Raw genomic sequence first — 71,413 nt, forward strand, 5'->3', positions numbered from 1 at the left:
ATTTTATGCTACCGTTATATCATTTATGTTTTAGATAGATTAACTTGAAAAAGTTGATATGCCATTTATTTAAACTGTTTTGTAGAAGGAGGTTTTACAATCTAGTGAAAAGAACAACTAAACTTACCATGTGAGGCTTTACAACCTAGTGAAAAGAACTAAACTCAAGTATGTTGTAATGTTGTTGATGCTAGTTACTGTTATTGTGATTAGAGTTTCTTTATTAGTGGTATATGTTTATGATCTATTATCATATATGTATGTGCTTGATAGTGTTTTAGTTTCTTGACAAATCCCATATTGGGTTCTCTAAGGTTGCATTGCATGCATACATACTTGAATCACCAACCACAAATAAAAACAAAGATACGTAAGTTGGATTTTTGCTTTTAGCCATAAACAATTATATATATATAGATAAATATTGGATGGTGGTGCCACAACTCCATTTTAGAAATCTACTGATTTATTATTTATGCTTTTGGTTCATTGATAAACAGATATGTTAGTTATAGCAAGTTGGCAATCAGCCAACATCTTTGCTTTCATGCTGCGCGCCCGGGTTCGAATACATGCATCTATCTTAGTTGGTTTATTTTGGGGGCTGTCTTTGAATTGTGTTCTTTTTGGAAGGTTTGTTTTTTTTCTTTTTTCTTTTTTTTTTTATTTTGGTTTTACGTATAATAATGTTAGGAAAGTAAGTTTATATTTAGTTTCAGTATCATATCGTAAGAAACCTAGTCAATAACAAATTAGTTTTTATGTTTATCTGCTACGATAACGAACCTAACCGGTACCGATTGAATGTGTGTCAACTCGCCGCTGCGATGTTCGTGTTTTGTCAGCCTTTTTTGTTTTAAATTTGTTAATTTTTTGAAATTATTTTACGGGTTTAGTTCTAGTGCCATGACTAACCTATCAGAACTGACCGAATTTTCCGCCACAAGGCCCGTATTTTGCGAACCAAATAAACGTCGTTTTACATATATTATTCTTTTATATCATAAACTATACGTTTAATAATTTATTTTTCTAATTTAGCGTCGGTACCGGTGTGAACCTAACCGATATCGAACGTATATGTGCCCGTTTTAATCTAAGTTGTACGTGTGCCGACACTATTTCGAGCATTCACATATATTTTTTTGATTTAGTGTAAATGTCGTGACGAATTTAACAGATACTGACCGAATTTACGTCAAACATCGTATATAGATAAAGATAAGGTGTCGGTGTCGTAAAGTCTTTTTATATGTTGTTGCTATATAGAATATATTAATGGGACGCATGAACATGTTGTATGGCAATTTTCATCATTTGCAAAATGTTTTTCTTAGAATATTTTATTTGAATTCCTTTTTTAAAATGTTATTAAATATATTTATTTTATGAATTTATATTTTGAGTTTGGTTTTCGTACTGTAACGAATTTAACTAATACAAACTGAGCCGTCGCGCGTCTGAATTTTACCAACGCTCAGGTTTATCAATTTTTTTTTGTTCGTTTTTTTTTCTAAATATGTTCATTTGACGATATTTTTTGGGCTTAGTGCCGGTGCGTAATGAACGTGACCGATACCGACCAAATTCGTGACATTTCGATCATAAGTTGTATGTGTAGTGATTTTTAGATGTTTACATATTTATATTTTTGATTTGGTAACAGTGACGTAATGAACTTAGCCGACACCGACCATCTGCCGCAACGCGGCGGGATTACCTAGTTTTAAATTTAAAATATAATAGTTGGTGGCATTCAAGCTTGTGTTGCTACTTCTTGTCTTCTTGTAAGCTTGAGTGGCATATTGTTTTTTGTATTATGCATTTTCAAACCCTTGGTAGCCATATCTATCATGAGAACTTTGAAACTGCATACTGTAGTGGCTCTATTTTATTAACTGAGGTCTGTCGAATCAGGGCATGCTATATAGGTTGTGGTTTAACAATTACTAATTTGATGTTTCAAGTTTGAGCATCAACTTTTGGTGAAGTATTAACTTTGGATATAGAACAAGACGGGACGTTCTGTTTATCAACAAAGGATATGTGTTTTTTTTCTAGAATATTAACTTGGTCTCGTAACTTCGTATGATTTAAGTCACCTTATATCGATAGCGTAAGTTCGTATGGTTTGAGCTTTTCTTTTCATGTGTGTTTGCTATTTGGTGGATTTTTTTTGTCATCATATGGTATTTTGAATGTTTATAATCTAAGTAAAGCTTTAGTAATTTCTGTCAAAGGATAAAAAAGTGTGGCCAAATCGAGCTCTAGCCAAAATCTTGATCTTAAACGTCTCCGGAATGGAATCGAGGTTGATCCAAAAATCATAGACTAGAGCTCAAGCTTCAAGATATTTGGAGTTGACACCCACACCCATACTTACCACCAACATTACCAAATGTATTATAAGTAATACACCACACGAAAGCTTTGAATTGGTTTGCCTTAAAAGAGAGAATTTTTTTTACAAAACATCCTATTGACTTCGAGTTGTACTAAAAAAAGTTATAAACCTAGTGTTTAAAAATTTATTGGGGGTAGTTGGGATTGCTTATTTTACCCTACTTAGAGCTTTTTCTAAAAAGTTAATATAAGATGTTTGAAAAAGTTAAAAAGGTGTTAGGGGATAGGTTATAACTGCTTGTAACATACAATTTTGTAACTTATTACTTTTTGCCAAATGCTCTAAGAACGTTGAAGTAAGTATTCTCTACACCCATTGAGTAACTTTTATCATTCGGTGTTGCCCATATTGATGATCTTAATAATGGATACGATTAAGAATTGCGTAGAAACAAAATGAAGTCTATAAGAACTTGAATTTTTGAATGTTACGATGTGTTATAAAGATTTTGATTATTGCCATCGACCCCTATATTGATAATCCTTATAGGTAAATCTTAATGGAGTAAAAAAATTTGGAAGATATTATAGCTCTTGGTTTTTTCCGATTCTCTATTAGGTTCACATCTAAACAATTTCTTGATTAAAAAATCGGTGTAATTTTAATCTCATATCGTTGTTTGTTGTGTCCCATTGGGGCGTTTTTAACAAAGTTCTTATTTCGAGAAGAAAAAAGGTTTAAAATGAACCAACAAATGTAACGTAGAAATAAAGAAATATTTAAATACTTTTCAGCTAAAATTTCAATTTTCAAGGTTGGATATGGTTATTATTTCCCCATAACCTCCATAAGTTTACATATCACAAACTAAATACTAAAAAGAACCAATATCAAATACGTTACATATCAGCATATCACTAAACAAATTTAGTTTAAAAGTAAAAGAGCTCTGTTTTCTATAATCCTCCACCACTATATTAACCATGTCAATAACATCCGCTATCCACTGTTTATCCAGACATAACCAGCATTGCCCAAATAACCCTCACGAGAATTTTTACACTCAATAATATAATCCAAAGACGATGGATTGTCCAAGGCTTGATGCAAAACTACTATCGAGCCGGGGGTCTCACCGGAAACAGCCTCTCTATCCCTATGGGATAGAGGTAAGGCTGCCTACATCTTACCCTCCTCAGACCCTACCATAGCTTTGCTATTGGTGGGATATACTGAGTACGATGATGATGAATGACGATGAAAGACGATGGATTGTCTTTTCTAGCATATAAAAAGTTTATAACATGAAAGAGCTCTGTTTTCTCTAATCCTCCACCACTATATTAATCATGTCAATAGCATCCACTGTTATCCAGACATAACCAGCATTGCCACAATAATCCCCACAAGAATTTTTAAACTCAATACTGTAATCCAAAGACGTTGGATATCTTTTCTAACATAAATCCCAGTAACCAATAATCTCTAAGTAAACTTTCTCTAAGTTGTTCACTTTCCCCCCAAAAATAAGGCTCCTCCTTAGTTTTAGTTGTAAGAGTTGCTACATCAGCTAGTCATAGAGTTTCTACAGATTGTAAATATGCATCACTAGAATAAGTCACCTCAGCAACCAAAATGTTTAACCAAATCTTTTATGATCTCATCATCTTCACTCTTTAGTTTGAATATTTTATATAAAATATGTTATAAGCTTCTGTTTGGTATTTGAAGTTTAGAACGATCTCATATTCCATTGGTGGTGATACATGACTTTCTTCAAGCCTACCCATTCAAACAACTCCCATTGCATCCAAAAAACCAAAAAACTATCTGTTACCAAATGGAAAAAGGGATTAGGTGACAGATTAAGCTGCACGTTCCTCGAGTTCATTCGGTGTACAATTTGTTACTAAATGGAAAAGGGGATTAGGCGACAGATTAAGCTGCACGTTCCTCAATTTCATTCGGTGTACAATCTGTTATCAAATGGAAAAGGGATTAGGCGACAGATTAAGCTGCACGTTCCGAGATTTCATTTGGTGTACAATTGTAACGAGGCCTGCGAGTGAGTAAGCAGTGCACAAATCTCTCCTTTGTCTTTGTATTTATGTTGCATACGGCTTAATCTAGTAGAAGAACCCAATGCAAATTGATTATCTTTTCTAGCATAATTCTCCGTTATCGACACAATATGATGGTCACACCCTGAATTGATCTTATCTCCCAAATAAACGTCATTTGTGGTGTAGCATCTACCCCCCAAAAATAAGGATGTTTCATATGATACTTGAACCTCATGCTTGTTGATGAATTAATCTACAAAACAATTGTAAAATAAAATAAAATCAAACTTAAAACCAACTTTGTCTCTCTTAAAATATTAATTATAATAAAATGGTTAGTGAGTAAATATTGTCATCTAACAAAATGATCTGGTCAACAATGGGTTGACTGAAAAATGAAAAGTTGCAAAGAACCAAACTTGAATTAACATAAACATTTGATAAATCAAGAAACAAAAACAAACAAGATAGAATAATTTTACATAAACATTTTGTATATGTAACTATCTTTCCATCAAAATTAAAGAAACAAGCTAACAATCTGTATGTCTGCATAATCATCATTATGTTTGCATACTTACATGTCAAATACATGTATCTAGGGGTGTCGTGTTTATCTGAAACCTAAAACCCGACCCAAATTAGAAGCCACCCGAATTAGAGAATACCCGAATCATCCAGAAAAAAAAAAACAAAACATTTATTTTCATTTCTTAAAGATATGTTTTCGTTTTGAGTCTTTATTATTCGGACTACTAAGTTTTGGGACGTGTGAACATTTTCATATGATATTGTCAAATGATATTTAAATTTTGATAATGATATTTTTCTTATTTTAGATCTAAACTCAAAAACCTAACAACCCGACCGGTTATCGGGTCATTTTTTCCCGGGGAAAAATCCGAGAAAAAAACCAGAAGAACACCCATACATGTACCAAGCTTCCTTCATTATCTTTTAAGTAATTAAGTCAAAATCTTTTGAAGCATAGTGCCTTTAACAGTTAGCTACACTACCCATATAGCCAAATATGTATCAAATACACAAGTCAACAGTTAGTTATATATTCCACTTGATTCACTTAATTCTCAACATAAACTATTAAGTTTTTAGCCAAATAAGCCTAAAACAAAAGTAATGAGGTTTTACCTGGGTGGAAGTGACGGCCGGCCGGAGATGGTTTCGGTTCGCCGGAAAATATGAAGTAGAGGAGTCATTGAGTTAATAAAAGGAGGAGATACGAAGGAAGTGGTTGAAGGAGTGTTGTTTTATGGTTGAAGTTTGAAAGAATGTACTACTCGTTGAGTCTTTGTCATGTGCAGCGATAAGATGTCAGAAATTTGAGACTTGACTGCGCTTACTTGTACAGTTGTACTACTGAGCAGGATTCTTACATAAAATTACATATTTCTTTTTCTTTTCTTAAATCACTTTGTGCTTGTTGAAGGTGTAATTGTAAAATTAACACAAAAAAAAAAATTTATTTCAGATAGGGTGTGTACAATTCGGGTCGGGTCGATTAAACAATAATTCAAATAATCAAACAATTCAGTAGTATAACTGTACAAGTAAAAATTTATTTCAGATAGGGTGTGTATTAGAGTACTCTCATACCTCTTTTATCTCAAAATCTAAATTTACATTAAGAGTTACTATATATTTTATTTTTTTAATTAAATAATATTTTTTATATATTTATCATTATCTTTTTTTCTTATTTACCCACAACCACTTTCAAAATATATTAAAAATTTATATGCCGCTACAGAAACTTTCAAATATACAGAAAAATTACTGTGGTTTCTCTCTTATCTACTCAAGCATCCTAACCCACTTCCTCAATTATAAAACCCAATTCACATAATTTGATGGATAGGATGTGAATGCTCTTAATAAATAATTGTTCGGTTTCGGTTAATTGGTTATTAACGGTTGATTTGGTTTGCTTAATTAGCTGCTAAACCCAAACTAAGAGCATATACAATAAGACATTTTTATGGGATGCTTTTTTAGAGTTTGTACACCTAATTCATTTTTGTTTTTTGTTTATAGCAATTTTAGAATTCATTTTCAAATGAGTTTTTCACAAGAACAAGACAAAACACCTCTAAAAAATCTATTGTGGATGATCTGAAGTAGAGGAAGTAGTAAGAGGAGATGATTTAAAGGAAGGAGGTGAAATAGTTGAAGGAGTCTTAATTAAGTCTATGTTTATGGCTGAAACCAAGTACCTACGCTGTGTTTCCGAGCTCACTTAACGAAGGAAAGGAAAGGAAATGAAAACATTTCTTCCTTTCATTCATTTTCTTTTCCATCCATTCAATTCCTTTTAAAATGGAAAGAAAGAAATAACACTATAAAACCCTTCATTTTTCTTTCCTTTCCTTTGCTTTCTTTTCTTTAATGAAACTCGAGAACACACTTATTGTTCTTTCCTTCCTTTAATAAAACTCAGAAACACAACATTTGCTTTCCATCCTTTCATTTCTTTTCAACTCAGGAACAGAGTGCTAGTGGCGGCCCTACCTTAATAGCATGTGAAGCCACCGATTTAGGCCACAAAATATTTAAGGCCCCATTTTTCTAAAAATAATTTTCTTAAAGAAATGGTCTGAGCTTACATTCAAATTTTCCATGTGGTTTAGTGGAAGATTTTCAAATTGTTTTTACGAGAACCCCTGTTCCATTCAACGTCGCTAATGCATGTTTCTAAAATTTCTTAGGAGTTGTTTTTTTCTTCTTTTCTCAATAATCTGTAGATAAGAATTTTATAATAAAATCATTTAATAGTTGATTAGATTATTACAGATAGTAAAGTCTTTGAATGATTGAAAAGATATTTGATATGTGATAGTATGATATTTTTACGGTTCTTGGTCTAAAAGAAAAAACAAATAAAAAAGTATATAAAATGTATTGATCTAGAGAATACCCGCATGTAGTACGTTAAATTATATAATCCTCGTAAACTATAACACATATTAAGTTAGGTGATTTAGTAATTAAGGAAAAGTAAAAGTCCCCATCAAGTTTCCTTGCATATTATAATATTGAGCGAATAAATATTTCATAACTTTATCGTATTATTCATATGCTGTAAATCCGATATTATTATATTTTTTATTAGGTGTCATAAGTATGTCTATTTTTGTATTTGTCTCTAAATATGTGATCTTCATGACCTTTTATGCATGTTTTTTATTCTTTTGATACACAACATGGCCGTGGCCTTGAAGACATTAACGGATGCAATTGATATGAGTTATTTTATGACCTAGTAGGTCAAACTCACTTAGCGAACTTTGTTTTAATTTGAGATAACCAACTTTATTTGATTAGAAATAACCATCTAGTTTATAATTTTTAGGCCTTTTACGGGTTTCATCATGTCAAATACAAAAGGCAAAAGCCCGGTCCAAAATTTTTGGGAAGGGCCACGTGAAGCTTACTTTGCTTTAGGCCTCTAAAATGGTTGGTCGGCCTTGCAAGTACCCAACAGAGGTTTGAAAGCGATGTAACAACAGTACATGAGTTTCTTTTTTTGTTAAATTCGAGAGAAGTCACAAGTTTGAGAAAGAGAAGTAGAACTACACTACATATTAGACCATCCGTAGTGGTGGCTTGAAGCCGACGCTTTGGGCCAAAACACGTGGAGCGCACCGCCTCCCTCCTAAGTTTTAGTCAAGCTTTAGATTAGAGAGTTATGTAGATAACTCTAGTTTGTGAGAGAAAAGGAATTAAATGGTAATAATTGTTTTATCACTACATCATTTTTTACAAACTCTCTATACTGACTGGACCACCACGTGTCACAAAAAGACTAAATATGAAAAGTTATGACAACGCATGGACTGATATTTAATTTTCCTTTTAGTGTATCTTTCCTTTATTTATAGTCTATTTAAGATTTTTAATTTATTGTAATATTTATTTAAGTAATAATAATCATTTTCCAACATTATATCGTTTTCATGTTTCAATATCTGTAATTTTATAACCATGCAGTTTTTTTGTATGCTTAGTTATTTCACTTAGGAAATTCGTTTGGTTTTATAAAGACGTGGAATGCGTTTGACACAGTACCGTCCCGTAGGTGCAAAACGTCTTACAAATAAGATGTGTAATTGTTTTACTCATTAAGTGTAATTAAAATAAAATTTATGTTAAATAAGAAATTAACTAATTAGAGAAAAAGTGTGGTTGGTGCCATTTTTTGCCAATGGGCCACCCAAAAACGCTCCATGTCATAGCGGTGTGGAGTTGTTTTGAATCCTAGTTGGCTATGGGCTAACGCTCCTCTACAGATGCTCTATCGTCATTTAAATGAAACTTTGTCATAGAAATTGTTAAACACGTAACAACTAATTGAATTTCGAATGCCAAAGATGACTCCATAAATCATAATTCAAGGAGCTGGTATCTTAAATATACTTGAATTTTGAGAACGGATCATATTTTACTTCTCCTAGGTGGGTTCATGATCAAAATGATTTTATTTTTCCATAACATCTTTATATCTTATTTAATTTATATTCTAACTAGTTATTAGATGAGGCGGGGTTGTTAATTTAAGTAGAGGTGGTGTTAAAGAAGTAGCTATGTTGCTTGATAAGCTGGCTAATGGCTAGTAATGCTAATGTATATATACTTCTACTCAAGTAAAATTAGAAAGGCATGCTTATTTTACAAAAGAGGTATATGCAAACTCAGGTTAACCGTTGAAGAAGTGACCGATAGAAGATCAGGTTGATTCAATAAGCCTCCTAGTTTGGTGGTGAGTCTAGGTTCTTTTATCATGCACATGTTTTTTACCAAGTATTTCTCTTAGTTTGTTGTTATTTGATTAAGTCTTTCTTTACCGTTGTAAGCTCTACCTATTAGGCTTTTGTGATTAATGAAAAAGTATCCATCTTTGTTTTCAATATTCTTATCTATATCAATCTGCTCCAACAGATTGGTATCAGAACGTATCCAGGTTCTGTATTCGATCACAACTACAACTCCTCAATCAAAACCTTAACCCTTATTTACAAAACCTTTTGATTTTCATGGCAAATAACAATTATGGTGGTATTCCCTTGACTCCCTTCCAATCTTTAAGGGGGGAGATTATGAATTCTAGAAGATTCGAATGAAAATAATTATGATATCCCAAGATCTGTGGGACTATGTGGGTATCGGTGGTTAATTTTGTCTAAAGTGATGAAGATTGTGAATCAAAAGTGTGCATATGGTGAGGTAGTGACGGATCAGACTATACTTGAGAAAGTTCTTCAAAGTTTACTGACAAGATGGGATCATGTAGTGGTTGCTATGGAAGAATCCAATTATTTGAGCAGATTGTCGTACGATCAACTGATGGGATCGTTACAAGCACATGAAGTAAGGGTCAATCGAGAGGTTTCAACCCCCTGTTGAAGAATAAGTTCTTCAAGCAATAGAAGATGATGCAAGCCTGTTTGCTCGAGGAAGAAGTCGAGGCTCATTCAGAAGCCATGGACGAGGTCGCGGAAGAAGCGGTGGATGTGGAAGAGGTCGTGTCCAATGCTACAGTTGTAATAAATTTGGGCACATAAGTAGAGCCTGTTGGAATGAGCCTCAAGTAGGAGCCGCCGTTGAAGGAGAAAATGAGGAAGAAGAGGTGCATATGGCAGTCGCATGTGAAGATGAAGACGCACTTATGGTTAAAGCCAACAAAACCTTAGGAGATGTGTGGTTTCTTGATAGTCGCTGTTCAAACCATATGATAGGGCAAAAAGCCTTGTTTAAAGACATTAATGGCCTCAAGAAAGTAAAGGTACAAATGGGGAATGGGAAGAAGATTCAAGTGGAGGGAAAAGGGGCTGTTAGGCTCAATGCAAAGGCTGGGAAACAAAAAGTCATTAGAGATGTCCATTTTGCACCAGAGTTTGACTACAATCTCCTAAGTGTAGGACAATTAATGATAGTCGGGCATAAGTTATTGTTTGACGAGGGAGTATGACGATCACAAATAAGAAGGCTAATAAGGTTGCTTACACCATTCCAATGTCAGGAAACAACACCTTCCCACTTGACATTTCAAGAACTAATGAAGTTGGGTTATCTGCAATAAGTGATGAAACTCGCATTTGCCATTTGAGGTATGGTCATTTAAATGAGAGGAGTCTCCAGGATTTAAGTACAAAGGGAATGGTGAATCGTTTGCTAAAAGTAAAGAATTGGGATGTGTGTGAAGGCTGTGAGCAAGGAAAAAGGGCATGCGAGTCATTTCCATTGCATGGGTCTAGAACAAAACAGATACTTGATCTAGTGCATGCCGATGTGTGTGGTCCAATTCCAACTCAGTCTCTAGGAGGTAACAAAATGTTCCTTTTATTTACTAATGACTATAGCCAGATGACATGTGTCTGTTTCTTAAAAGATAAATAAAAAATGTTTGATAAGTTTAAGTTGTATAAGGATATGGTTGAGACAGAGACTGGGTTGAAGATCAAGGCCCTAAGATGGGATAGAGGAGGAGAGTTTATATCCCATGATTCATGAACTTTTTGTGTAAATCAAGGCATAAGGAGATACTTAACCGATCCTCATACTCCAGAGCAGAATGGAGTCTCAGAGAGAAAGAACATGACCATAGTTGAGATGGGAACTAGTATGTTGCATGAGAAGAATCTTAGAAAAGTTTTCTTTTTGAAGAGAAGCTATTGCCACAACAGTCTATATCAGAAAATTTTCACCAACCCGTGCACTTGATCAAAAAACTCCGTATGAAGTATGGTAAGGTCACAAACCCTCTATTCACCATCTAAAAATATTTGGATGCACTGGTTATGGGCTAAAACCTAAGCAACACAGAAAAAGTTTGATTCAAAACTAGAAAATGTATTTTTATTGGTTATTCACCAAATTCAAAAGCATACAGACTATATGACCCTGCAACAAGAAGTGTTGGCATAAGAAGGGCTGTAACATTTGATGAACTTGCTATTTGGAGTTCAAATGGTGAAGGAAGGCATGAGCTACCAAATGAGTTCATAATGCAAATAGGGAGTACAAGTGAAGCCTTTGCAAATACTGATGTAGCAAGCAGTGGTTCGGATGAAGAGGTAGCTGAACCACATACTCCAATTAATCAGAAGACTCCAAACTCTGATCATGTTAGTTCAAGTGCTACACTAGAAAGCAACACACCCAAGTTACGTGCACTCACAGATTTGTATGAGTGCACTATCCCCATGGAAGGCTATGAAGCGTGTCAATTGGATTTGTCATCTATGGAACCAGCCTCATTTGATGAAGCAATAGTGAAAAAAGAGTGAGTAGAAGCCATGAAAGTTAAGCTCCAAGCTCTTGAACATCACAAGACCTAGAGCGATTGTACAAACTCTTGATTCAAACATAAAACTCATCTAATCTTATTAACATGAACTTCAATCTTACAGATGTTAAAAGAATTACACAAAAAACTTAATTCTAATATGAACACAACTCTATGGATACAAAAACATACCGAAACCAACTCAGTAATCTTCAGCTTCAAGACCAAATCTGAATCCTAATAGATTTAGAATCTAAATTGAAGAGATGATCTTGAGAGATACAAGATGAAGAGATATGTTCAGAGAGAGAATATCGAGAGATTGTATATTGTAACTGAACAGACTCGTTTGCTATATAACAAGTTAACAACTTGTTAACAGTCTTTCACTTTTAGTCCTCCATTTTATCCAAGTATGCCTCTGCTGTCCCCAAGCTATCCAATACACCAGCTTTAGCCCACCAACTTCCTCATTTGACAGCTTCAGTCCTCATGGTTCAATATTCATGAAACCCTCACATAACAATTAAACACTAATTAATAAACGACTATTTCAAACAAATATGAGGAACTAAATAGTACCTTCGAACATGCCCCCTTGATTTAGCTCCGGAAACAGTCCAAAAGAGACAATTTTCCACACAAATAATGATGTTGTTTAGTACCTAACCCTTTTGTAAGAAGATTGGCAATTTGATCTTCTGAATCAATTTTGATTGGTTTCAACACACCAGTCACCACTTTTTGTCTTAAAAATTGTAAATCAATTTCAAAATGCTTTGTTCGGTCATGAAAAACAGGATTAGCAGCTATAAGAATAGCTGATTTACTATCACAAAATAACCTAACCGGCAGTTTTTGATCCACATTAAAGTCTTTCAAAATTTTTAATAACCAAACTATTTCACAGCCAGGAGTGCACATGGCTCTATATTCAGCCTCTGCATATGACCTAGAAACTGTGTCTTGTTTTTTGCTTTTCCAGGAAACTAAATTACTGCCTAAGAATATGCAATAACCAGTGACACATCTCCTAGTAGCCAGACACTTGCCCCAATCTGAGTCAACATACCCTTTCAACTCAAAATTCTCATTTTTCTCAAAGAATATGCCTTTTCCAGGTGAGCCCTTCAAATACCTAAGTAATCTAAAGGCTACTTTGAGATGAGAATTAAGAGGACAATGCATGAACTGACTCAAACAATGAACAGTGTAACATCTATCAGGTCTTGTAAGCGTGAGATATATAAGCTTCCCGATTAGTTTTTGATACTCAGTTATATTACTTAATTTTGAATCATTTTTATCTGAGTTTTCTAAATTTGTAACCACAAAATTTGGTTCTATGGGAATGTTAACAGGTTTACACCCTAACATCCCAAACTCAGACAAAAGCTCCAAACAGTATTTTTGAGATAAACACAAACCATTTTGAGACTCAATTACTTCAATGCCAAGAAAGTATTTTAGTATTCCTAAGTCTTTTATCATAAAACTTTTGTTTAAAGATGACTTAAGACTTTCTACTCCAGTTTCACAATTTCCAGTAATTACAATATCATCCACATAAACAAGTAGAATGATAAATACATTACCAACAGACTTTATGAACAAAGAGTAATCATTTATGCTTTGTTCAAAACCAAGACCAATAAGGGTATTAGTTAGTTTTTCATTCCATTGTCTAGGAGCTTGTTTAAGCCCATACAACGACTTAACTAACTTACACACTTTACCACTAGACAAATCATAGTATCCTTCAGGTAACTTCATATAAACATCCTCAGTCAATGTTCCATATAAAAAGGCATTATTTGTATCTAATTGATATAAATTCCAGCCTTTTTGAACAACTAGACTAATCAAACATCTCACAGTAACCATTTTCACAACAGGTGAAAATGTTTCATCAAAATCAAGACCCTCTCTTTGACTAAAACCTTTAGCTACTAGCCTAGCCTTATACCTTTCAATTTCACCATTGGCTTTGTATTTTATTTTATATATCCACTTACAACCAATAGCTTTTCTTTTCTTAGGTAAGTCAGTAATTATCCATGTTCCATTTCTATGTAGGGCTTCCATTTCTAGGTTCATGGCATTGATCCAATTAGGGTCAGAACTAGCTTCTTTAAAACTTCTAGGCTCAACCCCTTTATTTAGCATAGTAACAAAACAATAATCAGATGTATTTAACCTAGAATAATTTACTACCTTTTCAATGCCATATTTTACCTTGCCTTCAACCACATAGTCAATAAACTTCCTAGGAACATAACTGACTCTACTAGACTTTCTAACTATACTTGACTCAACATTAGAAATTGATTCACTCTAGCTTGGTCTGGAACCATAGGTTCATCATTAGATATTGCAAGATTATCTTCACTAGTTCTCTGACTTGATACATCTGGTTGGGCCTTACCAGGAGTACTACTTCCACCAGTAACATCCTCAAATGATGTTTCATCATGATTTGCATTACTAGGAGTAACACTACCTCCTGGTTGCTCATTTCCTAATGTATCAGTGGTTTGAACAGAATGAAGAACATCATTGTCACTATCTTTTGTAATTGCCTGCCCTTCATCATTGAGTGTTTGAATCATGTCATCAAAGAAAATCAGAATGCTTTGTTCACTAGTTTTTTCAAAAACAGACTCTTCATGTTTAAAAAGAAAGACATTTTCATAGAATCTAACATCTCTAGAAAATAAAAACGTTTTAGTATCTAAACACCAAAGTTTATAACCTTTTTTAGTATTAGAATATCCAATAAAAATACATTTTTAGCTCTATTATCAAATTTATTTGAAGGAGTCAAATTAGTAGCAAAACATAAGCATCCAAAACTTTTAAGATGACTAAGGGAAGGCTTAGACTTATATACTAACTCATAAGGTGATTTACCATCAAGCACAGAAGTAGGAGTCCTGTTAATCAAGTATGTAGCAGCTAATACACATTCTAACCACATATACAAGGGAATCCCCCCTTGAAACATAAGAGACCTAGCAACATTTAAGAGGTGTCTATGTTTCCTTTCAACAATACCATTCTGTTGTGGGGTGTTCACACATGATGTTTGGTGAATAATCCCTTTATTTAAGCAAAAATTTTCAAAATGTTGATTAACAAATTCTGTACCAATCTGACCTAAAACATTTTACTTTCATAGAAAATTGTGTATCAAGTAAGTTGACAAAACCTTCTATGTTAGAGAAAACTTCACCTTTTGATTTTAATAAAAACAACCAGACCGCCCTTGAATAATCATCAACCATTGTTAAAAAATATTTAAAACCTTCAATACTGGAAACTTTAAAAGGTCCCCAAACATCTAAATGAATTAATTCCCCTAGGTGTTTAGAAATATGAGAACTCAAAGTAAATGAGTTTCTAGTTTGTTTGGCTTTATGACATATGTCACATGGTATAGATTCATTAATTCTTATGATTTGAAGATCATTTTTTAACACATTCAAAACCTGATGGGAAGGATGACCAAGTCTATTATGCCATAACTCACTAGAACTAGAACACATGATCATATTTGAAACACCATGTAATTTATCTCTAGTGACATCTTTATAGAAGTAAAGACCATCTACTTGTCTACCACTCATTAGAATCCTGTTGTGACGTGAATCCTGAACATGACACATTGATTCATTAAACCTACATTCTAGCTTGCTGTCTCTAGAAAGTTTAAACACAGAAAGCAAATTCACATAGTATTCTGGGACAACTAAGACATCTAGAAAACTATATCGTTTGTTAATTTCAGGTTCCCAATTTTTGTAATTTTAGCCCTGGACCCATTAGGGTGACCAACACTCAGTCCAACATCTGACACATCAACACAATCGAACATATTATGTTCTGACACGGTCATATGTTGATTAGCACCTGAGTCAATAATCCACCCTTGTGAAAAATTAGACTCAGTAGAACCAGTTGAACCAGCATAACACATTATGTTAACATAAGAATTCCTACAACATTCACCAATAAGAATACTACTGACATATTAGCACTAATATGTTGTCCCGATGAAACAGATTGATCACCTATTAAAGACAAAAGTTTTGCAAATTGATCTGGTGAAAACTGAAGGTTAGAGCTGTTACTTCCCTTTGAAAAATTAAACACACCATTATTGTTTTGATTATTTGCCCTTATCATATTAGACTTTTTCTTGTAATTATCAGGATAGCCAACAAGTTTATAACATCTTTCAATAGTATGAACAGTTAAATTGCAGTGAGAACACTTTAGACCAATAGTTTTAGAAGTCTTCTTTTTAGTTTCAAAAGTCTTGGCAACAAAAGCAGTTGCCTGAGATTTGCTAAAGCCTAAGCCAGATGTATTTTTATGTGATTCTTCATCAGAAATTATAGAAAATACAGCCTTAACTGATAGAAGAGGATCTTTAGATAGTATATTAGATCTAATTGGCTGATATACATCATCTAACCCCATCAGGAACTGCATTAAAATTTAGTCTCTGATTGAATTCAGAAATACCTGCAGCTGCTTGACAATTACAAGTGGGTAAATTGGTAATTGTGTCATATTGTCTCCATAGAGAATTTAGATTGTGATAATATTCAGCCAAAGATAAACCATTTTGACTTACTGAATTAATCTGTTTATGTATGTCGTAAACGACAGACCCATTAACTTTGTTATAAGTTTCTCTTAATTCGTCCCAAACTGTTGCAGCATTTTTTGAAAAAAATTGACCAAGGTAAAGTTTTTCTGCAACAGAGTTTAGAATCCAAGACAATACAACAGAATTACACCTTTCCCACTGTCTGCCTAAGGCTTCATTAGTAGGTTTAACACAAGACATATCTATAAATCCAATTTTATTTTTAACATTCAAGGCAAGTTCCATAGCATTTACCCAAACGGTGTAATTCTCGGTACCCTTTAAAGTGATATTAACAATAGAAACATTACTTGTATCACTAGCATGCAAGTAGAGAGGATGACCAAAATCTAGCTTACTAATCACAGAGTCATCATTCACAAAACCATCACCCATAGTGACTAACAATGACTAACTAGAAGCAAAAGGCCTAGAAGCAAAACTAACAATGATTGACTATAAACAATAGACAATCACTACAATCAACAATCAGAACCCTTGTACAATAACTAACCCTGGCAGAAGTTAGAATACTTACAGAGTACTCCGGCAGCCATAGGGAATAAGAAGACTTACAGTGGTTTATTTGAAGAAACAAGAAGAAAATTCAAGAAGACGCCAAATTTTTAAAGAAACAGCGGAAGATGATATCAATATTATTTCAATGATTTACTAATTACAAGTGTAGAGAATCCTCAAGATCCACAACTGTGTCAAAAGATGAAAACCCCCTTTCAATTCACCAATGTGTTCCTTGCACAAAAAAACCACAACAAATCAGTTAGAATCCGTGAATACACAGTGATTTAAAAAACCAGAATCTAGCCCAAACAAACAATTGAAGTCGAATATGAAATCTGAATCCTAATAGATTTAGAATCCAAATTGAAGAGATGATCTTAAGAGATACAAGATGAAGAGATATGTTCAGAGAGAGAATATCGAGAGATTGTATATCGTAACTGAACAGACTCGTTTGCTATATAACAAGTTAACAACTTGTTAACAGTCTTTCACTTTTAGTCCTCCATTTTATCGAAGTGTGCCTCTGCTGTCCCCAAGCTATCCAATACACCAGCTTTAGCCCACCAACTTCCTCATTTGACAGCTTCAGTCTTCATGGTTCAATATTCATGAAACCCTCACATAACAATTAAACACTAATTAATAAACGACTATTTCAAACAAATATGAGGAACTAAATAGTACCTTCGAACAGCGATAGATTTTGTGACATGTTTAAAAAATTTGTCAACACAAAGGTTGGTGAGCTCTTAACTTATAAACCATATTTTGAGACCGTGGTGTTTCAAAATATATTTCAAGTCAAAGCATTTTCTTTGATAAATTATTTATATAAAATTTCCTTTACCGGCACGAATTCAACTTTCGTTTTAATTGCTAAAGCGTATGAATATAACATTTTAAATTCGAAGTGTGACAAATCATATTCACATGAAAACCTTTTTATATGTAATCATAGTTTAGCAACTATTAAACCTCAATTCTATACCATTTACCGACGGTGGTATTTATTCCTTAACATTCTAAACAACGGTAAACACCTTTAAAACTCAACATATTATTTCTTAAACAATCATATTATTTGTAAACGAGCAAAGAATACAACACGTGTACACTACAAAAAAAATGTCATATAGTGACATACAGAAAGTGCTATTAAAATCCAAAAAGTGTCACCAAAGACCCCTGTAAAAATGTGTGACACACAAAATAAGTGCTACTAGAAATGGTGACGCTAAAACCTTTTAGTGTCACTTTTTTGATATGCCGCACAAAGTTTTTGGGCTGTAGTGACACTTTTTTTTTGCCACAATATAAAAAAAGACTTTTGTGGCACAAATTATATGCCTTTAAAAGGTCATCTTAATTATATATCCATACTAGTTTTGGTGGCACTTTTTTTTTTTTGCCATAATCTAAAATCAACTTTTGTGACACAAAATTTGTGTGAGTAAATATTGTTTTCATTTAAATATATGTACAACTTTTAGTGACACATATTACCAAATAAATCACAATATTTATAATGCAAAATATAAAATAAAAATTCAATAAAACTATAAATCTAGAAATAATAATATTATAATTATAACTTAAAGAATAAGTTCAATCCGAAACATATTCCAAATGTTAGATGAACATTGTGTAATAAGTAACATATTTCAAGTTTCAATTTTTTACAGGATGATTCTAAGCGCCCTTTTGGGTGAAAATTTCACTTTCATAAAACTTCTCATGATATCTACCCCGCCATCATCAACCTCCAATTCTTTTCTTTTTTGTTAAATAAACTTCCTTGTCGTTATACAAGTGATAGGTTCTTAGTTGCTGCTTGAATCAACCCATAAAGCCACAAGAAGTATAAAGATCTTGCAATTTAAAAAAAATAAATCACCAATTTTATCTAACAAACAACGTAATCTTCCATAATTTTATTCAGTTAGATATGGTCCATGGTAAATTACTCCTACGGATTGTGAGATTGTATAAGCAGTCAAGTCTAAAGTGTGTATGTGTGTTCACTAAAAGATGTGTCAGTTTTCCTAATAAAGATAATGTGGTTGGTTTCACTTCACAGGCTGGCAAAATGCAATAAGATTTTGCATAACTCTGAAAATCAAATGTGACATCACACTTTAAAAGAGATTATGAGATATGAAATACCACAATAACACTATTGGGTCCGCTGGATACTTGCAGATAACAACATCCTTTTGTGTGATCAAGGTTCTAAATGCAGGTTGCAAATACAAAAGAAAAGATCAGCTGTTACAGAAAAACAAATTGTATTGTGTTATGCTAATGACCAAGGTCTGTTGATTTTTTTTATAAATATTAGAAATTAGATACAACTGAAAAGTATGATACCTTTGATTTGAAGCAATAACACCAAGTATGAATGACAAAGCTCCAAGGGTTCCAGCGACTAAAGACATTCGCTTGGCAGTAATCTCCATCGGACCTTAAGTAATTTAAGGCACTGCATGTCAACCAAATAATGATGAAAATCAGTTGTCACTCGTACTTAAATAAAAACAAACAAATGTTTCAAAGTATGTGTGAAGTGTACACAAATCAAGTTACTAAATGTACTACTCATACACCAAGAAATGCATCGTCAAACATACAACAAAGTCTCAAGTATAATTAATAAAATGAAGCAGAAATAGGTATCATTAACAGGAAACAATAATATTCAAACAAGATATCACATACAATTCAATTTACCATCTTGATGTACAAACAGTTTACCATCCAGATTGAAAACTATAAAACCTCAAATCAGTTTTGAAGTTGAACAGTAGCAGTTTGAAATCCAAATTTTAAGTCAACAAGTACCAAAATTTTGAGAACTGAATGAATATGTGTATCATTAACAGGAAACGAATATAATCAAACAAGATAAGACATAATTAAGTAAAGATGCTAAGAATTCATGACTTTTTTTGTGTTATTAAGGAAACATCAAAATCATGACAACTTGATTAATAACATACACTAAAAAGAATGACTTCCCTGTTGGACAACCAGATCACCTACACCATCATCATCAACATTTAAAGTCATCAACATTGTTCATGTATATAAAGAGCTATAATATATAGTCAAAATCACATATTGGCAAATCAGAATCCACAAGTGGCATAAACAATAAACGAGTCTGAGCTCAACTAAGCTCGAGCTCGGCTCGTTTAACTTACACGGAGCTTGGCTCGGACTAGATTTTCAAGCTCGGGCTCGACTCGTTTATTAATGATTTTTTTATATATTTATAATTATTTTTATATATTTTTTTTCCGTTATAACTTTATGAATAAAATAACGTATATAATTTAGCTATTTTTTCATAACATTATATATATTTATTAATAATTATATATATATATATATATATATATATATATTATTAAAAACATATATAAATGACAAGCTCGTTTAGGCTCGCGAGCCTGCTCAAGCTAAATAAGTGAATCTCCCTCGGGCTCATTTATTAGACGATTTAGGATCGAGCTCGGGCTCTGAATAGACGGAATAAGGTAAGAAACTCTAACTATCAGACCAAATAACCCATCTAATCGACCGACCTGAACAATCCCACCTCAAAATCAGATTGAACCACGTGGAGATGCGAGATGCTCATATAAACGGTCATGTTTCTTTCAGAGGATGCAGTAAATAGAGCGAGAGAGACAAATAAATTTGAGTACTAAATTTCCCAATTCATCTCTGAATAGTAAACAAAACCTCAAAAGAACAAATCATCAAAAGCTTTTATCACTCAATTCCAATAGCTCAGATTTGAAACTAATCAATGATATTGGCTCAAATTAACACTAAGTAGATTCGGGAGTGCCTTGAGAACCAGATTAAGTATTCATATACTAAATTTATATAATTGTTCTGCTAAAACAATAACATATTGCATTAATTAGTCCAACAAAAGTAACAGGCAAGTGTCTATTTCATAATATATATTTTACATGCCAAAGCCATTGTGCAAATGACTTTTCAGCAACATGGGGATTTGATTTTGTAGCCAATAAATGATAATTCTGGGTGAAGAAACTGCTCTCTGTGGCATTTCATCAAACACGTTATGTGAAAAGACTACAAATAGAACTAATATTGTAAAAAAATTAAGTAAAACTAAAACTAAAGCAACTTAAAGTAGCAAATTTTAGAACCAAATCAAAAGAAATAAAAAAGGAAATATGGAAGAAAGATTGATCGGACCATTACATACAAGGACGATTAAATGACGATGATGAAGGTTCCAAAATGGCTGCTGATCGAGAGATTGAATATATGATCGATTGGATCTTAGAGATGTGTGCGATTTAGGGTTAGGGAGAGGAAGTTAATTTGGGCGTGTGGTAATCGCGGGAACCAAATTTTAAGGGATTTTTGGTGTTCAAACTTCGAAGTTTTAAACTTCTGATAATTTGTTTTCTATAAATTTTAAATAGTTTTAATTCAACAAATACCTATTCCAACTTTAGATATATTAGTTTCGTTTTTTTAAATAATAAATATTAGATGTAGATACAAAATAAAAAAGTAACTTTGAAAGATGGTGGAAAACTATGATGGAGTTTTACAGTGATAGAAAACCATAAGTATAAACAGTAAATTATAAAATTAACTTTGATTACAAAATATTAGGGAAGTGGGGGTGGTCCGTTATAGGTGGCCATCACGCGTGATGGTCACGGGAACACCGCCGCCGGTCCTTCCATCACGCGTGATGGGGGGCCGGCCGTTATGGCCATCACGCATTCAAATCCAATTCGAACGTTAATGTGACCGTTGAGGAGATAAAAAAAAACTTAATTAACCTATATAAATATAATCAAATCCATCTTTAAATCCAACTCAAATCTAACTCAAATCCTCTACTACAAACAACATTCTAACATCACACAAATGGAGGGTTCAAAGAAAACCCAATCCCGACCAAAGGTTCGACAAAATCTTGGCGAGCCGGCGAGATTCCGATTACAAGATGAACCCGACACAACCCAACCATTCCAACAATAACCTTTTCAACCACAACCTTTTCAACCACAACCGTTCCAAAACCAACCATTTCAATCTTAAACATTTAATTCACCGTTTTCATCAACACCGTATCAAAACCAACCGTTTATTCCACCTTTTTCTAGCCAAATATTTCAAAATAATCCTTTTGAAACGTTTCAATCTCAACCGTCACAAACGTCCGTCGATCCTTAAGAGGATAACAATGTTATACATCAATTTGCACGTGCTTTTCGTGATAAAGACGACGATGTGGATGAAGATGAACCCGCGGAGGAGCCCGCGGAGGAGGATGTCATCGTCCATAGACCTTGGTCGTCTGCGGAGGAGGTCGCCTTGACCAAGGTTTATTTACACGCCTCCGAAACAAAAAAACACGGATACCAACAAAAACGCGACTTGTTATGGAGACGTGTTATTGCACATTTCGAAAAACTTCCCGGTGCAACCAATCGAAACATGGATAAAATGACTTCCAAGTGGGGAGATTTGAATAGAAAAATGTCAAAATTTAATGCTTGCTACATCCAATTGGTAATTATTTTTTTAAAATTATTAGTTAAATTTTTTTTATAATTTATTACTTTAATTTTACAATTTTGATATATATATATTTTTCGAAATGTTTTTTAGAGCCGAGATCCACAAAGCGGAGCGAGCGAGGCGACTATCATAAAGAACGCGTTGAGCAATTATATCAAGATTTTCCGATATAAATCTTTTCCCCACTTGGATGCGTGGGAGATTGCGAGACACCACCCGAAGTGGGAACCGGTTCCCGTGGTCGACATGGACAGACCGACGGCTCCAAGGAAAAAAGGATATTCTTCAAAAAGATCAAAAACTTCCGATTTCGGGAACTACACAACGTCTACCGACGGCTTGTCAGGCAACACGCCGAACATGAACTTGAACGATCAACCCGGAGACGATCCCGACAAAGACACACCCACACCCACATGGCCGCATCGCAAGAAAAGTGGGGAATCGTCAAGATTAGGAAAGGAAACGGTGGCCGAGGACTTCAACGAATACAGGTCGGCTAAGTTGGTGGAAATGGTCGAGACGAAGGAGCGAAAGCAACTAGCTCTTGCTTCAAAATTAAAACGTGACGAGGCGTATATCAACCATTTGAATGAAAACCAAAAATAACGCTGATTTAACATTCATCGTACAACCGCACGAACATCTTAACTAATCCTTTAGATCGATCCTACTTCAACGCAAACGCGAGCTATGCGAGAAGTGGGGTTGGGAAGCGCCGTAGGTTTTTTTTTGTCGGTTTTTTAAATTTATTTAATCTTATTTTATTTTTTATATAATTTAACCTTGTTTTAGTATTTATTGTAAAAAAAATAAAAAAATAAAAAAAAATCCATCACACCACCACCCCCACCAAAATTCCATCACTAGTGATGGAAAGTGATGGGGTGAGGTGGTACACCGTGATTGATGGTTGCAAGTTATTATTTTTAAACCACCCCCACTCCCCTTAGCAAATAAGTATAATAATCAATTATAGTTACCATAAGCATCATACAAGGTTAATGATTACCAATCATCGTAATTTAGGCTCACATAAGGCCATTAATGATTTGGCTAGAATCTTTGATGGTCAATTATGATATCGGTTGTCAATTAAAGTCATTAATAGTCAATGGGAGTCAAATGGTGGTCAAGCATAATGCACGAAGCTCACACAATGATCAATCAAAGTGACCATGTCAGTACCCACAGTGATTCCTAGTAAAATTGGGTGTACATTACGAATTCAATATTCAAGTTAACAGACATGTTATAACTGCTTTTGACCAATTATAACAATTATTGCATCATATAGCAAATTATGTCAAGCATATTACATATAGATAATACTTGGCAAATCAAAACAATTTATGGTCAAACATAGTCGGTGTAGTTCAAATACCCCGTTAATGATGGTGATTGGTGATCACGGTCAATAATGGCTTCAAGGGTACTATCGGACGGGATACCAACTCGTATGAACTTGGATTCTAAATGGAACAACATCCTTTCGGTGTTTGTTTTTTTCAATAAGATCTGCAAACTGCTTTTATGGTCTTGAAAAATAAGTTATTATTTAACTTCTTCACACATCTTAACATCTTACAAACGGCTAATGTCCAACACCACCAGCACCCATCGTGCGCCACCACCACCACCAACCGTTCGCCACCACCACCACCCACTGTCCGCCACCATCACCACCACCCGCTGTCCGCCACCACCACCGTCCACCACCACCATCGTCCATCACCACCACCACCACCACCACCGTCCACCACCCCCACCACCCACCTTTCGCTACCACCACCGTCCATCACCACCACCACCCACCGTACGCCACCACCACCACCCACCATCCGCCACAACCACCGTCCACTACCACCACCCACCTGTCGGCCACAACCATCGTCCACTACCACCACCCACCGTTCGCCACCACCACCTACCATCTGCCACTAACACCGTCCGCCACCCACCACCATCACCGTCCATCACCACCATAACCCACCGTTCGCCACCATCACGGTCCACCACCCACCACCAACTATTTTACTAGTCTACAGACGTTAAATGACTTCTATCTACTGTAATATGTATGATATGTAACTAATTTTCGAATTATGCAGACGATACCCAGTTTATAAAACAAACAGTATTATATTTTTATATTGCAGACCTTTAAACCACATCTTTAGTTGCAAACATGAAATCAGATGAAATCAGACTGCAGATAGTTTTTGTCTTAAAAAATAAACGGCACCTAAGAAATTAATATATATTTCTCTACACATAATTTTAATTTTCCACACTTTTGAGAGATATTTATATTCCCCTCCCTCCCAGCAAATCACATTCCCGCCCATACCCTGAACCGAAATCCATCTTAATTCTACAAAATAAAAAATTGTTGATTTAAGGTGCCCGACTCTTGACTATTAAACCAAAAATACAACATTAATGCTTTAACCGGTTCTAGGTTTACACTGTGCCGTTGTAGGTTTTACACATGACTTATGAATCAAGATGAAGGGAAAAATAATAGTGAAGGGATCTTGGTGAAGGTATGATGGAAAAAATAGAAGCTCGTCAAAAACATATTACAATCTTCAAACAAGTTGTTCATTTGCACAAATCTTTCTTCCAATCACAATCTTGCAGGTTTGTCTTTCTTTGTTGTACTTAATTATTCTAGTGGGGTTTGTTGAAATTCATTTTAGGTAGATTGATTCTTTGGGATTCTTAAAACAAAGTAATTGGATCTTACCTTTTTTTCGATATCAAATAATTATGTTAAATTGTTATTCCTTGTGAATCTGAACTGTGATTGAATCAAAATTGATAACTTTCTTTTTTGTTTGTGTAAAATTTCAGATTGAGTTCTATTAGATAGATGAAATTCCGCTTTTGTTCATGCATTAATTAAATAATATAACTTAACTGGATCATTCTCTAAAGTTTGGTTGAATCGATCATATAACAATGTCAAATTAACTTTCTTTTTGCTCCTATTCTAGCAAAGTTTTCTGAAGAATGGACGAATAGAACAAGATTATATATTTTTCTTTATGGACAACGTAATGACAATGAGTAACAAGTCTGTTTAATTCCTAGGGCGCGTTCGTTTCACAGAATGAAATGGAATTGGAATTGGAGCTCGAGCTTCATACGTGAAGCTCGGACTAGAGCTCGTTTAAGCTTGATTCGAGTTCTTAATGAGCCGATATCGAGTAGCTCACAAGATGAAACCGATTGAAAAAGCAACAGAGGAGCAGTCAATTCCTTTATATGGGTTTAGATAGGGTATCACTAATTTGGTTATGGTTTCGGTATTGAAGTAAGGAGATGAAAAGGTGCGATGGTTTGCAGGTATGGTACCCGTAGAGACGGTTAGGGTTTCACATAAAAGGTGCCTCGGGGGAGGGGGGCAAAGTGAGATCGACACGTAAGATTTTGTGATAGGTAATTGTATAAAGTTTATATAGTAAGATTTTAATTTTAGTGAAACTTCTTAGAAACGGACGTGTGAACCTTATTTCCGTGAATTAACGATAGGGGGGACAGTTGTGATTCACTTTTGACCTATGCTTAAAAGTACTCTTCATAAAGCATGTCTAGAACAAGCTCATGTGTTGGTGGTGGAAACTAATTATATGACTAGTTCATGTTCAATCTCTTATACATATGCTTTTATAACTTTTAAGAGTCCATCTTTCATGATCGGTGATCCCGTGTATACATTCTTCACCACCGGTAACCCCCTCCACTTTCACGCCTTCTAGCCTCTTGCTCCGTGTGCCGGTGTCGTCGTCCGGGTGAGACTCTCTCTCTATGATTGCCCTTTCCCTGATGTCATATCATTTCACAGTAAGTTTACGTGTAATTCCAATTTCCAAATAAGTTATAACTTATACATAGATTTTTTATTTTTGTATTTGTTTTGTGAAATAATGTTTCATAAATAATTCTATAAAGGATCTAAGTAAGAACTTTAACAAGTGGGCATATAATTCTGATGTGTAGTCTTTGAGAAATGATAGTAGGGAAAATCCTCAAAATAGATATGTTTGACCCCCTTCTTTTCGTTCTTGTCCATTATACCAATAAAATCCTAAAAAATAGCCACTCAAGAAATGTCGGCCGATGTTCTTGAGACAACCGCCGACTGTTTAGTTTTGCCACCCAACGAAACTCGTGGATGAGTGATATCACGCCACGTGTTGCTGAATTCCAACTGCCGATGGAATTGCCATACATCCGACGAAACTAAAACCAATTTATTGACATTTCATGTTGGTTGGATTATTATTATTATTATTTTTGCTAAACAATCGGGAGTAGGTGGTAGTTGTTTAATCATTTTACAAGTATTTTGTTTTAAACAATGCAACACACCATGAAACCAGTGCTTTTTTTTTTCTTTTATCATCACACCAGTCAGAGGCTGATTTAGAAATTTTCATTACAATGAACATAAAATGAATCAGGTAAAAAATGGGTCCGGTCAAATACAAAACCAACGTTGTCCCCTTTCTACCTGAACCATTGTTTACTAACACCAAGCACTATATTTGTTTTCTTTCTAATGGCGAAACCATTAGGCGTTTATGGCCGTAACGTCACGTTGTAATTCTTACATACAACCAATTAACCGATATAAGTTGGTAATGGTAGGATAGACATTTTTAGTGTTTGATATTTGTTGTGAGGTTTTATTGTACGTACTTTATAAAAATTAATTTCATTGTGAAATTAACATAATAATTAAATAGAAAAGTGAAGTATTTAGAAAACTCAAAACAACAAAAGATCTTGTATGTTTTAATAATAAGGCCAACAAAATAATAACAAATAAGTTATAGTGGAGATAATGTTGATGATTTGAGGTGTTTTGATAGGTTAAAGCCCACTATTTTCAATAAAGGATAATTTTTTTAACTAGGCCATGATTCATGAAATAAGATTTTAAAAGTCCAGATAACAAATAAAGTAGAACACTCTTTTATCATCATCTTCCAAACTCCAAACAACATACACGGGAGAAAAGGTTTATGGCCATGCCACCGTTAAATATCGATTCAGTATGGCATTTAGTCGGAAGGAGGGTCAACGAACGGTGGGCACTTACTTATTATTGACTCGTTATAAACTAACATATATCCGTAAACACGTCATTCCGGCAGGTGGACGGTGGGCATGGTGCCCCACCGTCTCCAACCCCTAAATCCGCCCCTCACACCAGTGCTTAAACCTTGCAAGGAAAACCAGAAAAAAAGAATGTTTTAGAGAGACAGGCACAAGAACAGGAGAGAGAGAGATACAAAGATCAAGAAACTTGTAGCATACAAATAAAAAAAATATTCTCATTATGATCACCATATTTTGAGGCAAATGTCAATGCAATCTTACTCCAAACCTCATAACCATTACCATATTAATCTTCAATATTGGTTCCTTTTCATTTCTCTTTCAACCCTTTAATTTCCGTTGAAAATCTCTTTCAACCGTTTCCGATAAACACTTGATTTCCAACCAAACTCATAAGCCCGACGGTTTACTGATGGAAATGCTTCAAGGCTTACCATGCAAAGTGGCTAGATAAAGTTAAGAGTCAAAGATGTGTGAGAGATGTGGGGCCGGTTCTTATGCTTGTCTTTCAAATAGTTGCTTCATTTTCGGTTTTGAAGAATAAGTCAGTATGCACGTTTGCACGTTTATAAGTTTCCTCTTTTTATACAAGGTAGTTATTTTGCTTTTAAGTATTTAAATGGCTCTCATCTCAGTATCTGGAGACACTTGAAGTAATAGTAAAAGCAATTCTCTTGGCTTTCTTTGATTCCTTGTTTACATTAAAATTCATATATTGATATCACTGAAACCATCAGTGGTATTAGAGCACCAGCAATACTTGATCCTGTGATTACTCAAAAACCTAACCTCCATGGCTGAACCGCCAAGCGCTCTGCAGACTCAACCAACACTTATCCCCATTTTCAAAGGGGACGGGTACAATTACTGGAGTATAAGGATGAAGACCATCATCCGATATAGTTAGCCAGAAACACTCATACGGGGTAACAGTGACTGATCAATCGATAGTTGAAAAAGTTTTGAGGAGTCTCTCCCCACAATTCGATTTTATTGTTCCTACCATTGAAGTGTCATCTGACATGGATACTCTCACTCCTATGAAGTTAATGGGGTCCTTGCAGTCCCAAGAAGCACGGTTATTGAGCCGAACAAACCATAAGGGAGAGAATATTGAAGTGCAAGCACTTCAGGTGATGCAACCTACCAATCATGGGTCGCAATCCTCCTATCCAAGAGGTTGTAGGGGACGTGGCTGAACCTTTGACCTTAGTAAGGTTCCTCAATGCCATATTTGCAACAAGTATGGCCATTTGAAGAAAGATTGTTGGTACAACGAAGAGACTCAAGCCCAAGTAGTGACCGAAGAGACACCCAAAACAAGAAACTAAAGAAGAGCAATATCTTTATGATGTTCACTAAATAAATTGATGAGTACTCGAACCGACTTTGGTTTTTAGACTCCGGATGCTCGAATCACATGACCGGGGTTAGAGAAAGTTTCACTCACCTTGATAAAACTTTCAATTTGGAAGTAAACTTGGGTGATAAGAAAAACTCTCAGTCAAAGGAAAGGGCATGGTTCGCATAAAGCTTACAAATGGGAGTTATAGACTACTTGATGATGTGTACTACATACCTAGGTTGGAGTACAACCTTTTGAGTGTGGGCCAGCTCATGAAAAAAGCGTATGCCCTTTTGTTTGATGAAGAACAGTGTGTATTTACTAACAAGGCTACAGTGGTTGAGCTCATGTCCATCAAAGTGGGGAAGAACAACATGTTTGTCTTTGATGCTTCCAAAGTGGCCTATTATCAACGTACACCCTTCAATGCACATGATGTGGATTCTCGACTATGGCATATGAGGTATGGTCACTTCCATTTTCATGGTTTAAAAACCCTCTCTGAGAAGAGTATGGTTCGTGGTCTTCCTAGTATAAATCTCTTTAACTCCTGTGAGGGACGTATAATTGGAAAACATAATCAACTTCCATACTCATCGCACTCTTGGAGGGCAAAAAAAACCCCTTGAATGAGTCCATATAGACTTGTGTGGAGGATGCAAGTTAAAAGTTTGGGTGGCAACCTTTATTATCTTTTGCTTATAGACGATTTCTCTAGAATGAGTTGGGTTTATTTTTTGAAATACAAGTCACACGCATTTAAAAAGTTCAAACAATTTAAAACCATGGTTGAAAAGGAATGTGAGCATCAAATCAAAGTCTTAAGGACCGATCGTGTTGGAGAATTTTGTTCACATGCCTTTGAACTTTTCTATGAAAATAATGGAATTAAAAGAGAACTCACGATTTCTTACACCCCTCAACATAACGGTGTGGTTGAACGAAGAAACCGAATCGTTATGGGCATGACGAGGAGTATGTTAATAGAAAAGGGCTTGCCAAATTATTTTTAGGCTGAAGGAGTTTCCACAGCAGTTTACTTACTCAATAGAGCAACAACCATGGTCTTAAAAGATCGGACTCCATATGAAGCATGGAGTGGCAAAAAACCCATTATGCACCACCTTAGGGTTTTTGAGTGCATAGCCTATGGTCATGTTCCACCCCATCAGAAAAGAAAACTAGATGATATGGCTGAAAAATGCATCTTTATTGGGTATTCTGAAAAAAGTAAAGGTTATAGGCTTTATAACCCTGTTACAAAAAAATTTTCAGTTAAACGAAATATGGTGTTACTTGAAAATTGTAGGTGGAATTGGGAAGAGAATAACTTATTTAAAGATGGAGTGTACAAAATTGCATGGGAGAACCCTTTCCCATTGTACTTGTATGATGAAGGCCATGTGAATGAAAATGACCACTCATTAAATGATGACCATGTTCAAGATACCACACCTACTTTTACATCAGATAATATGACCTCTTCAGACATTCACACCTCCACTAGTCAACACTCAATAAATACCTCTCCACCTAATACCCATCAGTCACTATCACCCATTATGCAACCTAGTTTCAACACCCCTAATAATTCACCACCCTCACTAAATTCTACTAACCTATCTCCTGCCATGAGTTCCTCCACAAACCAAAACCATGTCTCAACTACTCCAGCAAGTCACCCACAACTAGAACATTCCGGTCAAGTTACCAAACCTCCTACATGGTTGCAAGATTATGAGAGTGGTCAAGGTCTTTCCGATGAAGAGGTTCAGTTCTTTGCTCACTCAATTTCAGACCCAATCACTTTTCAGGAGGCTGCTACAAAGGCTGAATGGCGAGGTGCTATGCAGAAAGAACTCGAAGCTATTGAAAAACATGACACTTGGGAGCTTGTTACTCTGCCTTCAGAAAGAAAAGTTGTTGGTCTGAAATGGCTTTAGAAAACTAAACTGGGAGCTGATGGTAAGATTATGAAACATAAAGCAAGATTGGTCGTGAAGAGATACTCTCAACAACCCAGGATCGACTATCAAGAGACCTTTGCTCCTGTGCTTGATTTGAAACAATCCGGGTTGTAATTGCTGTAGCCGCACAACGTGGATGGAAACTGCATCAGTTAGATGTCAAAGCAGCATTCTTGAACTGTGATCTATCTGAGGAAATCTATGTTTTGCAACCTGAAGGGTTTGAAAAGATTGGTTGTGAAGATAAAGTGTATCAATTGAAGAAAGCCTTGTACGGGTTGAAGCAAGCTCCTCGGGCATGGTATTAAAAAATTGACGGGTACTTCACTCGTAATGGGTATGTCAGAAGTAAAAATGAACCAACATTGTATGTTAAACGTGAGGAAGGTGAAAGCATACACGTGTGCTTGTATGTCGATGACATCATTTATACAAGTTCTTCTCCCAGGCTTTTGAAGGAATTCAAGGAGGGAATGGAAAGTGAATTTGAAATGTATGATATGGGTCTATTGCGACTTTTTTTGGATCTCGAAGTAAGGCAAACCTCTAAAGGTGTGTTTCTGTCCCAGGAGAAGTATGCAAAAGCTCTTGTGTCCAAATTTGAAATGGAAGGTTGCAAAGGTGGACGAAACTTCCATGAATGCTAATGAAAAGCTAAGCCGTGATGATCAAGCAGTAGAGGTTGATGAGGTGATGTTTCGAAGTCTGGTAGGTGGTTTAACTTATTTAACACATACAAGGCCAAACTTGGCTTTCTTGGTTAGTCTTATTTCAAGATTTATGCAAACTCCATCAAAGTTGCATCTTGGGGCAGCAAAGCGAATTGTGAAGAAACACTAATCGACCCCGGCAGACTACGGATAATCTGGGGGTTAAATAGATGTTTCCCACGAGGATGAGGTCCAGCAAAGAAAGTTGTTCTTCAGGTGACCTGCAAAACAGACACCGTAAGCTCGTCACTGAGAAGGGGGGGGGGTTCCTCCTTGTGACCACCATCCGGTGTGAGAATCAGACTAGATTGCTCTGAATATAAGTGTATATTAAGAGATTGCTAGAGAAGATAAGATAATGAGATATCAGATGATGTCCTTACCATTCCAAGGTGTTGGAGTATTTATAGCCGAAGGTAGATTTCCAAGAAGGTACAGCCGGCTGAATAGTATCCCTGTTCTACCAACAGTGGGCTACGCACAAGCCATGCTGGTTGGTGGATAGGCTGCGGCCGATAATGACAAGGCCGGCTGCACTGTTCCACCAACTGTAGGCTACGCACGTCCCACAGTGAGGGTTGGTGAGTAGGCAGCGGCTAATAGTGACAAACAGTACTAGAGGGTGCTCCTCCTCGTACTGTTGTCGGTGAGCTGTCACCCTGTGATTGGTTCATGGGCTGTTTTGGTCAGATCGTCTATTTTGCCCATACCTTGGCAGGTATAGTACAAAAGATCTTCCAGAAGCATACGGACTGGCTCATTTGGGCGGGAGTATTCCCGCCTTGCTCATTCCTTCAGGTGACATTACTGAAGTATCGAGTTAGTGCCTTGTGCGTGTAGCCTTGCTATCAGTGCGGGTAGCCTTCCCTGATGGCTTGTATCCGCAGCTGCGGGAACAAGCGGGGTACACCATTGGGAGGCTTTCCCTGCGGGAACAGCTGGCGTACTGCGCGTAAGGTCTTCTCTGAGCATGGTGGGTCCTGCGGAAGCAGTTAGTCCTTGCGTAGACGTCCCTCTTCAAGGTGAGTCTTGCGGGTCCAACTGGGCTCTGCTGGGACCTACCTCTTCAAGTCCCCCCAGTCTAATATTCTTCTCATGAATTATTAATAAGTGAGGTGAACTTTTGGACTTTAGCAAGGGGTTTTGAAAAGGGGTTTTTAGTTTTAAGGTTTTCCGTGGGGATTCTTCCCGCGGTTTTCCTAATGTCACGCAGAAATTCCCGACTTTTCTGCTTGATCTTTGGTTATGTAGCGGGTAGGTCTGTAACCTCCTCGCAAGTCAGGAGCGTTGAGTCCCACTTGTGTGGATTCTCCATGGGGTTTTGGTAGTTTTGAACATAGTGATCAATTATGTTAAAACCACCAATTCCATCTTGGAGTTTCAAACAATATAGTTCTCGACGTACCCGCTATGCGGGGATGTTATTCCCGTTTCCGCAAGCATGGCCCAGAAGATCCTTCTTGGTTTGAATTCCCTGCGGAAGGCTAAGTATGTGAAGGGTTTTACCTTGACACTGTACCCGCACTCGTCTTACGGTTACTTTACTTCCAAGGTATTCCTGGCGTCAATTCCCTGCGGGTGCTAAGTATGTGAAGGGTTTTGCCTTAACACTGTACCCGCACCTGTCTTATAGTTACTTGGTTGCCAAGGTAAGGGGTATTTTCCCGCTTTTGAATCTTTTTGAAATTTTGAAATTCGAAGAGTTGGTGAAAGGATAAGAACAGTCCAAACTATTGAAACGTCGTCCGACGGTTTCTTCTGACAGTGTCAGGACGTGCAGGAAGTTATGGCGACGTGACAGTATATGGTCATTCCAGGCGCTTTTTCAGGCGCGTGGGCGCGAATTTTCGGGCGCGTGGCCGCGAAATTAATGGCACGCGTCCTTTCAACAGCTGTTGCCAGCTTGCTTATTGCCACGTGTCATAGTTTCATTGCACCTGCGATTTCTCTCTCTTCCGCATTAAATTCATCGCATTGATTGCGATTAGTATATAAAGGGGGAGAGGGTCCTTTGTAATTCACACTTTCACTTTTCATCTTCAAAACGATTTCTGGCGAATACTCACCTTTTCAGTCGAGCATTCTCTTGAAATCGTTCTCTTCTTTCATACCTGCAAGATGTCTTCTGCTCACGATCTTGAGGCTACAGCCCAGGAGGCTGGGGTGTACGCCGAGAACCCGTCATCCACGTCCGACAAGGATGACAAGAGTACTGCTGGCGAGTGCCAGTGTGCTCTGCCTGTCGATCTATATCAGTACATCGTCAGGAAGTTCATGCTCGAGTCTTTCGAGCCTGAGTTTCCTGAACCTCACCAGACGGTGTATGATGCCCCAGAGGCAAGATCGGGGTATATGCCGCATTCTTTGTCTATGGGAATCTTAGGTTCCCCTTGACGAAGTTTGTGTACCGTGTTCTGGAGAGGCACGGTGTACACCTGACCGAGGTACACCCGATGGCGATCGCGAAGATTCGCCACTTCGAGTGGGTGTGCCGGATTCTTGGCGTTGAGCCCTTCGTCGACCGCCTGATGACCTTCTACTCTTGGAGGTGCATCCAGGGGTGGTATACTCTGATAACCCGGATCAAGGGTTTGAAGATTTGCGCAACCGAGCGCAGTCTTCGTTCATGGAAGCGGGAGTTTTTTTATATCTCCGCTCGCGCCATCCCCCTTGCCATGAAGTTCAAGAATGGGCAAGCACTCCCCAGCCTTCACGCCTCTAACTACCAGGAGGCGGAATGGTTCTCAAAGATTTCCCGAGTCCAATCTCCGGTTTACCGCTTTGCGGAGTCCGGGATGGTGATGCTCGGGATGAGCCGGGTGTGGAAGGATGCGGAGTTGCAAAAGATCCCGATCGTCCTTGAATACGGTTTGAACTCTGTCCCTTACGGTATGCTCTGTCTTCTTTGTTTATATAGGTTTGTCTTCTAACTTTTTCTTTTATTTCAGAAGGGAACGACTTGCAGTCGCTCCTGCATCCGCGGGAGGCTGATAGTCCCGCTCGGATGGGTACTCGTGCTCTAGATGAGAACGAGTTGCCCATCCTTGAACAGACGGCGGATCGGTTCGTGGAGGTCTACCCGCCAGGCCACGAGATCCTGAGCGCCAGGCGGCCAGGTAAGGCGTTATTCAACCCTCGACCCCTCAATGCTGAAACCTCTGCTGGAATTCCTCTAATCTTGTGTTCTGATGAGGAATCCGCAGATGGTCCTCCGTTGGTGCGGAAGAAGAAGGCTGCCGGCGGGAAGGGGAAGGCGAAGGTGGCCTCCACTGCCGATCCGGTGCCTCGGTCTGATTCAGAGACCGAGAGCGAGGAGGTGGCGGGGAACCCTGGTGGTGATAAGACCACTGCTCCGGAGGCTGTGACGACTGTCACCTCCGGAGAGCCCAGGATGACGACGGTGAGCGGCGTAAAGAGGCCGGCTCCATCGGGTTCGTCCCCGCCTGTCCGCACTTTTAGGCTCAAGAAAACCCGTGAGTACAAACTTCCTTTATTTTTAACTTCATATCTTTCCATCATTAATACTTTCTCCTTTGTGCAGGCGTGGATGCTACCGCATTCCAGGGTGGAGCGGGGAGGAGTACCTCCGGACCCATGATGGTAGGCTTGGTCAGCCTACCTGAGGCGATAACCCAGGCGGCTGCGCCTGCTTCAGTTGGTTCAGTTGCTCATCCCGTTGAGCCAACTGTTCCAGCTGTGATGACATCACCGCCGGCTGTCGGTGCCATATTTACTGAATCTTTCACTGAGCCGGCGGTTACTTTTTCTGCGGGCTCCGCAGCAGCGACCACGGTTGTGAGTTCACCTACGGTGAGTTCGCCTCCGTTGGTTTCTACTACCGCGGCTGCCTTCACCATGCCTCCTCCGTCATCGGCAACGACGGCCGATCCTTCAGGTATGCTTGGGGCTTCTCGCCAACCTCTGCCTCCTTCCCATCTGCCTGACCTCTTGGACGGATTTCTCTTGGGTTCAGGTGATGGGTTTGGCGGCTATCGGCCTGTTGTCGACCCTACAGGTGCGTAGGGTTCTTTTGGCCTTTTTTTTTTTTTTTTTTTATATCATCTTTTCCTAACTGCTTTTTGTTTTTTGCAGTGTCGGATTCCAATGAAGTGTATGTTCCACTATGGAACATCCGCCGAGGAACAACCCTTCGCACGCCTGTGGAGTGCGTGGAGTGGGCTCGTCACGCAGCTCCCAGTGGTGCGTTGGGGGAAGCCATGGCTAGCTACCAGGAGGGTAGGCTAACCAATGAGCTTCGGGTTCTCCTGGCCCGGATGCAGCCGCGCGTCGAGCTGCTTTGTCGTGAAAACGACAAGTTAAAAGCAGCTCGCATCCAAGAAGTAGCTCAGGCGCGGGCTGTCCGGAAGGAGAATAGGAGGCTTACCGCAGTGGCTGCGGAAAAGGAGAAGGCCTTCAAGGCCCTCGAGGTTGAAGTTCAGGCCCGGCTCGAGGCCCGTTCCAAGGCTGCCCAAGCTGTTAACGAACAGCTTCGGCTGGCTAAGGAAACTGCACGGAACGCAACCGAGAGGGCCACCAAGGCTGAAGCTGTTGCTGAGCCTCTACGCCTCGAGAATGAGGAACTTAAAGCCAAACTAGAGGCGCTCCAACAGGCTCATAATGCCTTGGCGATGGAAGACGCCAAGAAGCTCCAAGAGATCTTGGACCAGAGGGGCGTGCTTGACCACACTGAGCGGAAGCTAAAGGGCGTTGAAGAGGCTGCTGCAAAGGAAGTGTTGCTTGCCAACCTCAATAAAAGTGAAGCCGAACGCGCCCGTAACCAAGCTCAAGCCGCCCTCCAAGAGGCTCTGGTTGCCAAGGAATGGCTTCTTCGAGAAGCGTTGTCTCAGGTAAGCGTAACTTCATAATGTTTTTACGCTTTTCTTTGTAAATAGAAAAGGTTTTGATACTTGTATTTTTTCTTGTAGGTTGTGCATCGAGTCTTTACGGACACATCATACGACGATGCCATGAGCGCAGCCCTCAACGCTTCTCATGAGGATGGGGAAAAGGCCGGCTTCCTGCTTGGTCTAGGGTTTGTTGAGAAAGGCATCCCGCCTTTCAACTTCCCTTTGTATGATGTGGATACTGAAGCTGTTTATGACTAAGCAGTGAACCAGTATGCCGCCTTCCCGCATCCGGTGGTGGAGAAGGTGAACGAAGTCGCTGCTGCTGATGATGGGCTAGCTATCCTTAAAGCTTTCCTTGAACCGCCACGCTCTACTGATGGTGCGGGTCCAAGTGAAAGTGATCCTGAAGCTTGATCCTGAAGATCCCTTTCCACCATTAGAGTAGATTTTTATTTTTGTATAGCTTCTTTTGTATGCGGGTATGTACCCAGCAATCTTTGTAATATTTGAATTTCGATGGAATAAAGATTATTTGCCAATCCCTTGCCTTGTTTATTTCACGCATATTCTGATTTAACTTAGCAATTTCTTTAGTACTTAGATAATTTAACTTTTCAACGTGGTAGATAATAAGTTAAAGTTTTGCGTCCTCTTTCATGATTGTGCGGATAAGACCGTCACTTGCACTTAGTAGGATGGCTTAACTTTACCTATATCTCACCTGCGTGGAAGTTTTCCTCATCTTTTCCTTTGAAATTTTCTAAGTGTTTAGAATAAGTTAACCTTTGAGCGTGGTAGATAATAGGTTGAAGTTTTGCTTCCTTGTTCGTGATTGTGCGGGTAAGACCGTCACTTGCACTTAGTAGGATGGCTAAACTTTGCCTACATCTGACCTGCGTGGAGGTTTTCCTCATTCTGTTAGAAATTTTCTAAGCATTTTGAATAAGTTAACCGTTCGACGCGCGGTTGTCAATAGGTTAGTTCAGTTTCCTCTATCATGATTTGTGCGGCTAGGACCGGCACTTTCATTTAGTGGGATGACCAAAGTTTACCTATGACTGACCTGCGTGAAGGTTTTTCTTTTGAAATTTTTACCGTTTTGTGTTTATGCGGGTTTTGCCGCCTTCCACACGTAACGACTTACTTCTTCCCATATTTATGCGTTGAATACCGGCACATCAGTGTGGGAAGTTCATAAGTATAAAGGTAAGGCTATCAACACATTGTGAAAGGAGAATCATTTCCATTAGAAGTGGCTCTAGGCCTTTTCTTTACAAGTTTGGAATTGATCTACATATAACATTTGCGTAATTGAGCTCCATTCCATGTTCTTGGGATGGGAGTGCCATCGAGCCTTTCGAGCCGGTATGCGCCCTTTCCCAGAACTTCTTTGATAATGTATGGCCCTTCCCAGACCGGGGCCAGTTTTCCTGGGCGTTGTTGGTTCGAAGCCTCGTTGTTACGCAGTATGTAGTCTCCTACATTGAAGTTGCAGAGTTTTACCCGCGTGTTGTAGTACTTTTGCATTTGTCGCTTGTAGTTCTCTTCACGCACTGCGGCTAAGTCTCTGCGTTCCTCAGTTAGCATAAGGTCTAACCGTCTTTCCGCATCATTGTCTTCTGGCTGAATCAAGACCCTTGGTGAGGGTAAACCAATTTCGACCGGGACCATGGCTTCAGTGCCATAAGTGAGACTGAACGGGGTTTCTCCCGTACTGGCCTTTTTCAGCGTTCTGTTTGCCCAAAGGACGTGCGGAAGCTCGTCCACCCAGCCGGATCTGTGTTCCAAGAGTCTTTTCTTTATGCCTTCGACGATGCTCTTATTTGCTCTTTCTACCTCACCATTACCCTGCGGGTGCCCACTGAGGTAAAAGTGTGGGTGATTTGAAGTTCTTCCAGCCACTTTTGTAGCTTCTTGTCAGCAAAGTTGGTGCCGTTATCGCTCACCAAATTCTGTGGAAGTCCAAAACGACAAATAATAAATTCCCAAATAAATTTTTTGATATGTTTCGCGGTTGTTTGGGCTAAGGGTTGTGCTTCTATCCACTTGGTGAAGTAGTCGATGGCTACCACTAGGAACTGAACATTTCCTGCTGCTGTAGGAAATGGGCCTGTCACATCGATGGCCCACTTCTGAAATGACCATGAAGAGTTGACTGGAACAAGTTCATTCTTCAGGCGATGCGTGTTGGGTGCGTAGAGCTGACAAGACCTGCATTTTCTGATGTATGCCAGCGCATCCGTATGCATCCCCGGCCAAAAGTATCCCGCGTTGTTTAGCTTAGCTACAACAGCGCGTGGACCTGCGTGTACTCCACAGATGCCTTCGTGTACTTCCCTTAGGAGGTAGTCAGCATCTTGGTTGTCCACACATCTTAAGAGTGGGCCAAGAAAGTTACGTCTGTAAAGGATGTCATCGATGAGTTGATAATTCAGTGCTTTACAGCGTAGTTTTCTTGCCTGTGTTTTTGACTCTGGTAGTGTACCTGCCGCAAGGTAATTTATTATTGGTGTCATCCACGTTTCTGTGCCGGTTTGGATGACACAAATTTCCTTGTGCGGGACTGAAGGTGCCTCGAGGAGTTCAATGCGGATGTCCTTTCCCAAGTGGGTGAAGGCTAATGATGCAAGCTTGCTTAACGCATCCGCAGATTTATTTTCACTACGCTTGACATGTATGACTTTGCAATCGTTAAAATCGCGCATAAGGGTTTTTGCTTGTGCGAGGTACAGGGCCATTGTGTCGTTCACGGCCGTATACGTCCCGTTGATTTGATTGGCTACTAACATGGAATCCACGTGGGCTTCCAAGTGTTTCACTCCCATCTTACGCGCAATTCTCAGCCCGGCCAAGAATGCTTCATACTCGGCTTCGTTATTCGTACTTGGAAAATCCAGTCGAATAGCGTAAGTGTATTCTTGGCCTGCTGGGTTGGTTAGTTTCAGCCCTGCGCCTGAACCCTCGTTACTGGCTACTCCATCACTATAGAGTCGCCATACATCATTGATGTCCTGTGCTGGAGAGGGTTGAGCCTCTTCCTGGCACTCTTCTTCCCGCGATGCAGGCACTTCCGCAATAAAGTCGGCCAAAACCTGGCCTTTTATGGCTGGTCTTGGCTTATACTTTATCGCGTATTCCCCCAACTCAATTGCCCATTTGGCTTGGAGTCCCGATAACTCGGGTTTTCCTAGAACGTTTGCAAGTTTGAAGTTGGAGAGAATGGTGATTGGGTGACCCTGGAAATATCGCTTAACCTGCGGGAAGCGTGTATAAGTGCTAAGACTAATTTTTCGAGGGTAGAGTACCGGGTTTCTACGTCTGTTAGGATACGGCTGACATAATAGATTGGCATCTGGATGCCTTTCCGTTCAACTAGCAGGACCGCCCCGGTTGCTCTATCTGTTGCGGAAAGGTATAGGATTAACCCCTCCCCCGCTTCTGGTGCTGTGAGCGTTGGGAGTTCGATCAAGCGTGACCGAATCTCCTGAAAAGCTGCTTCCGCTTCTGGTGTCCAGCGGAAGTGCGTTTTCTTTAAACAGTTTCTCAACGTTGACACGAAAGGAAACGACTTATCCGCGTGGTTTGCCAAAAAGCGATTAAGTGCGACTAGTCGTCCATTCAGTGTCTGAGCCTGTTTGATGGTAGTAGGTGACTCCATTTTGATAATGGCTTCGACCTTTTCAGGGTTCGCTCTGAAGCCACCTTTAGTGACGATGACCCCCAAGAACTTCCCTTCTTCCATTCCAAAGGCACACTTGCTCGGGTTGAGCTTCATGTTTATCTTCCTGAGCGTGTTGAAAGTTTCTTCGATGTCTTTCAACATCGCTTCTGCGTCAGGGCTTTTGATGACCAAGTCCTCCATGTAGACTTCCAAGTTCCTCCCAATTTGGGCATGAAACTGGTTGTCCTTCAGGCGTTGGTATGTGGACCCGGCATTCTTAAGTCCAAATGGCATCATTTGATAACAAAATGTACCATCGGGCGTCCGAAAAGCGGTTTTGTCCTGATCATCAACGGCCATGTGGATTTGATGGTACCCCTTATACGCATCCAGGAAGCATTTAAGGCGAAACGGTGCTAACGAATCCACCTTAAGATCAATTTCGGGTAACGGATAACAATCTTTGGGGCATGCTTTGTTTAAGTCCTTGAAATCTATGCACATGCGCCATTGTTTGTTATTCTTCGGTACCATAACGGGATTTGCAACCCATGTTTGATATCTGCTAACGCGTACGATGCCTGCGTCAAGGAGTTCCTTGGCTTGGGTTCTACACGCGTTAGTTTGTTCTTTCCCCATTACTCTGCGCTTTTGTACGACTGGCGTAACAGCCGGATCGCACTTGAGCTTATGCTCTGCCTTACTTCGGGGTACACCAGTCATGTCAGCTGGTGTCCACGCGAAGATGTCAGCGTTTTTCTGTAGTAAGCGTTTGAGTAAGGTGCGTGTGGGATCAACAACTGTTGGGCCAATGGTAACGGCCTGGTCAGGGCATTTGCCGTTGAAGGCCCATCTTTCCGGTTCGGTGATGGTTGGTTTAGCCATCTTTAGTTTGGGTTTAGATGAGACAGATGCGATGCATACCTGGGGAATGCCGGTGATCATCGCTACACCCTCAGCTGTTGGCCATCCCATCATGCCGTGGACTGAAGATACCACGGCGTTAAATCTTGCCATCCCGTCTCTTCCGAAGAGAATGTCGTATGTGTGGTGTGGCTTCCTCATCACGACAAATTCCACGTCTTCTGTGCGTGAGTGATTCCCGTCCGTAAGAGTGACGGGGAAAGATAGGATACCCAGGGGGTGTTTGTGCTGCCGTCGAACCCTTCCATCGAGGCGTAGACCGTTTCCAGACGTTCCTTGTCTTCGTCATCTAGCTTGTCGAAGAACTGCCTGTACATTACCGTTGACGAGGCGCTGTTGTCAGCAAGAGTGCGAGAAGTGATGTAGTGCCCCAGCTGGCTTTTGATGACGATAGGGCCTTCTTTGCTGGGTCCTCCTGGCACTCGCGGGAAGTGTACCTCAGCTTCCTTCCACGCACATGGTTCTGTCGCTCGCCTTTTTCTTCCTCTGATGTTGCCATGAACCATGTTGATGCTGATGTCAACGGGCTTTCGTCCGTTGCCTCTGTACCGGTTATCATTCCTTCCTCCCTTCTTGATTGATGCCACAAGGTGTGCAAGTCTTCCATCCTTGACGAATGTTTCAACAATATCCTTCAAGGATGTACACTCCTCCGTACTATGACCTTTTGTCCCGTGGAAGTCACAGGATTTGCTTTGATCCGCATTAGGTCGCTGCCGGATCATTGGAGCTTTTGGCCATGGTAGTTTTTCGGTGGCAAATATCTCCGTGACGCTTTTGGTGAGTGGCGTCCACCGGTGTTTTCGGCTTGAAGGGTGTGTGTTATCCCTTCCGCCAACAAGAGGGCGAGAGCTGGATGAGGTGTCAAAGTTTACCCTTGACTGCCAAATACCTAGCTTCCTCTTTTTGTTCTGCCGGGCGATCCGAACATTGTTTTCTCTAGTCCTTTGCGTGTAGAGGTGTGTACTCTGGGGAAGATCCCTTCCCAGTTGCTTCTCCGTCTCGGCAAAGCGCTTGGCCGCCGTCATGATGGCATCCCATGTGGATGGCATGCCGTCCTTACCCGTCAATGTGCGGATAAGCTCTGGGTATTCGGCGCCCTGGATGAAAGCGGCGCGAACAAGATCTTCACTTATGTTGCCCAGACTCAGCTTTTTGGAGTTGAAGCGAGTGATGAAGTCTAGTAAAGATTCATCCTCCTCTCTAACGCAGTTGAGGATCGTCCACTGTTCTTCAGTATATTTCCTCTGTTGGCTGAAGTGTTGGCTGAACTTGTTCTGAAAGTCCGCCCAATCATAGATGTGGTGGACCGGTAAACGATCGAACCATGCCCTGGCCGCTCCAACCAGAGTCATCTGGAACATATAACACCACGTGGGTTCCGTCCAGTTACTGACTGTTGCCCCCGCAATGAATCTGTTCAAGTGGTCGTCTGGGTCGGATAGACCATCATAAGTGCCGATGTTGGACATTTGTTTGGCACTTCTCAGGGCGATTGCTTCTGCAATGTCCCTTGCAAACTTGGACTTTCCTGCATTTGCAGCAGTTGGTCTAAAGGTTTTGGAGAAGTCACGTGGGTTTCTCCCCGCGTTCGTTGGTTTAAAGGTTTCTCCAAAATTCCTTGTCGGTTGGAAGTCCGTTTCCTTACGCTTCCCTTTTGCCTTATGGCGAGGGTTTGCGTCGGTATCGGATTCTTCCCGCTCATCGTCCGAGTACTCGCACTCACTGTTCATGTTGAGATGTTGGCGAGTACTGCCGAATTCGTCCGCCTGTTGAAGTGAACGCAAGCGTTCATCCAACTCAGCTTGGAACTCTTTCTGACGTGCTTCGGCCCACGCCTTAACTTGATCGAGTGTTTGGCGAGGGACCCTCGTCCGTTTCTCCAACTGGGCATCAGTGAACCCCAGTGAAATATTGTTTACTGCACTTGTCCCGGCTTGGGTAACCGGGGTACTGTTCGTAAAATTTGTATAACCGCCGGTGTTCCCCCCAGTTGCTGGGGTTGTGGTTACCGGGGTTTCTTGGTCACTTACTGGCTTTGGGACCGGAGTAACGTTAACCATTTCTTCAGAAATTTTGAAAAAACTAAGAATTAGTTCTAGCTTTTATGCACGGATGGCGCCAATGAAGAAACACTAATCGACCCCGGCAGACTACGGATAATCTGGGGGGTTAAATAGATGTTTCCCACGAGGATGAGGTCCAGCAAAGAAAGTTGTTCTTCAGGTGACCTGCAAAACAGACACCGTAAGCTCGTCACTGAGAAGGGGGGGGGGTTCCTCCTTGTGACCACCCTCCGGCGTGAGAATCAGACTAGATTGCTCTGAATATAAGTGTATATTAAGAGATTGCTAGAGAAGATAAGATAATGAGATATCAGATGATGTCCTTACCATTCCAAGGTGTTGGAGTATTTATAGCCGAAGGTAGGTTTCCAAGAAGGTACAGCCGGCTGAATAGTATCCCTGTTCTACCAACAGTGGGCTACGCACAAGCCATGCTGGTTGGTGGATAGGCTGCGGCCGATAATGACAAGGCCGGCTGCACTGTTCCACCAACTGTAGGCTACGCACGTCCCACAGTGAGGGTTGGTGAGTAGGCAGCGGCTAATAGTGACAAACAGTACTAGAGGGTGCTCCTCCTCGTACTGTTGTCGGTGAGCTGTCACCCTGTGATTGGTTCATGGGCTGTTTTGGTCAGATCGTCTATTTTGCCCATACCTTGGCAGGTATAGTACAAAAGATCTTCCAGAAGCATACGGACTGGCTCATTTGGGCGGGAGTATTCCCGCCTTGCTCATTCCTTCAGGTGACATTACTGAAGTATCGAGTTAGTGCCTTGTGCGTGTAGCCTTGCTATCAGTGCGGGTAGCCTTCCCTGATGGCTTGTATCCGCAGCTGCGGGAACAAGCGGGGTACACCATTGGGAGGCTTTCCCTGCGGGAACAGCTGGCGTACTGCGCGTAAGGTCTTCTCTGAGCATGGTGGGTCCTGCGGAAGCGGTTGGTCCTTGCGCAGACGTCCCTCTTCAAGGTGAGTCTTGCGGGTCCAACTGGGCTCTGCTGGGACCTACCTCTTCAGTGGCTAGTACATCAGACCTTGGTATTTATTATGGGCAAGGTATTCCAGTTCGTCTTGTGGGATACACTGATAGTGACTGGGCAAGCTCAATAGATGATAGAAAGAGTGTGTCAGCAAGTGCATTTTCTCTTGGAAGTGGTGTTGTGACTTGGAGCTGTAAAAAGCAAAGTACAGTGGCACTCTCTAGTACAGAAGCTGAATATGTGGCTTCTTCTGTAGCTACAAGTCAAGAAGTGTGGTTGAGAAGGATCCGTGAAGATCTGGATGTGATTCAAGACATGCCAACTGTTATCTTCTGTGACAACCACTCTGCCATACACTTATCTTGAAACCCATTTATGCATGGTCGATCGAAGCATATTGAAATAAAATACCACTATGTTCGTGATATGGTAGCTCAACAACAGGTTTCATTGGAGTATTAAGGCACCAATCTCTAACTCGCAGATGTTCTAACAAAAGCTCTGGCCAAATAAAAATTTGTTCATTTCAGGAAGCTGTTGGGTGTTGAGAAGCTTGAAGCACGGGGGTGATGGAAATGCTTCAAGGCTTACCATGCAAGGTGGCTAGATAAAGTCAAGAGTCAAAGATGTGTGAGAGATGTGGGGCAGGTTCTTATGCTTGTCTTTCAAGTAGTTGCTTTATTTTCAGTTTTGAAGAATAAGTCAGTATGCACGTTTGCACGTTTATAAGTTTCCTTTTTTATGCATGGTAGTTATTTCCCTTTTGAGTATTTTAATGGCTCTCATCTCTATATCCGGACACACTTGAAGTAATAGTAAAAAGCAATTCTCTTGGCTTTCTTTGATTCCTTGTTTACATTAAAATTCATATATTGATATCACTGAAACCATCATTTACAAGTTGAAACCACACCGTGAAACCATCAGCCCAACGGTTTACAAGTTTGGTCGGAATTGTAAATGTAATGTTTTTAGTCTCATCGGAGGCTTAGCTCTTCCATCGGCCGACGTGATTCAGCAACACGTGGCATGATATTTCTCCTCTATGAGTTTCGTTGGGTTATAGAGCTAAACCGTCAGCGGCGAAGAACCATCAGTCAACGGTCCTCGAATGGTTATTTTTGTGTATTAGTCTATTATAATCTCATCATCAAAAATCGCTACCATTTAACAAAAATCAATACATTTGAATCACTGTATCGAGATACGTTATATATCAGTCGACTCGTATCCTCTCTAAAACATCGGTTTGAAACTCGAAAAAAACTTAACGATGTTAAGTGTTTTTAACGAATTGCATTGAGACAAAAATAGTTGAAAGGTTGGACCATTGGTAATTATTTCTAAAGGTAGATTATTATTGGCCAATATACAAAATGTGGGATTATTTATTTTCAATTTGCCTTTATTTTATGGATATGGTTGACAAGAATGGAAAGAAGGTTGTCAAAATGGCTATTTTTGGAATTTTCCCTTTAATTTATCAATATAACTAGGTTATTGCGTATAACACAGATATAAAAAATATTAAAAATGTCAAAAATACATATATGAATTACATAATGAAAATTATAATTCTATAACTTATAAGGTATTACATAATAAATATTAATGAACTGGCCAATCACTTAAAGTATTAAGAACACATAACATATTTACTAAAATATATAGATTCGTATGAATAAATTGTATTTGTATCTTAGAAGAAAGCAAAATAAAATATAATCTATATCATTAAAGAAAATAGAAAGTTTGCATCAATTAATTTAGTTGGGTTAATAAGAAACAAACATTTTAAAAATAAGGTAGTGAGTTTGATTCCCACCAACAGAATATTTTTCATTTGTCATTTTGGTTCAAAAGTATAAAAATGGAACAAACTTATTAAACCAAAATATATAATGAAATGGAATTAATTTGATTAAATTGAAAACTTGTACACTTGACAGCCAACATATCTTTCATTTTATCATTTTAGTTCAAAACTGTAAAAATGGAATAATTTTAATTATTAAATTTTTTTATTAATAAGTTATTTTAGTTGATAATTAATAAGCAAAGTAGTGATTACATCGAAACAGAAGGCAAGCGGGCAACAAGCTGCATGCGCCACTACCTATTTTTGAATTGTAAAACCCAATCTTTTTAAAAACCACATTCGCTAATCATTGTGTCATAGCATTACTATGCATGGCCCGTTGAACTCGAGTAAGTAACTCCCCAACTTCAGGCGCGAGGAAACAAAAAGTGTCAAAAGCGAAAGAAATAAATACTTATTGGTTGTCAAGGCACGCCTTCTCATGTTTAGCCACCTTTCATGAAGCAGCTTTTAAAGCAGCTTGACTGACTATGAAACCATTACTCCTTAAGCCCACAAGAGGGGAAACCCTTGTTAAATCCACACACACATGTTTTCCTCCTACCCATCTAAACACCAAAATGTTAGTCGGTCGAAGAGATGGTCTTCCCTCCAATGGGTCAGTCAGGAAATTCACAGGTGCTTCTTCTTAACAGAAATTCCTGCCTACCTGAATATGTCAAAGAGCACATACCTAACCAGATTGTGTTAGTACTTGAACCCCGGTAGCTCTTTACAATGCACCGCGTACTACCCATATGAGTCTAAATTTGCCTTATGACAAACATGACATATCTCATCAACCGGAAATAAAGGAATCATGAGGCGATGCTTAAGGATAGTATGATACTCCACTGGAGACATATGTTGGTCTAAGCCATCTTTAGGGATAATAAGAAGAAAATCTTGATTATGAAGTGCTTTTAGACACTCAAAAATGGCTTTTTGTCTACTTGTCATGTCAAAGTGTGCCTCCATGTCAAAAAACAATCACTCTCCAATGCATGATGGGCTTTAGAGGGGGCGATCTCTTTGTTAGCGAACCTGTTAAGATCGACGCTTGGAATCATATCACGAAGACAAACCAAAGTCAAGAATTATCATAATCCATCCCACATATACCATTGTCTCGCAAAATGTGATCCTGAAGCGCCCATGATTGGGTTCTATAGGCCACAAACGCATTGGAGGAAGCCTTTACTGCCAAATACAAACCCAAACCCCCATTCTTAATGGGTTAGGAAACAAGTCGCCATTGGAGGTCTCAAAATAAAGGACCTCCAAAAACTACAATGTCCCCGATCGCCTGACGCAATCCCTTGTCAAAAAACAACGCTGCATCCATCATGTGTACAGGTTGGCATGTTCTTAAACTAAAGAAAAGTTTAGCATTACCCATACATGATAGAAGCAAAAGTAACTCACTCTGCGAGTCACCAAGTTTTGGGAGAAGACACATCAAAAAAATAGCATTAGTAGCTCTCTTTTGCCAACCCCCTAATAAACCTGGTGTCTTTACTGACAGCTCTCCCAAGAAGCTTCACCCCTAATAATGGTCTCCCGTCACAAGACTTCATACCATCACAAAAAGGCCAAAATATCTCAGTTTTCTTAATATTCAATTCAAGACCCAAAGTTGGACCCGTCACCTTAATGATATCCAACACTTTTTGCCACCTCTATTGAATCTCCAATGACAGTTCCATCATCAAGATACCAAGCACGAAGAAGAAGCTTGCAATTGTCTCGAATATGATGTACAAGGGGGTGTAAAACAAGGGCGAAAAGAAGTGGTCCCAATGGGTCTCCTTGTTGAACCCCTGTGGTGGACCAATGTCACACCCCAACCTAAGGCGGAAATGCCGGGGCGTGAGCATGATTGCTCATAGCTTGAGGTAACTATCATGCAATAAATATGGCAATATCTAATAATTTATTTTATTCCATGTAAAAAACAAATATCCAAATATAGAAAATAATTCCAAAACAATAATCCATGATAATAAAGGAAATAAATCAAATGTCTCAAGTTTAATTATTCTTGAATAAGCCTATGGTCTCAACTAGCAATCCATGACTTCAATTCTTCAATTCATACGATAACCTGCATATACGTAGAAAATACAATAGTTTTGTCAACAAAAATGTTGAGTGAGCAAGTCATTAAGTTTTGCAATAATATATAATATGAAAAGATAGCAAAACGTAAGTAAAGCGGTAAACAAACCAAACCAATGAGCAAATAAGTGTCAAGTGAACCATTTCCAAGCGAATCGGGCGCCGGTTAAAACTAGACGGTCATATGATCATACTATAATGAGAACATGGTGGACCTCTCTGAATGCGCAAATTTAAACAAGTAATCAATTAGCATTTATGTCTAACAATTCACACACAATATAACGTTTGCTAATGATTGAGATATGTATAATATGAAATACTATAAGTACATATACACCCCCAAAACGTTTGAAAATGTGTGAAAACAGGGGAATGACAAAACTCACCGTATAATAAGCGAGTTAATATGATATTAAGAAATAAACAACGAGTCTTCCGATTAACGCGCCGAGTGAAGATAATCAACAAAACCTGAAACTTAAGGGTGTGAAAGTATAAGTAAAAACTAACCTAACGCCGCTAGAATCAATCCAAACGGATGAGTAGAACTCAAGTTATGCCAATTTTAACGTTTAAACGAGTCGAGTCTGACCAGAATCCGAACTTCGAGTCGGGAGTCTGGTTTTGGTCAGAACCCTTAAAATTAAATTTCTAGAAGAAAAGTCTTCTGGACTGAACATTGAATCCAACCAGAAATATGAGAAAACGAGAAGTCAAAGATGTTGACTGTTTTACTCTTTATCGGGTTTTAAAGCAATTGACCAGTCAATACCCTTCAATCTCAGAAATTGATTGAAGGTTATCGACTAGAAGATGTTTATGAACAAAAACTCAGTTTACAACTTACCCGGAAAGTGCACGAATGAGGAGTTATAACGAGTCAAAGGTCGTTAAGCATGCGAAGTCAACCGTTTAATGAACGGTTCTTCAACGAAACACCAAAAAATCGAAGAGATTTGAGAGAGGCGAAGAGGGTGACGGCTGAGATATGTTTGTTAGGGTTTAGGTAAAGTTTTGTGGCAGATGAATGAGGTTAATTTATATAAGAAAAGCCTAAACGAACTAATTAAAGGCTTTTTGGGCCGTTAAGCAACTAAATATGACTTTTATGATGAAATCTCTCAATATAATCATAAAGATCTGATCTTGAATGATAAGAAACGAATTTAAATATATATTTCAATTATATTAAGATATCTTGATCCTTACTTCTCTCGATTTATGCTCAAAATAACCGATTTTATACCAAAAACGAGCTAATAAATGAAAACGAACTAAGATTTATCGCGAACTGACTGTGCAGCAGCACTGACCAGCTTCTGGACAACCACCGCGCGGCGCTCCGGCGTCCATGTGGGTCAAGTTTCAGCCGTTGACAACTTTAGTCCCTAATGTTTGTATTTTGGCCATTTTATGAACATTTTAAGAAATAATTAGGATTTAAACAATGAGTAAACATGAAGGGCTTGATGTGAATATAAAGAAACTAGATAACTCATAATGCAAGGTTTTTATTAATATTAGGATCCGAAATAGGTTCGTACAATGATAAAATGAAAATAAACGAATACGATAAAAACCCGAAATGTTACAACCAAAATATATAATGAAGTGGAATTAATTTGTTTAACTTGGAAACTTGTACACTTGACAGCCTATGTGGATAGCGTATTCAAATATCATATGAACAATAGGTCTTCTTTTAATAGTATAATTAGATAGTTAGATTAGATTAGATTAGATTAGATGTAATGTTGTTAGTTATAACAGTATAATGTCATGTTCAACTCATTTGAGTTAACAAAAAAATCTTCATTTTAATTGGTTTTCACTTATTATACAGATTCCAAACATATCAATGGCCTCTTCTTCTCAATCATATAAGTATGACGTATTTCTTAGTTTTAGAGGAGAAGATACTCGCAAAACATTTGTAGATCATCTATACTCGGGTCTTAAACAACACCTAATCCGTGTTTATAAGGATGATGAAGCACTTCCCCGAGGCGAATTCATCAATGAATCCTTGTTTAAGGCTATTGAAGAATCACATTGCTTTATAATATTCTCTAAAAACTATGCAAATTCTTCATGGTGTTTGGAAGAGCTTACACATATTATGAAATGTAGGGATATGAAAGAGCTAATTGTTATACCCATATTTTATGACGTGGAACCCACGGATGTAAGAAATCAGAAAAGGAAATTTGGAGAAGCGTTTTCTAAACAAGAGATGAAGAACGTTGCCAAAGTTGAAATATGGAGAAAAGCACTTGTTGATGCGAGCAACATCGCGGGATGGGAGCCCAAGAACATTGATGACGGGTAATGTTTTGTTGTTTTTTTTTTCTTCTGAAGTCTATGCGTATATGTTACAATTCAATTAAACATTTTATATTTACAAATTTTTATATTCATTTAATACACCCATTTGTAAAACGTATGTGTAAGCTAGCTTTGTTTTAATATGACTCCTTTAAATTAAAAGAGGTTGAACTTAAGCTCACTTGCTTTTCAAGCTTTTATGTAGATCTCAGACTCGGCTTTGGCTAGACTCGTTTGTGAGACAAGCATAAACAAGAGAAAGTGGTGCTCAAGCTCTGCTTGTAAAGCTATGAGGACTTCAATCTGTTCTACGTTTGGAATCGGCCTCGTTAATGGGGGGTGTTAGTTAAAATTTCACTTAAAAAAGCTATTTTATATTATATGCGTGCTTAGATATTGAAAGGAATATTTAACTCAAAAAATACATACTATTTTATATTGAACTAACCTTTGCCAAGGCTATACGCTATTATTATATATGCATATTTGATGGACTGGCTTGGTCATTTTCTTGAATTGGTGGATCCAAGTTTTTTTTTTTTCATTTTTTTTTATTTTTTTTTATTTTACATGGCTTAGAATCATTTCAGTTTAAGATCTTAAATTTGTAACTCATTCTCTTTATTCTGTGGATACAGTAATTATCCTCATATATATTTTTCGGGTACGCAGGCACGAATCACAATTCATTAAAAAAAATTGTTGATACAATTTTGGATAGATTGTTCGTGTTAAATTCATGTGTTGATGAAGATCTAGTTGGAATGAGGGCACACTTCAAAGAATTGGAGTCAATATTAGACATTGAGTCAAATGGTGTGCGCATGATTGGGATATGGGGGGTTGGGGGTAGTGGCAAGACTACTTTTGCGACTTCAACTTGTATGAAAATCTCTCAACTTTATCAAGGTCACTGTATTGTTGAGAATGTTAGAGAGAAAATAAGCAAAGATGGCTTAAATAAACTGCAAGAGAATGTTTTATCATCTATTTTCAAAAAAGAAGTGAACGTAAATAGTGTTATGGAAGGAAAGCTTGAGATGAAAAAAATGTTATGTCATAGAAAAGTGTTGATACTTCTTGATGATGTCGATACACTTGTTCAGCTAGAGGCGCTAGCTGGAAACCGTAATTGGTTTGGTAGTAGGAGTAGAATAATAATTACAATTAGAGACGAACATTTGCTAAAAGCCCACAAGGTAATCCACATCTACCCTTTCACATTATTATCAAAGGGTGAGGCTATGCCGCTTTTTAAAAGACATGCATATAATGAAGAAGAACCTTTAGAAGATTGAGACACTTTCATTACGTGCGGTTTCTTATTATGCTTCTCGGCTTCCATTGGCACTTAAAGTTTTAGGTTCTTTTCTGAATGACAAAAATAAGGACGAGTGGATAAGTGCCCTGGACAAGTTAAAGGACGCCCCAAATCTCGAGGTTATGGATATACTCAAAATTAGTTATGATGGGCTTGACACTTACCAAAAAGAGTTATTTTTGGATATTGCATGTTTCTGGAGATTTAAAAGCCTAGATAAGGCAATGGAGATACTTGAAGCGTGTGGTTGTCACCCAGAATTAGGTATAAAAGTTTTAAGACAAAAAGCTCTCATAACTATCGTGCATGATAAACGTTTTGGTGATGTGTTTGATACGCATGATTTGGTTCAAGAAATGGGACACTACATTGTTAGAGGGAACGATCCTAAGAATCCTGAAAACCATAGCAGGGTTTGGAGACATGAAGAAATCGAAGCAATATGTTTCCGGAATGCAACAACTGTAAGTTTAAGTTTTTTAAATATACATATGATCAAATGTGTAATATCTAACATATTCATTGTTTCCTTCTTTATTGCAGGAAAATAGCAAGATTAAAGCCGTAAATTGTGGTGATCGTGTTTGTCTTTCATCACACCTTTGTAAGATTGTTTCAAACATGAAGAAACTAAGGTTGCTTTGCGTTCGCATGTATGATGACAAGTATGATGAAGGGCTTACTTTTCTTTCAAATGAGTTGTTGTATATGGATGTGAGTGGGTATCCCTCCAGAAGTCCATTCCCAGACAGTTTTCAACCCCCAAAGCTCGTTGTTCTAAAATTGAAACAAAGCAAGCAAAAAGAACTTTGGAACGGCAGCAAGGTATACACATTAATTTGATTAAAAATAAAGTAGATTTCAAAATTAATTTCCAATTTAAGCTTACATTAGATGGTATGAACATAATTTTTACCTTTTTTTTTCGTTTTTTGTGTGTATGGCATGCATATAACAGCTTAACAAAATACATTAGAATATTATCAATGAATTAGTTTTGCAGCGTTACAAGTAAGCCTGTGGATACATTTTTCTCAGGTAAGTGTAATTTGCGTCCCTGTGGCAACAATAAAACGTAAGATGAAACCCCGTGGTTGATATTTTGTATTCTGATTCCCAGACGTCTGCAAACTCGTTCAACTTGAGCCCCGACGTTAAGTCAACCGTTGATCGACTGTTAAAAAAAAGTGGGGCCAAAGGCAAAGTCGTTTTTTTCACACATAATAATAATAATAAGTGGGCCCCACCCCTTCTTCTTCCCTTACCCCAACGATCACCACCCACCCCACAGCACCACCAGCAACCATCCTCCTCCCATCACAATCTCCTAATCACAATGACACCAACGATCTTCTTCTTAAGCAAACACCACTACCATCTTCTTCAACCAGACACTACCGCTCTACCACCACCTTTAACCTAATTCAAGGCACCACCACCTCCTAATTCCGGTGGCGCGTTACCCATATCTGGTGCTTCCTTTACCAAACACTACCGCCAACCAATTTTATTTTATCTATCCACTCAAGAAAACATTCAAATTATCAACCCAATTGTTGGTATACAAGAGATTGAGGATTACAAAATTAACACAAGAAAACAACGGACTCTTTTTAGGGTTTTATTAATTGCAGAAGTGAATACAAAATAAAGAGATTAAGATCTCTTAAATAGAAAAAATAACAAAGACGCAAACGGCTATAACTAGAGAATCGGTCTTATCTAACAAATATCAAACAAACTTATTCAAAATAATAACCAACAAAATAGGAACTGACTAGGACTCCTTCCGCATAAAAAATCCACGTGCTTGACAAGTTCGAATTATATTTTCACACCTCCCCTTGATTCGAACTCCATAAGTCCAAGATGATGTCTGAAATAAACAAACTTTCCCTGGAAAGAGCCTTTGTTAACAAATCTGCTACTTGATCATTAGTGCTGCAATGATCAAGTATGACTTGTTCTTGTTTCACCATGTCTCTTATATAGTGATGCTTGAGTTCAATGTGCTTGGACCTATTGTTTAACACTGGATTTTTGCTAAGATTGATTGTAGACTTGTTATCACAGAGAATTATTGTGGCCATTCTTTCATGAATTCCAAGGTCACTAAGAATTCGCCTAAGCCATATTGCTTGACAGGTGCCTATTGTGGCAGCAATATATTCAGCCTCGGTGCTTGATAATGCTACGGTTGTTTGTTTCTTTGAACTCCAACTGATTGCACCACTGCCTAGAGAAAACACATAGGCAGACACACTCTTTCTATCATCAACACAACTTGCCCAATCACTATTAGTATATCCAACCAGCCTTATTTTCACACTAGCTTCATACCAAATACCAAACTTAGTGGTTCCAGCAACATACCTCAAGATCCTTTTTGCAGCTCCAAAGTGTAACTTGGAAGGGGCCAGCATAAACCTTGACACAAAACTAACAGCATATGTAAGATCAGGTCTTGTGTGTGTGAGATAGGTTAGACCTCCCACCAAACTTCTAAACAAGTATTCATCAGTCTTGTATGCCACATCCTGATTAGACATCTTTTCTTGTGAATTCATAGGAGTGTCTTCTGTATTGCATCCTTCCATACCAAACTTACTAAGTAGACCCTTAGCATATTTCTTTTGACATACAAATATTCCCCACTAGGTTTTTTTCACTTCTAGACCCAAGAAGTACCTTAGAAGCCCCAAGTCTGTCATCTCAAACTTATCTTTCATACCATCTTTAAACTCAGCAATCATCTTTGTACAAGCACTTGTACAGATAATGTCATCTACATAAAGACAGACATACATTTGAACTTTCTTGTGATTGGTTTTAACATAAAGAGTCTGCTCATTGAGGCTTCTACTGTATCCATTGTTGACGAAGTAGTTGTCTATCTTTGAATACCAAGCCCTTGGGGCTTGTTTTAAGCCATATAAAGCTTTCCTTAGCTGGTACACATGATCTTCCATGCCTGCAACAACAAAGCCTTCTGGCTGCTGGACATAAATTTCCTCTGACAAATCACCATTAAGGGATGCCGATTTGACATCCAGTTGATGAATACACCATCCCATTTGTGCAGCAACAGACAACACCACCCTAATTGTATCAAACCTTGCTACAAGAGCAAAGGTTTCCTGGTAATCAATCCCAAACTATTTTGAGTAGCCTTTGGCTACAAGTCTTGCCTTAAACTTAGTAATCTTACCATCTGGACCCAATTTAGTTTTGTATAGCCATTTGAGTCCAACTAAGTTTTTTCCATGAGGTAAGGTGGTTAGTTCCTATGTATGGTTCTTCTCAATTGCCTCTAGTTCTTTAATCATTGCATCTTGCCACTCTTCTTTTGTAGCAGCTTCATTAAAGTTGACAGGATCAGTTATGCTGAGGGCAAATTGACAACTTGTAAAGTCATCATACTCTGGAGTGTCAACTTCTCTAGCATTGGCATAGATGTCATTTAGGTCCTTATGTCTTAACGGAGAGGGAGAAGCATAAGAACTTGAAGCTTGGGATGAATCTGTGACATTTGTAGGTGATTAAGGTTGAGAGTTTGGTAGGTTTATAGGTGAGTTAAAGGAGTTATTGGATTGTGTTGGAGATGAAGTTGTGTTTGGAGTGTTTAATATTTCACCACTATCCTCATAAGTGAGTTCAGTAGGAAAAGGATCTTCAAAGATGACAACTTTATTCTTGACCCCTGAAGGTGTAGCAAACTTCCATTTGGCTTCGTCATTAAATACTACATCTCTGCTGGTTAAAAAAGATTTGTTGTTAGGATTATAGAGCCTGTAGCCATTGGATTGTGGATAGTAACCCAAGAAAACACATTTTTTTGATCTACTATCCAACTTCTTTCGTCTTTGTGATGGAATAAGGCTATGAGCACAACAACCAAAGACCCTCAAATGTCTAACTGATGGTTTAGTATTGAACCATGCACCCCATGGGGTTTGATCAGACAAGGCTCTTGTATGGGCAATATTAATAAGGTAAACAGCAGTAGCAACACCTTCGGCCCAGAAGCAACAAGGAAGGTCTTTGTGTTGTAGCATGCTTCTTGTGAGGCCCATAACTGTTCTATTTTTTCTCTCCACTACTCCATTGTGTTGAGGAGTGTAGGGAGGGGTGAGTTCACAGGACCAAAGTGGTTTAATGCTTGGGAGTCCAAGCACCATACCATTAACATGTAGAAGTTTCAACCCAAGAGAATTATAGTGACCATATCTGGCATGCCATAATCTGGATACTGGATCGGTTTTGGTTCTGACATGATCGGCTTCATTTGTTTTGGTTAAGGAAGCATCGACAAGGAACATGCTATTATTGGCCACCATAACTGAAATGAGGACTGTATTTGTGGACTTGCATCTTATGACACACTTATCATCATCAAATAGGAGGGAATATCCCTTCCTCATTAATTGGCCAACACTTAGAAGGTTATACTCAAGTTGAGGTGCAAAATACACATCTTCTAACAACTTATAACTACAATCAGCAAGGTTAATTTTTCCTTTTCCTTCAAATCTCATTTCCTTCTTGTCACCAAGATGGACAACAAGTTTCAATGACTCATCCATTTTGGAAAAACTTCCTTTCAAACCTGTCATATGGTTTAAGCAGCCTGAATCAAGAAACTATAGACAGGATTTGTTACCAGTATGAGCAGCGTGTGTCATGAAGGAGAACTGGGATTCTGGAACAATCGCCATGAACAACTTGGGCTCCTCCTTGTTGGAGTCCTTGGCATCTCCATATTCATCTGTTGCCATATTCACATGTGCGTCCTCATTATACCAACAATCCTTTTCATAATGCCCAACCTTGTTGCAGATGGTGCACTGAGGCACTCTCCCTTTGTCAAAATGCCTACCACGGCCTCTCCCTCTATATGGGTTTCTTCCTCTACCACCTCTTGATCCAGTGAACTATGTATTTGTTCCACTTAGGAACCTATCAGCCATGACTTGCAAGGCTTGTTCATCCAACTTGACATGTTTAACAAGTTGCCTTCTGTTGATTCTTTCCTCATGCGGGATTGCAATGAACCCATGAGCTTCACCGGGGTCAGAGTAGCTAGATCGTGTGAGACTTCAATGGAGGGTACAACATAGTCATAACTAGGAGTGAGACTACGTGGTATCTTCTCCAAAATGGTTTGATCTCCTACTTTTTCACCATAGGATCTTCTCTGACTAACAATTCCCTTAACACGGGAGAAGTAGTCACCAATTGCTTCATTTGCTGACATGTTAAGATTTTCAAAGTCACGTCGTAGGCCTTGTAATTTGATTGCTTGGATCTGGGAGTCTCCTTGAAACTCCATCTTAAGGATTTCCCATGTTTCCTTTACAAATGAGGCTGTGCAATACGTGAAAAGAGTTGTTCATGGACAGCCTGTTGGATGATAGCCATAGCATAGGCATCTTTCTTTTGCACAATCTTTCTTTCACGATCGTTTTTGGCAAAACCAGATCCCACAGATCTCTGTATCTTAGAATAGTCTTGATTTAAATGCTCCAATGTTCATATCCGTCGCCCTTGAACACTGGAATAGGTAAGGTAGGGTTTGTGGAATAGTTTGATCGGCCATGGATTTGGGTTCTTGAGGGTTATTGAATTAAGCACAAGGAACCAGCTCTGATACCACAATCTGTTGGTATACAAGAGATTGAGGATTACAGAATTAACACAAGATTGAAAACAACAGACTCTTTTTAGGGTTTTATTAATTGCAAAAGTGAATACAAAAGAAAGAGATTAAGATCTCTTAAATAGAAAAAATAACAAAGCCACAAACGGCTATAACTAGAGAATCGGTCTTATCTAACAAATATCAAACAAACTTATTCAAAATAATAACCAACAAAATAGGAACTGACTAGGACTCCTTCTGCATAAAAAATCCACGTGCTTGACAAGTTCGAATTACATTTTCACACCAATTACCATCTTCTCCATCTAATTATCCACTCAAGAAAACATTCATATTGTCTAAGTATGTAATGCTAAGCCAGTTTCTTTGGGTTATAGCTGTTTGTCTTTTATCTATCTAAAAGATTGAATCTCACTATTAATGTATGCAGTTCAATCCATTTAATAATAGTGTTTGAATCGATTGCTTATTATACATTGTTATCCCTTTAATCAAATCCATCAGAAGATAATGAGGGTTTAAAATTTATATACTACACAACCACACAGGGACACAAAGTGAAGGGTATAGTGGTCTTTTCATGGGCTCCCTAACAATTTGTAAACGTTTGGGTAATGGTTGGGCTCAAATAGCACGAGTTTGCAAATGTCGGGGACCCAAAATGCAAAAAATCGACCACCGGCTTTAATCCTGCGTTTTGTTGTTGACCACAAGTGATGCAAACTACACTTACCTCTTTATTAGTCTATCTTATTAGTATAAGATGTAAGTTATTTATTAAAGTGTTTTATTTCTCATAAATTCTTATATTAACTTTTCGGTACATTATAGCGTCTACTAAATTTGAAAGTGCTTGAACTCATTTCAATGAAGGAGCTACTCAACACACCAGATTTTAATGGATTCCCATGTCTTCAAAAGTTAACACTTCAGGAATGTGATGAGTTACAAAAGATTCACCCATCATTAGGAAATCATACAAATCCTGAACAACTATGTATATATAAATCTCCGAAGCTTAAAAGGTTTCCAGCAATTTCCCACATGGAAAACCTCAAGAGTCTACAAATTACTTATTGCAATTTGAAAGATGGAGTAATCGGTTCTGGTATTGGTGAGTTACACAACTTAAAAGAGCTAGATCTAAGTGGTAATAGTTTTTCACGGTTAGATTTCAGCATCTCGCAACTTACTCGTCTCAAAGTCCTCAATCTGTCATAGTGCACTAACCTTCTTAAATTTCCTGATCTCCTATCAAGGTTAGTTATTATTATAGCGATGGGTTGCTGGTCACTTACAACCAGTGGAGATTGTCACATATATTGTAAATGGTTACGTCTAGTCTCGCTTGCTTTATCTAGGACCATAAATGGTGGTGGGAGATTACTACAATCAATGCTTGCGGTATGTGTGGCTCTCTTTGTCTTTCTGAATATCAATTAATTAAGCTTTACACACACACACATACAGAGAGGGTGAGATATTATTAATGGTAACTAGAGTAATTAACTTGTGTTTATCAATTAGCGAAATGCTATTGAAAATGGCTTCATGCTTCTCGTGCATCCAGGCCTTGAGATTGCAAAGGCGTTTACACCACGTCTACTTAGAGAATGCAGATATACATTGAAACTTCCAGAGATGATCTGGTGCGATGACTTTTATGGTTTCTTAATATGTGCAGTTTACACAGCTGTCGTCGTCGACACAGACAATTTACAGATAAACATAAAGAAGGTTTCAAGTTATAAGGATTCAGGGGATGATGTGTTTTGGGAAGAAAGTGATATATGGCCAGTTATGAAGCCGGTTGGTTTGGATTCCAAAATTTATACGTGTTGGAAGGACAGTGATTTGGTTGGTTTGTAACATTGGTGTGGTATGTTTCATTTGGTTCACTGAAACACACTGCTTGGTGGGATCAAATTCAAACATACAAATATCTTGAGTTTAGCATTCAAGATAATTCCGCCCTCTATTTTGGTTTTGGAGTAAGACTCATAGCCAAGAACAGTGGAGGTGGGCTGACAGAAACATCAACAAATTCTTCTTCTACTGATTATACACCTAACGTCACGATTCAGCACGATTCAGCTTCTGCTTTAAAGATCTCCGATAAAGATTTTATTAACTTGAATTAAAGAGATCATTCGAGAATCAAATAAAAAATTGTACAGACTAGTTAGACAATTATCAGATTGTTTGTATTCTAACAGGAGTAGGACTCGGTAGTCTTTTAATTTTAATATTGGTATAGTTATCAAACTGTATTTGGATTAACTGATTTTTTCAAGAGTCGATAAAAGGAAAAGAGTCATGAAGCAGTTGTTCACAAAAATACCTGGTGTTCTGTTGTTCGTTGAGTTGAAAGATACAATTCTTTCGTTAAAAAAGAAAGGCACTAAAACTAGTGACATTTAAAAAAAAGGTATGGAGAATGTTTGGATCGAGTTGTACAATAAAAAGAGGCATTTATGTGATTTCACAATGAGGATATACTGTATCGTATCATTCTTAGCACCACAAGGAAACCAATTATATGAGTTAAACATGTAATCAAAATTATTACTATTATATGAGTCAAACATGTAATCAAAGTTTGTGCTGCCACCACCGCCCACCGTCACCGTTGCCACTGCCAACGCCACTACCGCCACCGTTACCTTCGCTGCCACCACCGCCCGCCGCCGCTGTTGCCGCCATCACTGCTATAGGGCCAATATTCTATATTGTTATTAGAACTGTGTATGTCTTTCGGTTTGCGTTTAGTCGGTGTATTACGTACTCAGTACGTTTATTTTGTATGTTAAATGTAAACACTGGAGAAATTAGGACCCTATAAAAGGGTCACTTTACCCATTTCTTCATAACAACTAATATTCACACAACTCTAGAAATAAAGTTTCTCTCCAAAATCTCCATTTTCTCTCTTTTATTCTAACAAAACTAAGATCTGAGATCCAAGTGCCGTTGACGATTTCCACTAACAAACAACATGGATTGATCCGATCAAGTTGTGAGATTCATCTAGAGGACCTATAAGTGGTATCAGAGCTTTCGGCTCGACTTTTTGTGGTTTTCGGATCAAACTTTTCGGATTTTGATCTTGGTTTTTGTTGTTTATGAGGTTGTGTTTCGTGTTATCAACTTCTTTTACGGTCCCTTACACCTTAGAAATACACGAAAATCATCAAATCTATATTTTGGTGTTTTAAGTTTTTATGTCCGAGTTCAGATTCGGCTTAAAAATAAGATCCAGGGCGATTTAGTGGTTTTAGACTGAGTTTAGGTGCTATCTTTAAAAAAAATCACTGTAGCATACGAGTCGCGTGAGTACTGTAGCAACTCGAGTACTGTAGAAAAAAAACTTTTTTCAATCTAATCAAGTCTTGTCTTTAAAAAAAAAAAATAATTAATCTCAAATTATTCTAACCGAGTTTTTAAATAACTAAATAAAAAATGTCTTACGAACCTGAGCTTTGAGGAAATCTGGATATGGGGAAAAGCCGAAAGGAAATGTTAAATAGAGAATTCGACATGTTAAAATATGTTCAAGGAAAATCGGTTGCCTCTCTCATCAACAGATTTGAGTCACCCATCACTAAAATGAGAAGTACCAGTGTAACACCCACAAAATTTAGATCCAAATTTAACAAATTTATAAAGTTAAAGGATCAAAAATATTTTGTGAGATAAGTAAGGGGAAAATATGATAAAGAAAAGAAAACATTTTTATGTTAAGGAAACAAGTAAGGAAACTCCATCCCACATGGAAAGTGAAAGAAATGAAAGCACTTTATTAGAAAGGAGTTTTCCATGGTAATGTTCTTGTATGGCTAACCACTCTCACTAGTCCTAGCAGAGGGTGCGAAGCACACCCGACGCGCACGGACTCGGACTCGGGCGATGGGTGTAATGTGACATTTTGATGGTGCAGTTTGCACTTCGCATCGCCGCATAAGGGCCGCTTTAGTATTTTTGAACCGTGGAAGATAGACCAAGACATGACAAGTTAACAAAGTCCAGGGGCTGAAAATAAAAATTTTGGTTTCTAGACCCATCGCGCTACGCGATGGGCAGGTTATATTAAGCATCGCGCTACGCGATGATGTTTCCATAAACTAAGAAAAAAGGGGCGTCGCGCTACGCGATGGTGCAGAAGGAAGAGGGTATCGCGCTACGCGATGACCCGGTTAAGTAACCGGATACACATGTCCAACCACGTGTCAACACATGGCAAGATCTCGTGTATTGCGGCGTCGCGCTACGCGATGGCTTATGGAGAGGCCTATCGCGCTACGCGACGGTTGGCAAAACTTTGCCTATAAAAGGGGATTACGGGTTTGAAGCATAAATCATCCCAAATTCACCTTTCTTTACACACGTATAACCTTGGAAAGCGTGCCCGATCATTATGAGGTTCTGAGGTCCTGATTTCTCGTAATTCGTGCAAGAACCGAAGTTTTGACGATCTGTAGAGTGGTTAAGCGAGCTAGGAGCAAGGTCCCGACGATTTAAGTTTTAATACTTGATAAGAAAGTAGAAGTGTTGCCCGTGCAAAGCTTAGGCAAATAAAATACCCGCATAAGGTAGGGCTTCTGCTTAAGTTATTATTATTTTATTATTATTATATATTGCTTAGACCCTAGTCGGGGGTATAGTCTATACCTTGATCAAATAAGTTAGTGAAATATAATCTTTCATAAGATAAGATTCTAGATGAAATGTTGTTCTTTATTTTATAAAGATATTACTTATGAAAGAAGAAACTTGATATACACGTTTCTTCATGAAGAAGAAACGTAGCCTATAAATGTTAAACATATGTCTTATAAATGAAATGGATATTAAGGTAAAGGTTATGCAAGTAGACTAAAGGTCTAAAGCTAGATCATAGATCTAGTTATTTATAAAATGTTATTCTCCTACTATACGTCCGAGATAAAGAACAGGCATTGGTCAGTGAGATACATTTATATCACAAAAGGTGAATACGTCCAACCTTTTTATAAGTGTGTTTTATGACGTGAATACGTCTAAGGTTTATCGTTTTTAAGATATTTACTCTTTAAACTATGGACTGTTATCCATATGTAAAAGAGTTATGAAAGTATTTACATGAGGGTTGGTTCAAATCCTCTAAAATGTTTTGATACAAGGTAGTACTAAACACTCAGGCTAAAATACACATGTGTTTGGATCCTTACATATATGTACTGTAGTGGGTACACTACAGACATACTAACCATGAGGCAAGTGACTATCTTTGGCTGCGTGAAGTTCATTTTGTGGGTCATGTTATTAATGCAAATTGAATTCAAGTACATCCCGCCAAGATTGAAGCGATAGCTAAGTGGGAAATTCCTAGATCACCAACCGAAGTTCGAAGTTTCCTAGGTTTAGCCGGATATTATAGAAAATTCATCGAGAATTTCTCCCGTATAGCTGTTCCCTTAACTTCTTTAACTCGAAAGAATGTTAAGTATGAATGGGGAACCGAACAACAAGAAGCATTTGATTTACTCAAACAAAAGCTAACTAATGCACCTATACTGGCTTTTCCAGAAGGTACAGAAACCTTTGTTGTATTTAGTGATGCATGTCATTCAGGTATGGGTTGTGTACTAATGCGAAGAAATAAAGTAATAGCCTATGCTTCTCGTCAATTGAAAGTACATGAAAAGAATTATACAACTCACGATCTAGAGTTGGGTGCCATAATTTTTTCCTTGAAGTTATGGAGACACTATTTATATGGAGTTAAGTTTATCGTGTACACTGATCATAGGAGTTAAAGCACATATTTGATCAAAAGGAACTTAACATGCATCAAAGAAGATGGATGGAAACTTTAAACGACTATGACTGTGAAATCATCTATCATGAAGGAAAAGCAAATGTAGTAGCTGATGCATTGAGTCACAAAGAACATGAAAAACCCAAGAGGGTTAGAGCCTAAAAACTGGAACTACAAATAGATTTAATTGAACAAATCAAGGACGCTCTAAAGAAAGAAATCGAAGAAAACCAAATCTCCGAAGAAAAACGTAATGGTGCAATTGACTCTTTAGTCAAAGGAGATGATGACATACTCAGACTTCGGAACAGAATCTGGGTACCGAATGTTGATGAATTACGTGAAAGGATTATGAGTGAAGCTCATCGATCGAAATATATGATGCATCCCGGTAGTGATAGGATGTATCAGAATCTTAAGCCTAACTACTGGTGGAACGCGATGAAAAAGTATATTGCTCTGTACGTAGCCAAATGTCTGACATGTTTACAAGTCAAGGCTGAGCATCAGAAACCTTCAGGTTTACTTCAACAACCTGAACTACCTATTTGGAAATGGGAGATGATAACAATAGATTTTATTACGAAACTCCCTAAGACTACCCGACAGCATAATGCTATTTGGATCATCATCGATAGGTTAACTAAGTCTGCTCATTTCATACATATCAATGAATCTTACTCTATGGATAGATTGGTACGAATATACATGAATAACATTGTGTCATTGCATGGTGTGCGATTATCTATCATATCCGATCGAGACAGTAGACTTACGTCTCATTTTTGGAAAAGTTTCCAACAAGTGTTAAGAACTCAATTGAATCTTAGCACTGCTTATCATCCTCAAACTGATGGGCAAAGTGAAAGAACAATTCAAACATTTGACGATATTACGTTGGATCTCACATTCATTTCATTGGGTACACTATCAGCTTGATCAATCCTTGAATCTGGGCTACTAAAAGCTCCTTTTGGGGACTGAATAAGCCGCTTTTGAAAATCAATTTGTTGCTTGAACCAGAGCTTGCAATGTCTTGCAAGGTGAGAAGAGTGACCACACACAAAACACCTTTTTTCCTAGGAGCACTATAGAACTCATTAGAACTATAATATGGTTAATGCAGTGGGAAAGGATCCTTGGAAAGGAATATGATTAAAAACCTATTTGATCTGTGACCCTGATCATCAAAAACATTGGTGTAATATGGATTAACAAAATTTTGTTGATAATGACCATAGTAATTGTTATAAAAATAGTTGTATGATTATGGACTTTGTGAATGATTACTTGTTTGAGAAAATGATCTTTTGCTAGGTGGCACATATTTACATGAAGTACTAGCTTGATTATCATTTTCAAGCACTTTGCTTTTACTTGAATTATCCTCAGGCTCATAACTTGATGATGAACAACTTGATATGTTCACTTCAACAGGCCTAATTTCATTGACACATTTTTCAACAAAGTTTCATCATAAACGATTTCACAATCAGAACTCATGTCCATTTCTACCGACCCACTTTTTTTGTACAACCTACTGAACAGGACAAATCACCATTAGAATCATCAGTTACATGTATTGGAGCAGTTGCTTTAGAAGCCGGAGGAACAAATGTTACTGGTTTTGGTACATGATTTATTCCATATACCATCTCTTCCTCTGGAGGGGTATTATAACTAAAGTGGGATAGGCTAGTGTAATTATCATTAAATGGTGTAGGTACAGCTGAAAGGTCATAGCCTAAGTCTGTCTTTTGTTTAGTACCCCTTTATGCTCCAAGAATGTCACTTAACTTACCAAACGCCATTTCAAACTTTTCAGCAGTTGATTTTCTATTAGAAAGCTCAGATTCAAATATTTCAATTTAGTTCAACAACTTGGTTTTTATAAAATTCAACTGTTCTAGCTGATTAAAATATCTTGAGTTTCAAGTTAGCAACATCGTCATGATGAGTTTTGAGTTTAGTGGTGTAAATGTTATCAGCTTTAACGTATTGTTCGTTAAGACTTTTTAACTTTGAGTTCTCTTTAACAACAACATCATAGTTATATCTATAGAACTCAACTTTATTAATGCAAGAGTGGGTGCATAGATTTGAGTGTACCTCGGGAAGGATAGGGCATGCATGACTTCTTCTCACCTGCAGCACCTGTCCCAACTTTATTTTCTTTGGACTAATTATTCATTCGGAGCTTATCATCCATTATTTCAAAATACTTGATGATAGAAGTCAACTCCGAGAGTGATATGGTATTCTGGTTTGTGGTTCTCTTGATAGTAGCCACGTTGTTGTACCATGTGTAAGGCAGTGAATTCAACAGCTTCAAGTTGATCTCAGACAAAGCATTGATGATACTGGCTGTCACACCCTGCCTTCGGGCCTAGGCGTGTGACTCACAGTTGGTACCACTTTTGTCAATTTATCAAAGTTTGCAGCGGAAAATGTTAATTTAAAATATTTACTTTTATAATATAGGGAATTAAATACCCTTGTTTGTCTTACAAAATTACTTGTTTAAAAACAAGTTTTACATAGGTAGATCAAGATCAAGTCTGCTTGGAGTTGCAAATGCTAAAGCGCTTAAAAGAAGACAAGAACGTGAAAGTTGGTGGTTGAACCTAAAAATGAACTGTTTGTGTCCGAAGACAATATCCTGGTTTTTCTAAAATTTGTTGTTGCCTATTCTTCCCAGAAAATCAGATTGAAGTTAAAGTCTACAAAACCGGAAAATAAATATTTATCCCGTATCCAATCTGATTCATGATCCTGGATCAAGACAAATACTAAGTTTCAAGAGAAAATAATGAAGCAAACAACTTGATGAAGGTTTCTCGGCATACTCAATCCTGGAGGGAGGTTGTAGGGCCAATATTCTATATTGTTATTAGGATTGTGTATGTCATTCGATTGCTTTTAGTCGGCGTATTACGTATTCAGTATGTTTATTTTGTACGTTAAATTTAAACCTTGAAGAAATTGGGACCCTATAAAACGGTAACTTTACCCATTTGTCCATAACAAATAATATTCACACAACTCTTTAAAATAAAGTTTCTATCCAACCTCTCCATTTTCTCTCTTTTATTTTAACAAAACTAAGATCCGAGTGTTGCTAGTGATTTCCGCTAACTAACAACACGGATTAACCCAAGTAAAGTTGTGAGATCCATCTAGAGGATCTGCAACTGCCGCCACAGTTGCCTGCGCCGCAACCACCGTCGCCGCCGTCTAGATTACAGGTTTGTGAAGAAGAGTTTGAAAATTTATATTATTATTAATTAATATAATTAGTAACGAAAATATAAATAAATAATACATACTTTATAATATTATTTTTATATAGTTTAAATTATAAATATATAAAAATTGATTAATAAATAGTAAACGAGCTGATATCGAGCCAGCCACTCACGAGCCGAGCTCGAGCTTTAGAAATAAGATAGAAGCGAGCTGAGCTCGAGCTCGTCTCGGCTCGCTTGCACCACTAGTCGGAGAGAAAAATAATCTTGGTTTATCATAAAAAAAAAGTTATTTACCCCGTAAATTTGAAGAAATGACATATTTTATCTAAAAACTAATTGGGTTAGTCTCCGTTAGGAAAAGGCTTAGTGGAGTCTAATATGGTAAAGTTGGGATTAACACATGAAATTTCTTAAGTTGAGATTAATGAAGGCCAAAAAGCCAAAGTTTGAATTATTAAAATCCAATGACCCTTTGAAATAAAGAAAATATGTTATTCAAATTCACGCATTATATCAAGGAGGCTCATAATATATAACAATAAGCTTATAGAAAAGGTCAAGCATGTTGTAGTGAGACTCTTAAACCAAACAAAAATAAGAGAGAGAGAGAGAGCTCAACCTCCCTTTGAATGAATGAATTGATGCTTTTGTTCTTAATTTCTATGTATCAAAAACAAGTTGTTTGTTTATTTATGAATTATTATTACAAGATACGAGATCTAATTTTATACTAGTGCGTCAAAGATGAAAAATAAGGAAAAACCAAAGAATATGGCATAAACATTGGAGCTAATTTATTTTCTAAATATGGAATTGACCAATATTCCCTTGCTCCACCTCAAGGTGAAGCATATAGGTTGCAAATGCACACTAATACGATCACCGTATTTACCCACATTGCACTATCCTACTTTTCTGCAAGCATGGATACTAGTTCTTTATTAATTACCCATGTTCTCATGTTCATGACATAATATAGGTGCACATTTATTTTAGTTATTCTAGTACGGTTAAGTTTCTTTGTATTTAGGGGTGTTTGGGATTGCTTACTTTCACCAACTTATAACTTATTAACTTTTTGAAAAGTAACAAGGTGTTTGGGATTTCTTATATTGTGAAAGGAAATTTATCATAAGTTACAATATTGTAACTTATTAACTTGATAAAAAGTTATAAGTAGGTAAAATAAGGAATCCCAAACACCCCCAAGCATTGTTCTATTAATACTAAAGGGGAGGAAAAATGAATTAAAGTTTAGTTTTGTTGATCACTTCTTGTCTCTGTTTCTTAGAGTCTAACCCACTTAAAGAGTCTATCGCTTGGGAGATTAGCCCTCTACAATTGGCTTCTATCACCCACATGTAACGCCAGCTAATTTTCGGTTTAAAGATTTAAAGCATGTAGAGTATGTATAATTCTCGAGATTTAACCGACAATTCTCGGAAACCTTCTCGTCATCCCGGTACGTTAGAACATTTAACTTTTCAGCCAAGATGTTAATTTTTCAAAATTTGAGGGACTAGATGTGAAAAAATGTTTTTAACATAAACAAACCTAACCATAACTCCCCCATTATTCCGACCGGCAGCTTCCAGCCCCCCTCCCCTGCGATTTTCTTTATTCCAGCCAAGGTGTGAGCGTAAAACATCAATTGAAGGCTAGTTCTACGATTCCCCAAGTCTTTTACACCTTAATTGATCGTTATATCACGCGTATTGATCGTTAAATTGCGTGTTGTAGGCTTACCGGGTGGCTGTCAATTCTAACCTTTTCGGGACTGTTTTGGTTGAGGCTTTTGCACCAAAATCCTCCTAGGTATGTCTAGTATATCATACTTAAAAATCATGTTCATTGGTGTTCGTTAGGTTGGTCAACTAGTTGTAGTTTGAAAGATTGTATTCGGTTGACTAGAATTGTAGTTTGGTGCGTTTAACGGGAAGGTTGAAGTGATTAACGACCAATTCAGCTCGGGGGAACTTGGTTTGATGTACGGGCTGTTGAAAAATCATTTTTATAAGTTATGGGGCTGAATTGGTTGTCGGTTGCTCAAACGGGTCGATACAACGCGCAATTTCGTTTATTGAATAGTTGGTGCGTTGTACTTGCGAGTTACCGACCCATTTGACTCGTGTAGCGTCGTGTGGACTTATTGGCTGTGATTTTATCATATTGGGTCCACACGGGGCTGAGTTGGATGTTAATGGCCTAAACAACTCTTAAACACGCGTGTTAGTGTCACCTAGTGCTTCGGGGGGTAAATTGGGAATTCTTTATTCTCGGGAGTATCTAAGGGTCGTGTTGGTGAATGTAAGGCCACGGGGGCTGTTATGATTGAGTTCGATGAGGTCGAGGATTTAGGTAACTCGAACCATGTTAAGTCATCTCGTAGGATAAACGAGTCCTTTCGGTGTCGTTAGTAATGTTTGAATGTAAACCGACAGGTGTTTGAGTTATGGGATTTCTTAGGGATTCTCTAGCTCGTGGTGAATACGTGTCTTGTGTCAGGTGAGTTCATGATGCTCCTTTTTACTCTTTTAAGATTTTGGGCTAGCATGCACACCTAAGCGATTTTGCTTGATGAATTGTTTAAAATTATTTTGGATGCGCTTACTTGTATAAGGTAGTCCTTAAGATGGTATTATCGTATGTATGTATGTATTATTATATGGCCAATATTTGGCGATTTTAGTAGTCGTTATCGACTATGGATGTTACGTATGCCTACTTTGTGTTTGCATACGTTGGATGAGATGTTACGTGTTTGGGTTGTACGTTTGCTCGACCCTGATGTTATACTTGGATGTTTATATATATATATATATATATATATATATATATATATATATATATATATATATATATATATATATATATATATATATATATAGGGGTGAGTTCTAGTGAAAACTCCGATTAAAAAGAAAACTTAAAAACTCCTAAAAACTTCTAAAAAACTATTTTTAACTTTTTAAAAATTTTTTTTTTGAAGTTTCTTTTTTTTCCATTATTCTTATATGTTGTTATTGGTTCAAAAAAAAAACTTTTCGGTAAACCATTGGTATAGTGCGCATGTGTAATAGTGTGCATCGCATATATACAAAAGTGTTTGTATTGCATAGAATACAACACTATTGCACATATTTGATACACACTATTGTATATATGCAATATAAGACTAATACACACATCGAATAAACATTAGTACGTATGTGTAATACAACATTAACGCACATGTGCACCACATCGACTTTTATTTTATTATTATTTTTTTTCCATATAATACAACACTACTACTATATACAATACACAAATATTGAATATATGCAATAAAACACTATTAAACTCAAAAATACACAGTATACACATGTGTAATACAACGGTATCGCACAGTAATACGTATGTGCATTACAGCGGTTTTTTTTATTTTTTTTTATATTTTTTGAGTGAAATATAAGAAAATATAAGAATAATGGCTAAAACAGAATTTTGAAAATATTTTTTTATTTTTAATTAAAAATAATTCTTTAGGACTTTTTTAGTTTTCTCTCTAAAGCTGAGTTTTCTCTTAATCCTCTCCCTATATATATATATATATATATATATATATATATATATATATATATAGGGATGTACTTATAATGTAACGTCCGTAAATTTCGTTAATCGGCTCGATCGTTTATAAATGTTGGTCAAAAAGCCGGGGTTTCATCTTTCTAATTTAGAGCCTTGTAATACGTTTTAAAAGTCCGTTTGTCCATACTTTTTTCCCAAAACATCCCCTCTTATGACTTAAAGTATTATACTAGTATGTAGCACCCGACATTTTCGTTTATCGGCATGCACGTTGTAGAGTTTGTATATTTATCGGGTTTGAACCGGCTTACTTCGGGGACCTCCTTGTCATACCCATAAGTTGAATTACTTAAGTTTCATTCAAGTGTCACAACTTTCAACTTGGAAGGGTCAGAACGTAACATTTTATATTATAATCAAAAACCCAAAATCCTAGCCTCCATATTGTTCTGCGATCGGCAGCTGCAAGGCTCCCATACCATCCGATTTTCCTTTTTCCAGCCAACATTAGGGTGTAAAAATCTAATTCAAGGTTAGTTCCATGTCCCCTCTAGTCTTTTTCACCTTAATTCATCCTTATGGCGCGCTTATTGGTGGTTAAGATTGAGTTTTGATGATAACGGCTTGTTGACAGATTCGTATACATTTATTGTAGGGTCTGTAACGCGATGTTAATCCACTGTTTTTGATCGATTCTTGATTTCATGATGTTCTACTTTGAGTCTAGTTTCCAGAAAGGTATAATACGTAATTTGTGGACGAGATTTGAATAGTTTTTATGAATTTATAAAATCGAGTGTCAAAGCTGATGCGGGATGACGGATTCTGGTCTGTCTTCCCGACGTCATAACCTTTTTTCGACAAGTCTAAATTGGTTGGTTCCACTTCTGGAAGTTAATATTTTGAGTTAGAAACCAAACCCAATTTTAATCGTTTAATTTGGCTGAGTAATGAATTTTATAAAAATAAAACAATTTTGTTGCGCAGCTGAAATAGCTGCACATACCTTTCTGTGTTGGAAGAATTTTTATGATTTTTGTGTCCACTAGAAAAATATAATAAAAATATTTTTATAAACTTAAGATATTTATGCAACACTAGTAAAAATTTAATAATTTAATTCCATGTTTTTCTTATGTAATAAAATACATCTTTGCGTGCTAAAATCTGCATGTTGTATTCGTATTAATCGATAAGTTCGTTTTAGGTTTAACCGGTGGCTGCCCTTTCTCGCATCTTTCGGGGCTGTTATAATTTAAGTTCGTGCTCCGTTAACTTCCTAGGTATGTCACTTACAACATACTAAAATTTTTTGGCCAATGGAGGTGTTCAGGTCGGTCAATCGATTTTAGTTCGAAAACTAGGGTTCATCGGGTGTAGAATTGTAAATTGTTGAGTTTGATGCGTTAATCGGTTGG

At 37.9% G+C, this 71,413-nt stretch overlaps 1 protein-coding gene and 1 pseudogene across 1 annotated transcript; one reads left to right on the forward strand and one right to left on the reverse strand.

Moving 5' to 3' along the window:
- Window positions 1-14,007: 14,007 nt before the first annotated feature.
- Window positions 14,008-16,757, reverse strand: LOC143594266 (uncharacterized). The gene is made up of 6 exons (XM_077073615.1): window positions 16,235-16,757; window positions 15,789-16,122; window positions 15,526-15,702; window positions 15,237-15,406; window positions 14,618-14,806; window positions 14,008-14,438 (listed from the first exon to the last, which is right to left on the reverse strand). The coding sequence occupies exons 1-6, from the start codon at window positions 16,755-16,757 to the stop codon at window positions 14,008-14,010; spliced, it is 1,824 nt and encodes a 607-aa protein (XP_076929730.1).
- A 12,357-nt stretch (window positions 16,758-29,114) lies between these two features.
- LOC143594267 (TMV resistance protein N-like) lies at window positions 29,115-59,518 on the forward strand (annotated as a pseudogene).
- The last annotated feature ends 11,895 nt before the right edge of the window (window positions 59,519-71,413 follow it).

The sequence above is a fragment of the Bidens hawaiensis genome, unplaced genomic scaffold, assembly GCF_021521415.1.
Source record: "Bidens hawaiensis isolate Kalapana, Puna unplaced genomic scaffold, B.hawaiensis_p1.1 tig00043431_1, whole genome shotgun sequence".
Taxonomy (NCBI): Eukaryota; Viridiplantae; Streptophyta; class Magnoliopsida; order Asterales; family Asteraceae; genus Bidens; species Bidens hawaiensis.

Excerpts from the sequence above, each read along its gene's own strand:
- LOC143594266 (XM_077073615.1), bottom strand. The coding sequence starts at position 16,757 with ATGGGTGATGGTTTTGTGAATGATGACTCTGTGATTAGTAAGCTAGAT. Across the intron at positions 15,407-15,525 it reads AGTGTTGGTCACCCTAATGG|AGACAGCAAGCTAGAATGTA; the intron begins GTCCAGGGCTAA and ends TAAACTTTCTAG. Across the intron at positions 14,439-14,617 it reads TCCTACTTCTGTGCTTGATG|ATACTAAAACGTTTTTATTT; the intron begins GTAAATCACCTT and ends TTTGGTGTTTAG.